Raw genomic sequence first — 61892 nt, 5'->3', positions numbered from 1 at the left:
GCCCTCCATTATATGGCTGTGTGGGTCTCTCAAACATCTTTTGTGTTGTGTTTGGATGTCCTCTGTTGGAATATGAATGTCTTTTTCATTGTATGTTGGAGGGGAGAGATTACTGGGAAAGCTCAGTCCACCATGATGCTGACTTCACTCCAGAAAAACAGTCTTTAAAAGATATATTTGGAGCAGGACCAGCATGTATAGAGTAGTTAATGTATGCCAGGCACGGAACTAAATTTGCTTGAAATATATGTGTCATCAACTCTAAAAAGCGTTTTTTTCACAGTGGGATATGTCTTTGCATCAGGGGCATGTTACAATTACAGTAGGTCAGGTGGTAGTTGTCTTACAGTTGCCATTTGCATGTATGAACTTGGTCATAGCTGTCATTCAGTTGAGCTATGTACATTTGGTACTACCGATGTTGAGTTTAATTGTCTTTTAAAATCTCTTCAGGGGCCAACCCCACGGCTGAGTGGTTAAGTTCACATGCTCCACTTCAGCGGCTCAGGGTTTCACTGGTTCGGATCCTTGGCACAGACATGGCACCGCTCATTAGGCCACGTTGAGGTGGTATCCCACATGCCATAACTAGAAGGACCTACAACTAAAATATACAACTATGTACTGGGGGGATTTGGGGAGAAAAAGGAAAAAAAAAGGAAGATTGTTAACAGTTGTTAGCTCAGGTGCCAATCTTTAAAAAAATAAAATTCAGAATCTTACCCTTTGATTTGACTTGAAACAGAAATTTATTGTGTACACATAAAGGCATAGAAACAGAGCAGGGAGCATAAATCTAATATTGGTCAAATAAATATTTATTGTGGAGATATGCCCATAATTCCATATTTTCTTTCAAAATAACCACCAAATTCTCATGGGTCATAAGAAAGGAATACACCTACAAGTAGGTGAGGTTTCCTGTTTGTTGCTGCAAAAGGTCTGTCTATCACACATGCCAAGCAATGCAACTGAAGGCGAGAGAAATGGCCAAATCTCTCAGAACAGCTGAAAAAATTCGAAGCAACAAGAAGCTGCTATGACTAATCCGTTCGTTATGCAGGATTATTGTTAAGACATTGTGCCATAGTTCAATTGATAGCGTTTTTTTCCTAGTGGAGCATAAAGTAATGGTGTTTCTTACAATTCAATGGGTTTAAGATTGTTAAAATACAGTCTTCCATAGTCCTCACAACAATTCTAATGAGGCATCCTCATTTTATCTGTAAGGAAACTGAGGCAAGGAGCACTTTAATAAGCTTAAATTAAATTTGACCTCCTTGAGAGGGCCAAGAAATCTTTTAAAAGTGGATTTCTTGGGGGCTGGCCCCATGACATAGGAGTTAAGTTCCACATGGTCTACTTTGGATGCCCAGGTTCATGAGTTCAGATCCTGGAAACAGACCTACACCACTTGTCAGCCATGTTGTGGCAGTGACCCACATACAAAATAGAGGAAGACTGGCACAGACGTTAGCTCAGGGCTAATCTTCCTCAAGCAAAAAAAGAGGAGGATTGGCAGTGGATGTTAGCTTAGGGTGAATCTTCCTCAGCAAAAAAAAAAAAGTGACTCCTTTTCTCTAGGAAGAGTTGGCTTAGGGAGTGGGGCAGAAGTCAGATTTCTCCCAACACAAACTGCCCCCTGGTTTGTTGGAATGATGGTTCCTATGGGATGTTGTGCTCCTGCACAAATTACTGTGCAGGAACATTGGGATGTCCAGAGTTTTTAAAAAGCTTTTTTATTATGGAAAATTTGACAAATGTACAAAAACAGGCAAAATAGTATAGTGAATTCTATATTCTGTTTTCCCAGATTAAAATATCAATATATGGCCAATCATGTGTTTTCCTCACCTCCTGTTTTATTAATGAAGCAAATTTCAGATGTCATAACATTTCACCCATACATACTTCAGTATGTTTCTCTAAAAGATTAACCCTCTGTTTTTTCAACATAATGATAAGACCATTATCATAATTCTTGTAGAATCCAACCAAGAGAATGAAACTACACAGTAGTTTTAACAAGGAAACTTTATATAAGAGGGAATTGGCTTCTAAGTGGTAAAGAAAACTAAGAATACAGAAATAGAGAGCAGCCACTACCCCAATGGCTGAGGCAGAGCACTTGAGGAAAGAACAAATCTGGAAAAGACCCCCCTCCACTCCACTGCCCTGGCTAAGATCCCAGCCTCAGGAGAAGGTGTGGTTGTGGCTGTCCCCTGCCTGGTGGAGAAGTTTGTGGAGGTGCTGTGCTGGCAGGCCTCTCCGGGATGCTGCTCTCTGGATGCTGGGAGAAGCTGTCCATGGAGAGTTGCTACACCACACAACTCACTGAGAAACTGCCTACAAGGGTGGTGTGGGGGGAAGTCACCCTTTGGGGTTCCAGGGATATCTTCCTGCTGGTTGCCACACACTCTAGGAGCCACCAAGAGGAGCACACCAGAGCCAGGAAGAGCCCCTTCCTCCTCCAGTGTCTTTCGTGTTGCCTGTGACAAAGCTTAAATTTGTGCCAGCTAGCAAGGCAGAGATGCTCCAGTATCAAAAACAAGCCAGTGAAGGGTGGGTTTGGAATTAAGAGGCAACAGATAATCTGCACAGTCCACCCCTTTGACTTCTCAGCTTCCATGTGCATCCTTCTACATACATTTAAACTTCGTACAACTAAACTCTGTTTCTACCTAACAAGATACAGCTACCCTTCATAGAAATGAAAAAGCTCTCACCTTTTCCCCCAAATCAAGAGATTCACAGACCCAACAGTCACTGTATCCATCGCCAGCTATATTAATTACTCCCCAAATTCAGTCACACTAAATTGTAAAGTTCATCTGCAACAACTTGTATATCAAATAATATCGGGAAGAAGGAGAGAGAAGAAGAAAATGGATAGCATATACAAATAACATACATAATAAGCAAAGAGAAAATACACAAAGCTACAACAGTCTTTGTTTCTGTAACTAATACCTATGTTTTCCACGAGGCTGTAATTGATGGCTATGGCTTTCTTTTCCCACTACCCATTCCATATTTCCCCTACCCTGAGCCACAACCTCAGCTGGTCAAGATTCTTTGCTAGCTGTAGTGATTGAAATCTTAATTCATAACCAATCCAAGTCCAAAAGCGTACACCTTTTTTTTTCTGTAATTTTATATTAATCTTAACTATTGCACTTGAAAGTGCCAAGAGAAGCCTCAGAGAATCCCCTGGATTCTAGACATGGTCCTCACTGCCCCAATTGTGTAGCAGCAACTCAATTTCTCCTTGGAAATCAGGATCAATCATTCTAATCAGTATATTGTCTTTTGGCCTGCTTGCTCAGTGGTGTAAGGAACCCAAAATGGCCAGGTGGCAGTCTCATGTTTCAATTCAATGGGACCATTGTTATGCTGCTAGTTGAAGTGTTCCCTCCTTGGGCACTAAGACCTCTGGAGCAGCAGAGCTCAAGGTTGCCAGTGTGGGGAGCAAAAATTTTGGAAGTGGGTTTTTGTATATATAGTGAGAGAAGTCACCCCTACTTTCACCCTTTTAGTCCTAAACCTGTGTATTCTCACTTTGAAGGAGATAGAATCATATAATGATCTTTGATTCAACATATAGACTGCATCCCGGAAGACAGAATCCCATCATTTCGAGATGTGTCCCAACTGGTATTGTAACCGAGTCTTCATTAAGCCATTCCAATTTCAGTTATGCCTGCCACGTCTAGATGATAGGGTATGTGACTGGACTTCCTGTGCTGTGAAATGAGTTCCTTGATCAGAAGCAACACTATAGGGAATGCAGTTCTGTGAGTCCATGAGTTCTACGGTGCTGGCAGAAGCAGACAGGGAAGGCAGATCCACATCCAGACTACGTGTCTGTTCTAGCGAGGAATGATAAGGATGAATCTCTGCTCCTTCCAATATAATCAAACTGCCATCATTTGGCTGGCTTGTTTCCTGGGAGAGTTGTGCCGTAATGCGGGTTCAGTGTTAGTCTCTGTTGGCAGGTTAACAGTAGCATTATCCAGGTCAGCCTGGATAATGGTAAGAGGAAGTTCATATTGTTGAGCCTGTGCATTCTTCCATCCCTGTCACCACGGCCACTTTGTTCATGGCCTATTGAGCAAACAGTGGGGTGACAAAGAGACTGACTGACGTCCACTCACTAAGGAATTGTGTCAGTCTTTTTATTAAGAATCTCCCGTGCAGTGGATATCCTTTGGTGGGCGTCTACAAGAGACACAAATATCTTCAGTCTGTGCCCATTCTGATGGGTTCATCCACATGCCTCTTCTTAGGATTTCCTTGCCACCAATCTTCTGGTCCCATTTTTTCCCAAGCCCCTGATCATCCAGCCAACCCCTGAGTGACAGCCCGTGAATCAGTGTAGATCCACACTTCTGGCCATCTCTCATTGCAGACAAAGTGGACAGAAATGCACTGCTCAAAGTTCTGCCCACTGAGAGGATTTTACTTCACTACTGTGCCTCAGAGCTACCCCTGAGGGGGCTGTAGTGCTGCAGCGATTTACTTTCAGGTAGTATCAGCATGTCATGCAGAGTCAGCCATAACCCAGGCTAGTTTTTTCTTTAGTCAACTGGCCATAAAGAACACCCCAAGAGGCCACAGGAATGGATTGAGGGAGAGGAAGCGAAGGAAAGGGAGTCAGTGTTGAAGGGGTCTGAGCCACCTGCTCATGCAACTTACTCATACCTTGTGGATCCTCCCTCCAGGCAATACCCACATCACCAAAGAGAACCAGCATTCTGACCTCTATCACCATAGATTAGTTTTGCCTGTTTGAACTTCATATAAATGTAGTCATATAATATGTACTCTTTTGTGTCTGGCTTCTTTCCCTCAACATTGTGACTGTGAGATTCATCCATGTTTTGGGTCTGTCCATTTCATGCAGGTCTTCTGTAAAGCTTTTAAATAACTTAAATATTTTCCCCATCTAGATCATGTGCATTAAAAAAATTCCCAGACACTTTGCAGTTTTGTTTCATTGTAACTTCGGTCATTTTTCAGTGTGTTTTATTTCTACAATTTCTTTTTTATTGGTTGTTGCTATTGGAAAAGAATTAATTAATGTTTATAAGTCAATCATATATCTGAGAACCTTACTGAACATTATTACTTCTAACAGTTTATCTTGGCTGTATTGTGTTATCTATACAAAAGTTACTTTCAGCTGCCAATAATTATAGTTTTGTCTTTTCCCTTCTGAGCCTGAGGCCTTTTATTTCTTCCTCCTGTCTAACTGCATCGGCTAGGATCTTTGGTGCTGTTTGTACAGTTGTGACGATAGTGGACATCCTTGCCGTCTTCTGAGACTAAAGTTTCCCTGTCCAAAAGGATGTTTATGTGGCCTTTTGGCAAAGAGTCTTTATCAAGTGAAGGATATTTTCTACTATTCCAGTTTTCTGAGCCCTTTAAAATCATAAATTGGTTTGAATTTTATCAAATGCTTTTTATTTATATATTGACATAATCACGTGATGTATTTTATCCTCTATTCCATTAGGAATTGCATTGTTAGATTTTTCTAATGTTAAACTGTTCTTGTATTGCTAGGATAAACTCTACTTGCTCATGATTTTTTAAAATAGACTTTAGTTTTTAAAGTAAGTTTAGGTTCACAGCAAAATTGGGCAAAAGGTACAGAGAGTTCCCATATACGCCCTGTCCCCACACATGCACAGCCTCCCTCATTGTCAACATGCCCATCAGAGTGGTACATTTGTTACAACTGATGAACCTACATTGACACATCATTATCATCCAAAGTCCTTAGTTTACATTAGGGTTCACTGTTGGTATTGTATATTCTATAGGATTGAACAAATTTATAATGACATGTATCTACCATTATAGTATCATACGGAGTAGTTCACTCCCCTATAATTTTTTGGTTTAAAATTCACTTACCTAATATTTTATTTGAGATTTTTACATTTATTTAATAGCTGAAATGTGCTTATACTTTATGTTGATGGCTCATAAATCTACAGTTTTATTTCTAAACTTCAAATTTGTATATCTACCAGTGGTGAATGTATCTAAATATTTCAAGAACACTGAATTTATTATTTCCCCCTCCCCAAAACTTGTTACTTGTGTAATTTTTATTTTAGGTATTGGCATTGCCATCCACCAAGTCCTATAAGCCAGAGATTCATGATCAGACTAGACTCTTCCATTTTCCTCACTCCCGCCTATTTCTCACCTCTTTAAAAAAAAAATTTCCTCTCTCATGCCTTGGTTTCTTAAATAGTCTCCCTGCTTTCAGATTACTTTCTAATATCTCCAACTTAACAAAAATTCATCCTCTCCGGTGTTGCTAGAGCGATTTTACTAAACGAAAATCAGACAGTGTCACTGGGCTACTTAAAACCTTCCAGTGACACTACAGCACCTAAAGATTAAAGTCTGGTCTCCACAAGCCAGCATACCTGATCCTTATCTTGGTTTCTAACTTCATACCCCACTAACTTCCGAGTACTTTACTTGCCCGATATACACTGTGCTGTTTCTTCTTTATGGAAAGTTTTTCACTTCCCTCACCTAATCCAATCCTTTTCATCCTCATTGGTGGCTCTTCCTGTTTTCTTGGCTGATTCCATGACATCTCCCTGACCTCTAAACTAGTCAGAGCCCTGCTCCCCAATTCTCTCCTCTGCTCCATCCTTAGTGTAAAAGTGATTTGATCCCACCTCACGGCTTTAAATACCATACAATGTTGATTCTTTCAAATTTATAACTCCAGCTCAGATCTCTCTCCTGAACTCCAGAATAATACACCCAACAGCCTCTTCAGCACTGCTGACTGGATGTATAATAGACCTCTCACATTCCAGAAGTCAACTGATTTGTCCCTCCCAAACATGCTCTTTATAGTCATCCCATCTCCTTAAAGGGCAGCTCCATTCTTCCAGTCATTCCACAGCAACGGAATAGAGAGTGCCTGGGTGTCACTCAGGAGTGTGACAAGGATGGGACTACTGGGCTGAGACTTGAATGATGACAAGAAGGCAGCCAGGTAAAGGCCTGAACAATGAGAGGAAAGCCCAGAAGCAGGTACATGTGTGTACTAAATAATGACACGTATGTACTGAACAAAGGGGAAAGTGGCAAGAAATGAAGAAGTAGGAAGTAGGAGAGTTGCAGTAGGAGGGTTGGCAGGAGGGAGATGAGGCCTTGTGGGCCATGGAAAGGAATCTGGATTTTATTCTAAGTGCAATGAGAGGGTATTTAAGCAAATGAATGACATATTCTGATACACGTTTTAAAAAGCTCACTCTTGCTCTATTTGAAGGATGGCCTGTGGCAACAAGAGCAGAAGCAGGAAGCTCACTGAGGAGGCCATGGCAATAATCGGGAGCCAGACCACGGTAGATTGGACGAGGATAGTGGCAGTAGAGGCAGTGAGACGTAATCCAATTCAGAACATATATTCTGGAGACAGAACAGACAAACTTGCTGATGGATTGGATATGGGGTGTGAAAAGAGCAATTAAGAATGACTCCTGGTCAGGTGGGATTCATACCAGGGACACAGGGATGGTTCAACATCCGCAAATCAATCAACGTGATACACCACATCAACAAACTGAGGAATAAAAACCACATGATCATCTCAATAGATGCAGAGAAGGCATTTGACAAGATCCAACAGCCATTTATGATAAAAACTCTGAAAAAAAGGGGCATAGAAGGAAACTACCTCAACATAATAAAGGCCATATACGACAAACCCATAGCCAACATCATACTCAATGGGCAAAAACCGAACCCCATCCCCCTGAAAACAGGAACAAGACAAGGATGCCCTCTATCACCACTCTTATTTAACATAGTACTGGAGGTCCTGGCCAGAGCAATCAGGCAAGGAAAAGGAATAAAAGGAATCCAAATAGGGAAGGAAGAAGTGAAACTCTCGCTGTTTGCAGACGACATGATCTTATATATAGAAAACCCCAAAGAATCCATTGGAAAACTGTTAGAAGTAATCAACAACTACAGCAAAGTTGCAGGGTATAAAATCAATTTGCATAAATCAGTAGCATTTCTATACTCCAGTAATGAACCAACAGAAAAAGAACTCAAGAATACAATACCATTCACAATCGCAACAAAAAGAATAAAATACCTTGGGGTAAATTTAACTAAGGAAGTGAAGGACTTATATAATGAAAATTACAAGGCCTTTCTGAGAGAATTGGATGACGACATAAGGAGATGGAAAGACATTCCATGTACATGGATTGAAAGAATAAACATAGTTAAAATGTCTATTCTACCTAAAGCAATCTACAGATTCAACGCCATCCCAATCAGAATCCCAATGACATTCTTTACAGAATTAGAACAAGGAACCCTAAAATTCATATGGGGCAACAAAAGACCCCGAATTGCTAAAGCAATTCTGAGAAAAAAGAACAAAACGGGAGGCATCACAATCCCTGACTTCAAAACATACTACAAAGCTACAGTAATCAAAACAGCATGGTACTGGTACAAAAACAGGTGCACAGATCAATGGAACAAAATTGAAAGCCCAGAAATAAAACCACACATCTATGGACAGCTTATCTTTGACAAAGGAGCTGAGGGCATACAATGGAGAAAAGAAAGTCTTTTCAACAAATGGTGCTGGGAAAACTGGAAAGCCACATGGAAAAGAATGAAAATTGACCATTCTTTTTCACCATTCACCAAAATAAACTGAAAATGGATTAAAGACCTAAAGGTGAGACCTGAAACCATAAGGCTTCTGGAAGAAAACGTAGGCAGTACACTCTTTGACATCAGTATTAAAAGGATCTTTTCGGACACCATGCCTTCTCAGAGAAGGGAAACAATAGAAAGAATAAACAAATGGGACTTCATCAGATTAAAGAGCTTCTTCAAGGCAAATGAAAACAGGATTGAAACAAAAAAACAACCCATTAACTGGGAAAAAATATTTGCAAGTCATATATCTGACAAAGGCTTAATATCCTTAATATATAAAGAACTCTCGCAACTCAATCACAAAACATCAAACAACCCAATCAAAAAATGGGCTGGAGACATGAACAGACATTTCTCCAAAGAAGATATACTGATGGCCAATAGGCACATGAAACGATGCTCATCATCGCTGATCATCAGGGAAATGCAAATCAAAACTACACTAAGATATCACCTTACACCCGTTAGAATGACAAAAATATCTAAAACCAATAGCAACAAATGTTGGAGAGGTTGCGGAGAAAAAGGAACCCTCATACACTGCTGGTGGGAATGCAAACTGGTGCAGCCACTATGGAAAACAGTATGGAGATTCCTCAAAAAACTAAAAATAGAACTACCATACGATCCAGCCATCCCACTACTGGGTATTTATCCAAAGAGCCTGAAGTCAGCAATCCCAAAAGTCCTGTGCACCCCAATGTTTATTGCAGCACTCTTTACAATAGCCAAGACATGGAAGCAACCTAAGTGCCCATCAACAGACGAATGGATAAAGAAGATGTGGTACATATATACAATGGAATACTACTCAGCTGCAAAACAGAACAAAATCATTCCATTTGCAATAACATGGATGGACCTTGAGAGAATTATGTTAACTGAAATAAGCCAGGGAGAGAAAGATAATCTGTGTATGACTCCACTCATATGAGGAATTTAAAACTATGGACCAAGAACAGTTTAGTGGATACCAGGGGAAAGGTGGGGTGGGGGGTGGGCACAAAGGGTGAAGTGGTGCACCTACAACATGACTGACAAACATTAATGTACAATTGAAATTTCACAAGATTATAACCTATCAATAACTCAATAAAAAACAACAACAACAACAACAACAACAAAAAAAGAATGACTCCTGGGGGCAGCCCCAAGGCTGAGTGGTTAAAGTTCCATGCACTCTGCTTCCATGGCAGGTTTGGATCCCAGGCGCTGACAAACTCCTCTCATCAGACATGCTGCTGCAGAGGCATCCCACATACAAAATATAGGAAGACTAGAATGGATGTTAGCTCAGGGCTAATCTTCCTCAAGGACGAAAAGAGGAGGACTGGCAATGAATGTTAGCTCAAGGCCAATCTTTCTCACCAAATAAAAGAAGGAAAGAAAGAAAAATAGTGGAAACTTTAAAAGGACAGGATTAGAAGGCTGGAAGTATATGTCCCCTCAAATTAACAGTCGTTAAGCTGGATGGTGAGATGATCATTGATTTTCATTTTCTTTTCTCCTTTAATACATTTTTCAACAGCAACTATGTATCATTTTATAATAAGCTTTGAATTTTATTTACACACAAAGCAATTGCCTGGAATTAGCGGTTCAGTACGAACCCTAGGAGTTACATTTGTAAAATAAAATATTGCTGATGTCACATTTCCATTTCTCAAGCAGAACTGTAAATTCCTCAGCTAAAGGTCATCATATTATAATGATAATTTCATTGCTCAGAATCTAGGTTGAGCCCTTCTCCCTTCCTAGTGGTTTTTTCACTTTGGCTCCTACCGCAAAAGGCAGGGGAATAAAAAATAAAGTATCTTTCGACATTGGTTGCCATATCTGCTAAAAAGTTTTATATGGGGGGCTCTGCTGTTGTCAGCTTGTTTCATCCCAGGCTCCTGCGCACCCTAGTGCAGACGTCCGCCGCAGTGTGGACCGCACCACACTCTTACTGAAAGTTTTGACAGTAACTATGACGCCGGGGTTGCCTCGTATCACGTATAAAATACGTCATGTACTCAGTAACTATTATTGTGCAGATACGATACGTGCATGAGAGCAGTCTTCAGTATCCTGTCCCCAGCCTCACCATCTTATATACTCCACCATCTGAAGTTCTGACGTCAAAATCGGACTCCTCTTTTCCCCCTTCTAGGGAGAGGAGTGCCGAGAAGCGTACCGGGTGGGAAAACAGACATAATGTCTTAGGCTAAGAATCTCGGTCTTCCCAGAGGAACCCCACGGGGTGTGGTCCTGAGGCGTCCCTCTGCCCCCTGCCAAGTCCGAGTTCCGGCCGGGTTCCTTCCTCACTCTGCCCCACCCTCCAGGTTTGCTTTTCTTGTTCGCTAGGGGAGCGCCGCCCCGGCCCCGCCCAGCCCCGCCCGGCCCCGCCCCGCGTGACGTCACCAGCGCGCCGCGCGCCGCGCCTCCTGTCAGAGGCAGCCATTGTTCCGCGCGTCGCGCCGGCTTTGCCGGGTGGGTGGGTGCTACGCCCTCTTCGGGTCCCGGCCCCACCTTAGAGCTGGGAGAGGGGGCCAGTCCCTGGCCCTGAGCCCTCTGCGGCCCTCAGGCGCAGGCCACCATGAGCAAACGGAAGGCGCCACAGGAGACTCTCAACGAGGGAATCACCGACATGCTCACAGGTCAGCCCCGGGCCGGGCGCCGCCGGCTTCCTTCTCCTTTCCTCCTACCCCATCGCCTTCCCTTCCTTCTCGCGGCCCGACCGCCCAGGGGATGGGCTCGGCCCCTCGCAGCGGGGAGTCTTCCGTGCGGATCTTCCTTCGGCGCCAGTGGCTGATTGTCAGTCCTGCTGGTCACTCGGGTCACCGCCTGGCCTGGCCCGTGTAGAAGCCGGGGGTCACTGTCCGCTGAGAGGCTGTTTCGTCCGCTTTCCGGGAAACTCAGTTCTCATTTGTTTGCTCGTGGTTCTTGTTCACCTGAGCCTCTTGTTACCTTTTCAGAACTCGCAAACTTTGAGAAGAACGTGAACCAGGCAATCCACAAGTACAATGCTTACAGGTGGGACGGTGCAGCATGCTCTGGTAGCATGCGTTCTGGGACGTGTGGCAGTTAACAGGGCTGAGGGTCCAGTGGATATTTGGACCATCTGCAAGAGGAGGAAAAACCAGGAACTGAGGGTATTGACTCTAGTGGTACCTTTCTGCGGCATTTCTGGGAGAATTTGGGCAGAGCTGTGTAGGATCAATCCTGAGCAGTTCCCAATTCTGATTGAAAATAGGCTGATATGTATTTTCCTCTCATCAGACGTGAATTACTGAAAATGCAGTACGATTTTAAGCCATAATGAAAGACAGTGGATGAAGTCCGTGCTGTCAAATAGATGTGATTCAAGAAATGAGGGCTTTCCAGCTGGTTGGTCTGTGGCTGATCCTGTCACGTTTTTGGATCGGGTTCTTGTTCATCTCACCAGGAGCCTTATCCTAGCCATTGTTGCCATATTCCCCTGCTTCTGCTCCTTAGCCTATAAACACACCCAAGTCCTGCAGTTCTTAAAAGCAAAGTAAAGCAATCTTCTTGACTTTCCTCCACCCTCCAGCTAGCACCTTATGTCTTTCCTCCACTTTACAGTTATCCTTCTTGAATAATCTGTGTTTCTTGCCTGGATTTCTTCATCCCAAGTCATTCCTTGTCTCATTGCAGTATAGTTGCCAACCTGCCATTCTTCTGAAAATGCTCTCACCTGCATCCCATCTTACTGGACTCTCAGTGGCATTCACCACCACCTCATTCCATTTGGGTCTTACTGTTGACTTCCGGGATGCACAACCTCCAATTCTTTCACCTCTTCTAAATTATCTTTTTGTGTTGGTGGTTCCCAGAGGTTTGCCCATAGCCCTCTTTTCTCACTTTCGTGCTTTCCCTGGCAATCTTACCATTCTTGGCTTTGGATACCAGTTATGTCAGTCACTCCAAATCTCTATCTCATTGGACTTTTCTCTAGATTTCTTCACATTTAGGCCTGTATTACCTTTATCTCTACTCTTTCAAAACTCCCTCCTTCCCTTCCCACTCAACATAATTCAAAACTGATTACACTCTCTCCTTTCCTTACCTCCTTTGACTTCCTGTGTAAAATAATTGTACTATCATCCACACATTTGAGGGTCTAGAAATCAGAGAGTGATTCAACCTTATATTGTATTTGAGTCACAGCAGGCTTCAGAGAGGAGATGTTTAGTTTTGAAGGAGCCCACCAGGCAATTAGTGAGAAGAAGAACAATCTAGAGAAAGGAAGCAAAATGTGCCAAGGCACTGATACATGAAGGGACATAACATTTTCTAGGAAGTCAGTAATTCAGTTTGGTTATGGGATAGGGTCTAGAAAAGCAGGTGTTGCCCTGCCGCCCCTGAATGCTCCTCCCACCCCAGTATACATCTCTCTTGATTGTGGCCAAAGGATTCTTTTGAAAATAGTTACCTGATATTGTCATTCTTCAATATCAGCTAATTAAATATTTCCTCTTTATCTTGATAAAGCCCAGCTTCATTGTGGCATACAAAAGGGCTTTCATGGTCTAATTCTTCCCTTTCAGGCTTTGTCCCATAGTACCAATTATCTGGAACTACTTGCCTTTAATGAAACAATTCCCTCTACAAACTGCCCTCAACCTACCTTTCCAGACTCATCATCAGTAATATCCTAATAGAGAAGTTGAAATCCAAATCTAAAGGTTTATTTGTGCTAGAATAGAATGAAAAACCAAGGCTCCAAAGACTATCCAGTATTTATGCTTTAGACTTAGATGTACTGTTACTTTTTATCACCATCAATGCTAAACTACATTTAACATTGAAATTATAGACAGGATACCGTCAGTGAGCTCCTAAGGTGTACCCAATCTGCCACCAGATTACTGAGCTGGATGTGTGGAGATGGACGAGAATCACAGGTCACTGCTTTATGCGGAACTGAAATGAGAGCAATGGAAAGAAAGGAGAACTGAGAGAACCACTTCTAAAAAGAAGACCGCCCCTCAACCCCAGAACATAGGGGAATGCAGGGAAACCACGGATTTAAAAATAGCCATCCCTAAGCCAGTTTGGCATCTAGTAGTTCAAATGCTACTAGGTGACACATTTTTATGAAAGAGAATTATGAACAGCTTCTAAAAACTGTTAAAAAAAAAAAAAAGGCCCAATGATGTTTTCCACTTAATCCCAAAAAGGAAAGGCTACTAGTTTCCTGAATTTCCCTAGTTTTACGTATATAGTGAAAATCACATTATCTGCAAGTGTAAGGATTTCAAGGTACTTCTAAAAGTTAGAAATGAGGGTGGTCTGTCAGCTTATTTGAATTTTTAAGTTTTACATGGGTGTGGAAAATTAGTTGTCTTGGTGAAAGTTTAAGCTGCATATTTGCTTGTATGTGTATTCCAGTTTAAGAAAAATTAAGACCTCACTGGATTTCTCATTGATTTTCCCTTTTTTTGTTCCTTTAGAAAAGCAGCATCTGTGATAGCAAAATACCCACACAAAATAAAGAGTGGAGCGGAAGCTAAGAAATTGGTAAGTTTAGTGAGCAGGTTGATTGAAGAATCCACACATTTTTATTTATCTATTTATTAAGATTTTATTTTTCCTTTTTCTCCCAAAGCCCCCCGGTACATAGTTGTGTATTTTTAGTTGTGGGTCCTTCTAGTTGTGGCATGTGGGATGCCACCTCAGCATGGCTCGACGAGCGGTGCCATGTCTGTGCCCAGGATCCGAACCGGGGAAACGCTGGGCTACCAAAGCGGAGCATGCAAACTTAACCATTGGCCGTGGGCCGGCCCCAAGAATCCACACATTTGTTGGGTTCCCATGAAACTAAATTTGCTTCTCTGAAGCTGCCTTGACCCACACAGGATTTCCCTGCTCCTGATTTCTTGAAATAATATTAAGGCTGTTTCAAGCATACTTTTTCAAGCTCAAAATGTTTTTATTGGGGGAGGGGGTAGATTAAAATTTTTTTAAATATACGCAATTACAGTTTTCTTCCTCTACGTTGCTGTATATATATGTACTCACCCTCACAGTGAATTTCAGCTTGAGTGTTAGTCCTCAAGAAGGGTATGGTGACAGAGTTGTACTAGCATGTCTGACCCCCACCTGTTTTTTTCCTGATGGCCAGGTACAGAAACTTATGTGAGTTAGTAAGAGTTAGTATTCCCAAAGAGATATCTACTAATAAGTGCATGAGTAAGCTCCTTTGTATATTATGGCATTTAGCCCTGTTCTCTGTAATTTCTCTGAAGTCCTGTGTGCTAGTAGTGTCACAGTTTGTAGAGGGTCACATCTCTTGGTAATTTGTATTAGCATTGCTAAGAATATCCTAGGAAAATCTACCTATTGATATTCAGATTGTTCTAAATCTCACTAACAATTCTAAGTTCCTCAAAATTAAGGACCATGTCTTTTTCATCTTTTGTTAAAGATCTCAAACTAACGCGGATTTTGATTAGTCCAGGTCCTGATAGTTATCACCTTCTTCTGTTCTTTACCCATTTGTGCTTCATAAAAGCCCTCTAGAATTTAGGTATTAATATTTGATTGTGCTTAATTTTCTTGTGAGAACCTTCAGAGTATGAACCATAACTGTCCTTATATTTTCACTTTCCAGAGTCATAACATTACCATAAATCTTGTACATCTTATGACTGAGTGACAAATTATCCATATTAATCATGTGCCACATCTTCACTTGAATTTATTACTCACTACAAGTTATGCTCTGCTGTGTATATAGGTTTTAAATCCTTTGTGCAATAAACAGTTCTCAACATCAGTATATCCTCCCCCAATAGACTAGCCAAGCAAGTTATAAATACACTAGACTTCAATTCTGAGTTTCTATCTTGGTGAACTGACCCAGTGTTAACCTCTGGAGCCACTTCTGCATCCATTCTGTTCCCCTTTTATGCCCGTTGAATTTCCTTTTTTATGTTCATTGTAAATAACCTGCTCATTTATTAGAGGCAAACTTCTGACAAACTCTAATGCACTTCATCCTGAATCTGAGCTTATGGTATTTCCCTAGAAAGAACACAGATGTATCCAAAATTCCTTATAAGACAGGACTTAATATGAAAATATCTTATTATTCCTTTTCACTATTATTTTAAGAATTACAGACCTACTCTCTGGTGATGAGTGCTTCTCAATAATTCTAGAAATCTGAAATTTCCAGAATGTTTAGCCTTTTATTCCTTAATGTTAGGTGTAGAAAATAGCCTGGGCCTACACTGCTTTAGGTCAGTGTGTATCTTCTGACAGAGGAAATGAGAAACCTAAGCAGGTCCCCTTTTCTAATCTATTCTGCTTTCTAAATCTTTTGTTCATTTCTATCTGGTAATTGCTACTTTCAAAACTTGAATATGCATGCAGTAGTTTTGGGAACTTATTAAACATTAAATAAATCAAGAATATAGAAGGGTGAACTTGGGGCTAAGAGACAGTAGGAAATAACTGGCACACATGTTGTTATGCATGTTGAACATTTAACTAAAAAGGGCCAATAAACATTAAAAAAAAGTTCTACTTCACTAGTAATCAGAGTTGCAGATTAAAATAAGATGCTGTATAGTGCCTATTGAATTATGAAATATAATGTGCACTGTGGATAAAGATGTGGAAAAAGACACTTCTGTACTGCTGATCAAAGTGTTGGTTGTTTACAGCCTTTCTGAAGGATAGCGTGGCAGAATGTTGACAAGATGTATATATCCTTTGTTCCAGCAATTCCACGTTGAGGCGTTTATCCTAAGGAAACCAGTAGAGATATGTGTATACAAGGATACATTCTTTTTGAGCACCTCTATGCCAGGTATTCACCAGATGCTAGGGATAAAGTAGAGAAAAGACAGGATCTCTGCTCTCTTAGAGCTTGTATTCTAGAGCAGTGCCATCCAGTACGGTAAACGTGAGCCACATTTTGCTGTTGAGCTCTTGAAATGTGGCTAGTGTGACTGAGGGATTTTTAATTTTAACTAATGTAAACTTAAATGGTAACATGTGGCTGTTGGCTACCATATTAGACTGTGCAGTTTTAGAGCAGTGTTCTCAAAGTGTGCTACCTAGACCAGCAGCAGCAGCGTCACCTGGAAACTTGTTAGACGTGCAACCTATTGAATCAGAAACTCTGGGGTGGGACTTTAACACATCCCACAGGCAATGCTGATATCTGCAAAGCTTGAGAACATCTGTTCTAGAGAAAGTTCATCATAGCATTGTTATAATGTCAAAAATTGGCAGCCATCTAAATGTTCTCCTATAGGATATTTAAGTAAATTATGATACATTCATACAACGATATACTATGCAGCCATTAAAGATATTGTAGTTGTATTTACTGTTATGGAAATTTGTTTGAGACATATTTTTAAGTTAAAAAACACTTTGCAATGCAGTACAATTCTGGTTTTGTAAGAAAAAAGTGTGTGTGTGTGTATATATACATACATATATATGTGTATATATATGTATATATATATACACATATTGTTGACCTTAAGCAAACAGACAGCCAGTTATTTTTCCAGCACAAATGAGTTTATTCAGGATCAGCAGAGAATTGCAATTCAGGGTCTGCAACCATGGTGAGCCAGGGGCAAGTCCCTGAGCATCAAGGGAAGAGAAACTCTTTTATAGAGGGGAGGAGGAAGTTGGAAGGCTATTGTAAACAGTTTGAGTTGTAGTAGCTTTTCATTGGTTGAGTTGTGACAGTCTCTCATTGGCTGAGCTTGCTGGTTAGAAGAGGAAGTCTTTTTATTTTTCCTTTTGAGCTCTGCTATCAATGTAGGGCATGAGAGCTCCCCCTTTTGGCCTTTCAACTCCAGTTTAATGAGGTTTCTATTTATTAATTTCCATATTTCCCCTTTTCATAGAGATCTTTCTCTGAAATCATCACTCATCAAGCTAGGTTTTCCCTATTTCAGCAGCCTTTTGTCCCTTAATGCCAGGAAGGACCTTTCCTGAGTATGGTGGCCCATGTCAGAGGGAAACTGCACAGATTGGAAACCTATTGAGGTCACCTTCAGGTAACAAGGAGGGGTAGAAGGGGGAGCTCTCAGGCATTTCTCTTTTCTAAAGTCCATGTGTTACCGTCGTAGGCGTGGGAGATCATTTGAAGCCTTAAGTCATCGTCAAAGGTTTGGCAGACAAACTTCCAGCAGGCCTGGTCTGGACGTCTTGGGAAAGCTGTCTGACAGACGTCATCTGCTTCAATTCCAGGAAATCTTTGCTTTTAAGTCACCAGATGATGTGCAGGTCAAGTCAGGGCTTGGTGCCTTCTTTAGGTGTGTCACATGAATCCAAGAGTCTAGGCCCTGGAGTTTGGCAGCACAAGGGTTAGTAACAGCACCTGACAGGCGCCTTTCCAGCGAGGTTGAAGAGAGTCCTTCTGGAGGTGTCTTTTCCAATAGACAGAATCTCCAGTTTGCAAGGTGTGATGCTTAAGGTCTTCGTCTCGCTGGAGTGCGCTGTGAAAGACTGCTCCACCAGAGCACGGTTACTTTTAATAGAAGCCGTTAGGCCTTTGCCGTACTGGAGTGTAGCTCCTTCATCAGCCTGTGGGTCAAAAGAGGCAGGAGCCAAGCGCATTGGGCGTCCTGTGATTATCTCTAAGGGCGAGAGTTTGTGAGTTCCAGAGGGGGTGGATCTGAGATTTAGAAGGACCAACGGCAATGCTTTTGGCCAAGGCATCTGGAGGGTCTCTACAAATTATGCCAGTTGAGTCTTAATGATGCCGTTGGTGCATTTAACTAAACCAGAGGATTGAAGGTGGTAAGTTCAGTGAAAGTGAAAGTGTTGTGAAACCGGCCAAACAGTGCAGACTTGTTGAAGTCCCTCACTGGTAAAATGGGTTCCACGATCACTGTGAAGCCTGAGAGGAGGTCCCCGGGTGGGATAATCCTTTCCAGAAAGACTTCAGCTGCCGAAGAGGCGGTGCCTGTCTGCAAGGGAAGCCTTCAGTCCAGCGAGAAAACATGCAGACCAGGACTAAAGCATATTTATCTCCATGAGAGGGGGGAAGCTGTATGAAATCCATTTGCCAAACCTTGAATGGTCCATTAGGCAGTTTAAAATATCTGGGAGCCGTTATGAACAGGCTTCTCTGGATTGTATTTTGGACAAGTCGGGTAGGCATTTTTTGCGGCCTTGTTCATATTTCCCCACCAATACTGATTCATGAGTGCTGTCATTTTTTCAGTAGACCAATGGTTTTGTCTGTACAGTGGTTAGGAGCGGGAATTGTAGAGTCTCTGCTAGGACTGGGTTGTTGGAGAGCTTTGTCTTTTAATCAAACCAATAACTTGAATTTCCAATCTTGTTTTCCCTTTCTGAACCCAATTGCTGGGCTTCTCTAGCCAGTTTTTCTAACTTATCATTTGGGGAAATATCCCTTTGGCTGCTGTTGGTTCCTTTACTGCGTTTCTTGTGGAAATGTCAGCAAGGTGATTTCCTTTAGCTTCCAGAGAGTCAAGTTTAGAATGCCCCAGAATCTTATTAATAGCTAAAGCGGGAGGTAAAAGTATAGCATCTAATAATTCCAGAACACAGGGGCCATTTTTTGTTTTATTTCCGCTGGAAACAAGGAAGCCACGTTGCTTCCAGAACGTTCCAAAATCATGAGCTAATCTGAAGTCGTGTCTAATCTCAGTATAAATGTTGGCAGTGTTGCCTTTGGCTAAAGTACAAGCCTGTGTCAGAGCGTAGAATTCAGCCTGTTGGGCTGAACTAGCCATAGGTAAAGCTGCTGCCTCAGTAATATCAAAAGGAGTGGCCGTAGCATACCCAGCACAGTGTTTGCCATGGTCACCCTTTAAAGGAGAACCGTCAGTGAACCATGAGAAGTCGGCATTGCCCAGAGGGGTCTCCTGCAGATCGTCAGGAGGGGTCAGGAGGGGATCCGTCAGCGTTAAGCAGTCGTGAGGGACTTCATTGGCAACAAAGGGGAGAAGCGTAGCAGGATTAAGGTCATTACAGCTTGAAAGAGTTACGTGAGGAGCAGTTAACAAAAGGATATCGTAGGAGGTGAGGTGGCTGACAAGTATGTTGAGTGTGATGAGAATTCAGTAGGGCTTCTACTGCATGAGAAGTACTACAATAATGGTTAAAGGGCATCCCACAACAATTTCTTGGCCTTAACCAAAAGGGCGGTGGCAGCAATGACTCTGAGGCAAAGTGGGTATCCCTGTGCCACAGGGGCCAGTTGCTGGCTAGAATGCCCTGTGAGTTGATAGTAGTCCCTGTGTTTTGGGTGCATACCCCAAAGGCATTCCCTTCCTGTTGATATACAAATAGGGAAAAGGGAATCTGATAATTGAATGTCCAAGGGCGGGTGGGTTCATCAAACTTCAAGGCCTTAAAGGCTGTGTTGTCCAGTTCCCATAAAATTGGATTGAGGTGGTGGTTCTTTGAATTGGCCATAAAAGAGAAAATTGGAATCCAAATAGCCCGAGAAAACCACACAGCAGATGCTTAGTTTTGCGTTTTGGGAAACTCAGGGCACCGTGAAGCCTATCTGGATCTAGCTGTAGCCCTCGTTCTGATATCAGATGCCCTAAGTATTGAACTTGGATTTGGGCAAACCGCAGTTTCTCCTTGGTGACCTTATGTGCCTTTAAGGCTAAAAGCTTTAGCAAGTGGATGCTGTCTTCTGTCAGGAGACTTGGGAGGGAGAGCAAAGAAGCAAATCATCCACATACTGCAACACAGTGGAGTCCTTAGGAAACTTTATATCATCCAGATCAGCCTTCAGGATTTTCTGAGAAACAAGGGCCCTCAGTAAAAATGTAAAGCATTACTGTCCAGATGAATTGTTTTCCTTCCAAAGTGAAGGCAAAAGGGTATTGGCTAGCTTCATCAACTGGCATACTAAAGGATGCACTGCATAAATCACTTACCGTAAAGAATTTGCTTCCAGTGGGAATAGATGTTAGTAGCATGTGAGGGTTGGGAACAATAGGGTGTCAAGGGATAACAGTGTTGTTTATTGCTTGGAGATCCTGGACACACCTTTACCTTTGGCCCTTGGTTTTTCCTCACAGATAAAATGGGAGTATTGTAGGAACTAGTACAAGGGATAGAGAGGCCTTGAGCCTTGTAATCCTCTATTATGGGCTTTATTCTTTGAAGGGCTTCTTTACTTATAGGGTATTGATTAATTCTGGGGAAAGGTTTTTGAGAAATCTGTTTGAATCTTGATGGCAGGTGCACTGTGAATTTTGTCAATATCACTTGGAGATTTGGCCCCTTAGGAGGATGGTAGCTGATACAATAGGGACAAGTGATCCATGTTTATAGAACTCTAGTACCATCAGAGACAGAGCAAATGAAAGATGTCAGTGTTGTTTAATTCACCTGATTGGCTGTTTTGATAATGACTATCAAATTCCAGAATTATTTTCTCCTTTCAGGAGAAATTCCAGCATGATATTTTTCCAAGAAGTCTTGGCCTAAAAGATGGATTGGGTGGAGGAACTAAGGAGAAAAGGGTGTGTTTCTCTCAAAGGGCCTAAACAAAAGGGAATAGGTTCAGAGAGGAACCGGTCTAGGTTTATTAGAAATCCCCACTTTTTGAACTGTTTTAGTCCTCCGAGGCGGGGCTGCTTTACAGTAGTGGAGTTGAGCGCCGAGAGTGTGGTTCTGTTGTCAGTTAACAGAGAGATTCATCTCCAGTCTGGAGAAACGTTTCTTAAAGCCACTTAAGAGGGAGGATTGGGAAGAGCCCCTGTAGTTCCTTGGAGCCCGTCATTGGGAATTTGGAGGACATTGGAAAGGCTGGTTAGAGGGCTGAAGGTGTGTGAAGCATTTACATTTATAACAATCTCTTTTCCAGTGTCCTGGCTCTTTGCAATAATAACAGAAACTAGGAGATTTTTGGTTTCATTAAAGGGCCTTCATTTGCTGGAGTTGAAGGTTAAGAATTTTAGCAGTCTCTCTTTTAGGTGCCTCATCTGGAGTGGGGGACAGTTGGTTTGCCAGATTAACCAAATCTGGATTGGACACAGGTTCCCATTCCATCCTGGTCCTTTTTACCAGAAGGGAAAGGTCCTGCTTCAGCCTATTAATCAACATAGAATTAGAAGCTACCTGGATGGAACCAACTTCTAAGGGAGACCGGAGTTTCCTTTAAAAACAATCTGAAGTTGATTGTAATAGTCATGAACAGGTTCATCAGGTTTTTGTGCACGAGCCTGAGTTGCGTTCCAATCAGCAGGCTTTGGGAAAGCCCTAGGAATGGCCCGAGGAAGTCGTCTAGCGATTGCCTGAGCCTGATCATACACTAAGTCAGCGAGTTGATCTCCTGGTTGTAATTCTAGAGACTTCTCAGGATTTTCCAGTTAGTGGTTTTCATCCAATGCTGGGCCTGGCCTTCGCTGACAAGCATATGAACTAGCTGATATAAGTGAGAGAAACTGGGTTGATAAGTTTGAATGACTCAGCAAATCGGTGAGGATCTTCAATTCCTTTGGAAAATCTTTAACTATGGCTTGCAGTTCAGCTGTAGTCCAGGGAGTATAAGAAATTAAGAGTTTAGCCTTTGGATGCTCAGAAAGCTTAATTTTAAAGGGACAGCTTCCGATAGGTTCCAAGGAAGAGGGAGTGAGGAGAGGTTCAGGGGAAAGGGGAAGTCTGGCCAGAGAGTTAGTGTGGGGGCCTGAGGGTATGGAGGAGGCGCAGGGGTGTGGAAGGGAGGGAGCAAGAGGATGCCAGAGGGGCGCCTGAGCGTGAGGAGTGGGCGAGAGGAATATGAGGCTTCGGAAGCCGTTTTATCTTTCTTTAATCGTTTGTTTACCTCCACTGATCTTGATTTCATTTTGCCAAGAGGCAATTTTAGGCTCCTGGTGACATTTGGAAGCCTCAAAATACCAATTGAAATAGGCATTCCATTCAGCTTTGGAAATTACAGAGCTGTGGTTATTCAGTTTGAGATTTTTGTGTGTATGTTTTTTTTCCTCCCCAAAGCCCCAGTACATAGTTGTGTGTCCTAATTGTAGGTCATTATAGTTTCTCTGTGTGGGATGCTGCCACAGCGTGGCTTGATGAGTGGTGTGTAGGTCCACACCTAGGATCCAAACCACTGAACCCTGGGCTGCCAAAGTGAGTGCACAAACTTGACCACTCTGCCACAGTGCTGGCCCCTCAGTTTGGTTTTAAGGAAAGTGAGTTTGGGGAGTTCAAAAGTTCCCGACGTTGGCCATTGGTATTCTAAATTACTTTTGGTTAAATCAGTCCATTTAGTTAGAAATGCGCATGAGGAATGACCAAAGTTTTTAAATACAAAATCATCGGGGCTTCCTGTGGGAAGTACCCTTAAAATATTTAGATAATTAGGATCTCATTTCTTAAAGGTTTTTCTCTAGAGCAGAGAAATAATTAACAAACAGCTCCGCAGCCCAAACGGCCTGCAGACTTAATACCAGCCACTTCCAACAGAACAATCTGATTTCAGTAAGGTGGACCAAAGGTTGAATCAGGCAGTTCCAAAGAACGGTCCACTTCCAAGTGAAATGAGACCAACGGTCGATCTGCACAGTTCCAAGGTGCAGTCTGCTCCCAGGAGTCAGGGCAAAAACTGGACTGATACAGTTCCGGTGAAACAGCCAAAAGTTGGATCAATGGCTAGCACAGCTTCAGAAGAAACAGTCTGGTTCCAAAAGGAATTGGGTGGAAAGCTAGCATAATTCCAAGTAACAGCCTGATTCAGAGTCAGGCTGAAGTGCGACCCTAGTACCCTAGTACCTGGCAGACAAACATGGCCTTAACCAGAAGAGGACGAAGCCTTAAAATAGATCTCGGAAAACAGAGTAAATGCCACATTGTACCTGGTAAAAGAAAGTATAAATACAATTTCACAGGGGAAAAAAAGATCTCAAATAAAGCCTAGAGAGCCTCAAACCCAAAGAGGGCAGAAGCTGGGATCCGGGAAAAAGTCTCACCGTCAAGTTCCTGGGTCTGCAAGAAAAGCAGCGTGCTCAGTGGGCCCTGTTGTGGGGCCACACCTGTTTGCTCACCAGCCTCGGAGTCCTTAGGAGCCTTCTTTGGATCCTTGCACAAGCTGCCAAAATGTTGACCTTAAACAAATAGACAGCCTGTTATTTCTCCAGCAACAAGGGGTTATTTGGGATTAGCAAAGAATTGCAATTTGGGGTCTGCAACCATGGTGAGAATGTGCAAGTCCCAGAGCAGCAAGAGAGGAGAAACTCTTTTATAGAGGGAAAGAGGAAGTTGGGGGGTGCTGTTGTAAACAAAGAGTTGGAGTTGCAGTGGCTTGACTGAGCTGTGACAGTCTCTCTTTGGCTGAGCTTCTTCGTGGTCAAGAAGAGGAAGTCTGTCTTCTTCCTGTTGGGCTCTGCTATTGATGGAGGGCATGAGAGCTTCCCCTTTGGCTTCCCAACTCCAATTTAATGAAGTTTCTGTTTATTAATTTTCACAATGTACATAATTCTGCTTTTATATAAACAGGAGTCAATATATAGCAGATGTTAAGTGATGAGGTTACAGGTTATTTTAATTGTCAGGGTGATGAAATTAACAAGTGATTTTAGTATTTTTCTTTATGCAACTGTATATTTTCTAAATTTTCTACAACAAAATTTAATTTTAAAAAAGCAAGAGTCATTTAGAATTGTTTTATTAGGGCTCCTCTTTTGTCAGTCACTTAAAATTTTGTCTTTGGAAGAATATAGTTTTACTGGAGCTCAATTTTCTGTTACCTTTATTTCAAAACTGGTCATGTGAAGATCATTTGTTTTTCATTTCCCACTTTTGACTTTATCTTTTAGTGATTTGGTAAATATTATATTTATATGACTTGTATATTTTTAATTTTCTATGTAGCCTGGAGTAGGAACAAAAATTGCTGAGAAGATTGATGAGTTTTTAGCGACTGGAAAATTGCGTAAACTGGAAAAGGTAAAATTTTAACTTATTTGTTTGCTTATTTGATTAATGTCTGCCTTGATGGCAACTATCTTGTGGCAGCATTGCAGGGTGACTGATGTCATGCACCCTAGTGAGACAGAAGGAAGAGAGAGTGGAGTTTATGGCTTTATATATTCTGGTTTTAAAAATGTGAATGTTGTTCCTATAAAATGTTTGCTTATTTTGTGTGGCTTTTAAGAGACTGTTAGCATATATGCTAGAACTTGCTCCTTATTTTCAGTACCATTCAGAAGGGAGATTATAAACTTTGACTAGAAGATTATCTTTTAGAATTTTAATGCTTAAGCTCTCCTAAGCATTTTTATGGTTTTATTTCACCCTGATGATAGTACGTGTCATTTTATGAATGAATTCTCATTTTATGAATAAGCCTTTTTAAAGTATTGGATAAATTCGGGATGAGACATCTTCACCTGCTGTTATTCACCTATAACCATGGAAGTGGTATTTGAATACTTCTGTGTGAGTTATCTAGGCAAATGTGGATGGCTCCTCGGGACTCTTAGCAGATTGGTGTTATTTCCAATAAGATCATTTGAGTCCTCAAAGCATTCCTAAATCATTGTTAGACCTTTTCTTTTCTTAAAGATTCGGCAGGATGATACGAGTTCATCCATCAATTTCCTGACTCGAGTTAGTGGCATTGGGTAAGAACTATTTTTTAAGCAGACACAGAAGTAAGGTTGGTTTTATTTTTTTATGTCAGCCAAACTAAAGTACTTTATGTTTCTCTTCAAAACTTTCCACCTTTCCACCTCTGTGCATTTGCCCATGGAGTTCACTCTTGCATATCTTATATGTCTGAGGCCAGTTCTTCAGATGCTGCCTCTACTTTAAAAGCCCCGTGCAAGGCAGACGTTATCTCCTTCATGACGCCGGTCTGATGCCCCAGCCAGAAATAATCTCTCCTTCCTCTAGCTCCACTAACACTTGTTCTGTGTGCATTTTATCAGTCTTTCCAGACTTTTTTGCCTCTCTGAGTATGATATTTATCTAAGCATTTAAGCTTCTTTCCACAGCACCTAGCATATGAATTTGGACCAGGCACTCAAATATTTTTTAATGAAGGAATCTTTATCTTAAGATTTGAGCTAGCATGAAAGGAGGCTTCTTTGACACTGGACGAAGTAAAGATTAACATTGAAATAATAAGGCTGTAATGCTTTAGTTAACTCTCATCTTTATAGAATGAGGCATTCTTTTAGAAATAGGATGATTGTTCCTTTAAATGGCAACATTTTGATGAAAGTTATTCTAAAATATATTAAATTCTTAAATCTGGTATACTGAAAATGAGCATGACTCCTTGGGTAACCAAGGCCATTATAAAATGTTAGCAGTTGTTTTAGAGAACTTGTGTTATCTTATCTTCTTTTTCCAGGCAAGGAAACTGAGTACATAAAGTGAGATCACTGTGGCAGAGCCAGAATTAGAACCCATACCACCTGACTCCCAGTTCAGCTCTATTTCTTCTATGCCACATTGCCTTCCTGATGTGAACCTCAGTTTCTGTACCATACAGTTTCTGTACAAAGGCTCTTGTCATTAAAATCTCAGTTTAGATGTCATCTCTGGGGCCTTCCCTCACCACCCAATCTAAACCAGCCACTCTGTCATATTACCCTATTTTAATTCATCTACCTGATATTTTTATTTGTTTATATATCTATTAATTGTCTCTCTCTACCCACTGGAATGTAAATAGGTAAGACCAGAGCTCTTATTTGCCTTAGTCTTGTTCTGTTTTCAGCACCTAGAAGAGTATCTGACACACAACAGGCCCTCAGTAAATCTCATTTGGTTGAATGAATAGTTTTCAGGTGCCTGTATGTCCGTTTTATGGATAAAGGACATGGGTATTATGACGCCTAGCTGCTTAGATGTCTTTTTCACGTCCAAGTTCATGGTTGTCTTCCTAGATTGAGGTGTCAAGAATTCTCCTCTTTGGATAAAATTGAACATTATCAAATGCAACATTTTTAACAAGTCCTGTTTAGCTTAATAGTAATAACTGTTTATGTTTGACAAGAGAAGATGTAACTGGTTATTTGTTACAAGGATCTTGAATTTCACTTGATATTGAGATAATGCTCTTCTTTCTTTGTAGTCCATCTGCTGCAAGGAAGTTTGTAGACGAAGGAATTAAAACATTAGAAGGTGAGTACGTACGACAAGTCACTAATTCCAGGTCAAATATGGTTCTGAAGGACCGTTAATGCTCTAACAAACTAGAACTTGAAAAACTCTTTCTCAATTAGTGGATACACACGATAAGATTTTCTTTTAACTCTAAGAGAATAGATAAAAAGTATAGTTTATGTTCTCACTTTGACATGTTTGGTTTATAATTCAGAAGAAAATCAAGAAGAGCAAGAGGTGACTTCTTGGCTTAAAGTCAGTGATTTCATTTCCAGATTTTTAGATGATTTAAATTGCCTTTGTTTCTGTAATAAAATTCTAGACAACAAAGTCTTACACATTCAGCCTAAAATGCGAGTTATATTTATTGAGAAAAATTCTGTAAGGGGCTTCCAGTGCTTATTGAAGGAATTTTTGCTTTCAGTGATAAAATAGAGCCTAAGTCAAGTAAGTATAAAACATTTTCTTTAAACCTAATATGCAAGCCTTTAAATCTAATTTATCTCTTCATGCTTTTCAAGGGTGTATACTATATGTATGGATTCTTTACAGTACATCTGTGGCATTTGGGGATTAATACTTGTGAATTCAACTAGTGGTAAGCAACCCAAATGGTCAGGAGGACAGGTTTGAGAGACTGACCTGGGTTTGAATCCCGTCTCCACCACTTTATTAGAATAAATGACTGTGGTGCTTCCGTTTCTCAGCTACAAAATGGTATCACAGTTTCTGCCTCATATGATTTAATGCAATAATGTATGTGAAGCACTTAGCAGAGTGCTTGGTACCTAATAAGTACTTAAAAATAGTAACTGACTCTTAAGAGGCATGCTGGATTAGTAATATTACTGAGTTAAGAATTTGTGTGAGTCTTATAGCTAGAGAATGAATTCTACTACATCTGCATCTCAGAGGATTTGTGCTTTACTGTTGTGGCATGTATAGTTTATCTGAGTGAAACATTGGTTAAAGATGTCAAGAATTTGTTTTTCCAAGGTCTTCAGTTCCATCCTTTGGGAGTGTCAAGGATCTACTGTAATGGTTTTTACATTATATTTGTAATATAACTATCAATATATCTATCTGTATAACAAACTCAGTATTTGTTTCATTTTCAGTCACATACTTTAGTGTTTTCTGTGTGCACACAACTATGAGAAATATTATGTGCTCCATGTATCATAAAGCAGCTTATTTTTCTCCACTTTGCATCTCCAGAGAGAATTTGTTTGTCAATATAAGGGTGACTGCAGGAATTGCATTTGAAGCATATTTATCTTCTGCTGTTTCTTTAACAAGGCTTACTCCTGTACTCGTGCCCAGTAAAGGAACACTCAAATGGAACTAAGTCACTTTTAGATTTAAGATAGGGTGTTATGATATGACAGTTTTTTAATTAAAAAATAAAGACAATACCTCTCCTTTCAACAGGATTTTTTTTAATTTCTTTTTTTTTCTAAAGGTTGTCACCTGAACTAACATCTGTTGCCAATCTCTTCTTCTTTTTTTTTCTTATTCTCCCCAAAGCCCCCCATTACATAGTTGTGTATTCTAGTTGTAGGTCCCTCTGGTTGTGCTATATGGGACACCACCTCACCGTGGCCTGATGAGTGGTGCCATGTCCACGCCTAGGATCTGAACTAGTGAAACCCTGGGCCGCCAAAGCGGAGCGCGTGAACTTAACCACTTGGCCACGGGGTGGCCCCTCAACAGGATTTTTAGTACAGGGCCTTCACAAATTGATACTCAAGAAATACTAATTGAATGAAGGAGTGAATGAACAAATGAACAGAATGAATGAACTTAGTTAATCATAATCAATTCAGAAGTTGTGGTTACTATTGCTGCTATTAACCATAAATTAAGCAATATAGGTTCTTTTTTTTTTAAGATTGGCCCTCACCTGACATTTGTTGCCAATCATTTTTTTTCTTCTTCTCTCCAAAGCGCCCCAGCAAAGAGCTGTATATTCTAGTTGTAGGTGCTTCTAGTTCTATCATGTGGAACACCACCTCATCATGGCTTGATGAGCAGTGCTAGGTCCCTGCCCAGGATCTGAACCAGCGGAACCCCAAGCTGCTGAAGCCAAACGCATGAATTTAACCACTTGGCCATGGGGCCGGCCCCCAATATAGGTTCTTATAAGGCTGCTTTTTGCAGCCTTGTGAAATTTGGTATGATCTTGGTATGTTTTATCTACTATTCCATGTAACTATAATTGAAATGTTGATTCAGTAAATAAAAATGATCATGAAATCTACTGTTAGGTTTTACTACATTGATTTGAAGAAGTCACTTTTATCTAGTGCTTAATGTCTGAAATTTTTTTCTGTTGTCTTTTCAAGGTCATTTCACTGTATTTTCCAGGTAGTTTGTTGTAAAAAGGATCTTTGAATTTAACGTTTTTTCCCCAATAATATTTAAATTATCACCTCAACTTTATTTATCTTCTATACAGATCTCAGAAAAAATGAAGACAAATTGAACCATCATCAACGAATTGGGCTGAAGTAAGCTAATTTTCCTTTGACATTTGAGATGTGAAAGTAAAATTTTTTATAGCTATTCTTCCATACACCATAATAATTCTTCCAACTTAGCTGAACACAGCCATTTTCCTATTCAGAAATGCTAATTTGTTGCGGACTCCTGTAGAGGATATGCCTATATTCATGGTTTGTTGTTGCTTTCTAGTTTGTTTGCTTGTTTTGAGTATTTTCTTCATTCTCTTGACTTTAGCAGGGAACTTCCTTTTAAAATGCATAGAGGTGAGTGCACCGGTTAGTCAGCAGCTGTTGATTGTGTGCTTACGTTGTAGAAAGCATTGCACTATGTCTGGGGTAAGGATATAAAGAGGTTCAATGTAGCTCTTAAGAAGTTTAGAGTCTACCTGAGAAGATAGGACATGAACATGAAACACTAAATTAAAAAAAAGAAAAGAAAAAACCCTAAACACCTAAATAACAATGTAGGAATAACTAGTAAGCATGTTGTATGTCAGCATCAGTAATTATTTTTTGTGCCAGATACAGTCTGGAAACCCCTTTCTAACTGATTATTTGCGGTAGGTGGTGCATAAGCTATGTGCATGCGTAAGCATGTATCCTCCAGTCTTAAACAGTCTTGTTGGTGACTCAGTCCTAATAACCTTCTGAGATTGCTTATTGGTGCCTTCCTTACCGTTAATATTTTTAAACTTATGCTGCCTTACCAAAACTTAGAGCCAGTAAGAGACAGGATAGTGTAGTTCTCACTTTTCTTGCATTTACATAGTAAATAGAGATCTTCTGAAAAACTTGGTTGTTGTGAGAATTGGTATTTTGAACAGATGCTTTATCATTCTTGGATGTTGTTTTTTCTTTTTCTTTTTTTTGCCCTGAGGTAACATCTGTTGCCAATCTTCTCTCTTTTTTTCCCCCTCCCCAAAGCCCCAAGACATAGTTGTATAGTCTGGGTCCTTCTAGTTTTTCTTCGTGAGCCACCACCCCAGCATGGTTACTGACAGGCAAGTGGTGTGGTTCTGTGCCCAGGAAGCGAACCTGGGCCACCAAAGTGGAGTGTGCCAAGCTTTAACCACTAGGCCGTCAGGGCTGGCTCCTTAGATCTTCCTTCATACTGAGACAATATTTTTATAATAGCCTTATTGACATATAATTCATTTACCATACAATTCACCCATTAAAGTGTACAATGTAATGGTTTTTAGTATATTCACAGAGTTGTACAACCATCATTACAGTCAATTTTAGAACATTTTTGTTATCCCAAAAAGAGCCCAAACCCATTAGCAATCGCTCCCCATTTCTCTCCAACCACCTCTCCCTCCCTCTAGCCCCTGGTAACCACTCATCTGCTTTCTGTCTCTATAGATTTGCCTGTTCTGGACGTTTCATATAAATGAAATCATACAATATGTGATCTTTTCTGACTGGCTTATTTTACTCAACATAATGTTGTCTGGGCTCATTCACAAAATAATAATTTTGCAGGATTCAATAGCAATAAAATGTAATCCCTTGACTTGCCAGTAGGGAGCAGTCTAGCTTGCAAACATACTAACAAATGTATTTATTTACTCTTGGAATGTGAATGTGAAGCTTATTTAAAATAAGTATAGATGGAGTATCTGGAATATCACAAAGGATGACACTAAAGAATTTTGATCTGAGTTAAGGAATAAACCTTTCCCCACTCCGTAATTTTACTGTTGTCTTCTTAATGAATTTTGGTCTTGGTTTTTGAATGATCTGCTGGTATAAGGACACTTGATATGGTAGGCAGTTTAAGTTTTAAAGAAGATTTAAATTTCACAAGAAACCTTCTGTCTACTTATTCTGTCTTTATAGATATTTTGAGGACTTTGAGAAAAGAATTCCTCGTGAAGAGATGTTACAAATGCAAGTAAGAGTGTGCTGAATTGTATCCTTTGATGAGAATTGAGAATATCACTTGGTGAAAAACCATTTTTAGAATACTGACTTAATTTTTCTTCTATTAGGATATTGTACTAAATGAAGTTAAAAAAGTGGATTCTGAATACATTGCTACAGTCTGTGGCAGTTTCAGAAGAGGTAACATACTTCCTAATCTTAGGTTATTCATGTCTTGATGTTAAAATTGCCTAACGTATATGAAAAACATGGATTAAAAAGGTGTAATTTGTGTTACTTAATAGATGTACTAAGACCCAGTAGGATTAGCTAAGTTTATTTGTTTATGGATGGGAATATGTATTAAAAATTTGATGAAATTCATCCAGATTTTATTATACGATGCTATTTTAATGACTAGTTTTAATACAATTTATAAAATAATTTTATGTATGTTAAAATCCTAGTAGTGGTTGTCTGGCTAGATGCTAGAGAAGCTGTGGTTAGTATTTTTTTTAATTTACTTTTTTCATTTCCTAAGTTTTTCATAATGGATCTAAGAATAAGGTCTCAGAAGCACCAGTTCAAAACCAATTCTCACAACAACGAGTTTCTTCAGAAGATCTTGATTTACTATGTGAATAAATATAAGCAAAGTGAGACCCACACAATCCTAGTCTCTTATCTGGCAAAATTTTAGAAGGGTAATATAAATTTAAAAATATTAACTTTAAAAATTGGAACAGAAGAACTTTCTTTAAAACTTTTGGGATAGATATCTGACAATATCTCTAGCCACCTCTGGAGTTTTGCTTAGGAAGCGGTGATGGGCTATCAGAAATTCTCTGGGTAGCTGCTCTAAGAATCTAGAGTTGGGGAGAGAAAAGGACTAAATTTGTAATTGCTGATAAGTAGAAAGAACACTGAATTGGGGCCAAAGGACTTAGGTTCTGAGGCTAAACCTGCTATCACTGTCTGATTTTAAGTAAGTCTGTCTCTCCACATCCTATTTTTCATATTTGCAAAATGAGAGGATAAAAGTTAACCAGTTGTTCAGGTCTGTCTATGCACCAGAAATACCTAGGAAATTTTTTAAAATATATGCATTGCTGCATCCTGTTACAAACCTACTAAATAAGGATATTTTTAGGTGGGGCCTTAGAATCCATATTTTCAAAACATAGACTTTGGTGCACAGCAAGCCAAATGCATGCTCAGTTGTATATCATAACCTTTTTGATTTATATATTTCTGTTTTATTTTTACTTTTGTTCAGAAGGTTATATGGTTACATGTTTTAATATAAATAAGGGATACACTAGGAAGTCTTTCTTCTACCCCGTCCCTGTTCACTCTTTTCCACTCCCTCCCACCACTGTCCCATTGATAACCACTTTCTTGTGTATTCTTTCAATGTTTCTGCATGTAAATATAAATAAATATAAATATGCATTCTTGATTTCCTCCACTCCCTCCCTTTCTTTTACAAAGGTAACATGGTATATACACAGTGCTGCACCTTACTTTTTTCACTTAAAAGTACATCCTGGAGATCTTTCCAGATCAGTATATAGAGAGCCTCTTGTTTCTTTTTTATAGCATAACATTCGGTTTGTGTGGATGTTCCATACTTTAGTTATCTGGTCTCTCTTAACGGACCCTTGAGTTGTCTCCCTTCTTTTGCTCAAGTAGTTTGTTTTTGTTTCGTAAATGGATGGGGTAATACATTTTTGGTAGTAAGTGAATGGTGAAAGATGTTCAGCTTTTAGTAGAAAGAAATGAGAAAAAAGAAGACAATAAAATTTTCTCTGTTGAAATAACTCCATGAATGTCCTGGGATCAGCAACTTCAGTCTAGTCATCTTTATGTTTAAGTGTCTCCTTAAAGATTATTGATGTGTAGGATAATGATCCAGAGACACTGCTAGATTTTCAGTGACCAAAAGTACGTTTTATATATATGTACTTATAAAACTGCAAAGAAGGGAGATAAACAGGATTATTTTCTGCCAGCTGTGTGCTAGCACTATTATAGATGTTTTGCGTATGTTCTTACTTAGTTGCACAGTGGCCTACACAGTAGTTTTTAGTAGTTTCTAGACAGGGAAACTGAGGCCTAGAGGAGTATGCAGTCCTCATCTGCAGTACTGGAAAAAGACGTTGAAAGTGGAAAAAGCCACATAAATGGAGACAAAATTTCATAGTACTACAGTGAACGAAAGGTTTAAACAGCTGTATACAACCTACCTGAAGTTAGGTTGTCGTAGAGTGGGGGTCAAAACGAAAGCCTAAGTCGTTATAAAGTGCTGTGTTCTTCTTATCCCTGGCACTGTGAGAGTCATTTTCACCAACGCTCGTGAAATGAGTTCAGGCCTAAGGAGTTGAAATGAGTTTTATGATTAACCTTTACAGAGTTAGAGCATATTGTTTAATTTGGGGGTTTTGGATATATAGTGTTCATAGATGTATTTTAAAGCTAATTTTACATGTTCTTTTTATTCATTATTGAGTAGTTACTTAGGTGCATTTTAATATGTTAAATTAACGAATTGTATGCAATGTATATCTAATGCCAGTTACTGTTGTTATCCCAGATTCTGCTGTTTACTTCAATATACCTGAATAGTTGGACAGAAAAGTGAAATGTTGTAACTAATTCTGAATCTGAAGCACAGTGAAATAGAAAGTTAGGCTCTAAGAAGTAAGGCTCTGTATGTGTGTCATCCCCTGGGCTCTCTCTTTGCCTAAGTGGTCAGTGTATGTGCGGAATTCCCTACACAGTCTTTCATCTCTCAGGTGCAGAGTCCAGTGGCGACATGGATGTTCTTCTGACCCATCCAAGCTTTACCTCTGAATCAACCAAACAGGTACCTCAGAGTTTATAATTAAATGTGATGAGTCTTACACAGCAGTGAGTATAATTTTCTAAATGATAGTTGGGTATTTTCAGAAGGAGTTTTTGTTTTAATCCTTCTGAAAAGTCAATTGAAGTGTTTTGTACTAATTGGATTCTGTGAAAGGCAAAGAAAGTTGTTAAAAGGGATACACGTTTTTCCACAAGGAATTGAGAGGACAATGTAACATTTGAAAGAGATGAGATTTAGTAAAATATTTCAGAATTACTTTATTGTCTATTGTAGATATTTTAGAACTACCCAGTGTAATGTTTAGGTTTTCATTAAAAGAATATTTTTTTTCTTTTTCTTTTTTTTGTGAGGAAGATTGGCCCTAAGCTAAGAACTGTTGCCAATCCTCCTCTTTTTGCTTGAGGAAGATGGTCCCTGAGCTAAAATCTGTGCACTCTTCCTCTACTTTGTATATGGGGCACCGCCATAGTATGGCTTGATGAGCAGTGTGTAGATCTGCGCCCGGGATCCAAACCTGCAAACCCTGGGCCGCCAAAGAGGAGCACTCGAACTTAACCACTACACCACTGGGCCAGCCCCTAAAGGAATATTTTTTTATTAAAAAATCTTGTGTTAAGAAACTTTACCTCTATTAGAAAAATCCATGCATGCAAAACATTTTTTGATTTTGGAATGTCTACTTTTTAAAGATGAAGCAGCTATCTTTTTAATTTAATGAAACAGATACATACAGATGTTTGGGAGTATCATGATATTGGTGAAAAACAGTTCCAAAAATATTTTTTATTTGATAAGATGAATTTTCTGTTAGAAGAAAAAAATACTCAGAACATAGGAAAACTAGGCATTTCTCCACAGATAATCAGAAAACTCGTGTCAAAAGTGTTTTCTTGCCGTAACCGAGTGACTGCTCTTTGCTTATTCCCCGATTGTGATTCTGCAGCCAAAGCTGTTGCATCGTGTTGTGGAGCAGCTACAGAAGGTCCATTTTATTACAGATACTCTGTCAAAAGGTGAAACAAAGTTCATGGTAAGTACTTGTTTAAATTTTCACATGTGAAAAAAGAGCCTTGGAGACGGTTCAGTAACCATCCTGATCGTGTGACCTCACTGTGGCTTAGTGTTACAGTCAATAAATAGGCTATCCAGGAGACCTTAGAAAAGGAGGGTTAGCAGGATGCTAGTCTCAGAATATTTTAGTAAGAATTTTCTTTTAAATTCCCCATTTATAAATAATATGTGCCGTTGGAATAGATAATTATGACTTTGACGCATAGTAAGTTTTTCCCGAAAATAGCAAATGTGCTCATATTCTCTGACTCAGAATTCTTTAGTAAGTGAGATTAGAATTGTCTAAAGAGGGGGCTAGCCCCGTGGCCAAGGGTTCAGTTCACACGCTCTGCTCCGGCAGCCCAGGGTTTCGCCAGAGCAGATCCTGGGCGCGGACTCCTTGGCTCATCAAGCTGCACTGAGGCGGCGTCCCACAGAGCTCAGCTAGGAGGACCTGCAACTAGAATATACAGCTGTGGACTGGGGGGCTTTGGGCGCGAGAAGAAGAAGAAGAAGAAAGATTGGCAACAGATGTTAGCTCAAGTGCCAATCTTAAAAAAAAAAACTGTCTCAAGAGTATTAATCTATTCCAAGACCAAAGAAAGAAAAGGAGTCAGGGTATGTGAGAGAACGCCCAGGGGAAGAAACACGTTGTGTGAAATGAGAAGTAGGGGAGTTAACGGGGGGACACTCGCAGAGATTTTCACGAGACCCATCCCGAGGAACTGCGAAAATCCTATAGTCTTCCTAGGGAGCAAGATTTGAAAACTCAAGACAAATGGCAGTGGATTAAAACAGATTAATAGGTGGCCCTGTAGAAAAACTGACAGGAAGGCAGTTAGAAATCTAGGACTAAGGTAATAAAGGCTTACCGGTATCCCATTGCTCACTTAAATACATCATTTGGATCCCCTTTTCTCCGTCCCTCCATTTCCCCCCAGTTATGTGACTGAAGGGAAAAAAACTGTGCTTTTGGATACTGGATGTGCTAAAATTAGCAAGAGTCTCCATGCATAGATTTGACAGTAGTTTTAGCCAGAAATAGAAGCTGGTTGAGATAGATAATTGAAATATCATGTCATTCAGAAAGTAGAATGGTGGTTCCTGGGCGGGGGGATTGAGGAGTTAGTGTTTAATGGGAATAGAATTTCGGTTTGGAAAGATGAAAAAGTTCTGGAGATGGATGGTGGTGATGGTTGCCCAACAGTGTGAATCTACTTAATGCCACAGAACTGCACACTTGAAATGGTTTAAATGGTAAATTTTATGTATATTTAATCATACATGCAAAAAAAAATCATGTCATTAAATTCACCATAGTGATTTTAATGGGCTATGAAAGTGTATTGCTTAAGTTGGTCACACTATCAATGTTTTCAAAAGAAATTTAGGAAAGGTAAAAATAAAAATTCTAGTTTAGAATTAAATCTAAAATCTGTCTTCCAGAATCTCTTAGATTTTGAGCTCTTACTCTATGCCGAAAAATATATACACACAGGAGATGTTATTAAAAATAGGGTTTGTGTATACTCCATGAACATCCTTGTAAAATTTAGATTGATGTTAATTCATTCAAAGTGAATGTGCATTAATCTTACATTTAAGAAACAGTCAGATGAAATGCTAAAGAGAATATGTGTTAGACAAGTTGGATTTTTTTTCATAGTAGCAAAGTGTTTTGGTATGTCTGGGCATATTCTGGGGACCCCTTCTGGCCTATCTCTCTTCCTCCAATAGTCATCTCTTTGAAAGGCACTGGGACTCCCTAATGGGAAATGAACCAGCTATTTTCAGAGTTAGCAACCAGGAAGGTGTTTATGCAATACAAAAGCAGAAGCATTCTTTTACAGTCTGAACAGTATTCTGCTGTGCTCAAGGAGATCCAGAGGAAAAACCAACAGATGCTGTAGTATCCCAGCTAACAAGAATACAAGGAAAAAATTACAAGCTGTGGCTGGGTGTAACCTGAAAGGAAAGGTGGGTGGCCAGGAGTATGTGAACATGAAGAGTTGCTGACAGTAGTGGAATTGCATTATCCTAGTGGCTGCTCAGTCAAAGAAGAGAAGACCTTTGTCTAGGAAGTGCAGGGACAGCCAGATCCCGGGGCCTGCTACAGAGCAGGCCAGTTTAGCCCTTCTGTGCATGTGACATACGAAAGACTAAGGGCGACCCCCCCATCCTCGCATACGGCTGGAGTTGTGGGAAACTCTGCTCTCTCTTGCCTTCCCATTCTCCCAGTCATACTCCTGGCAGCACATGTACAGGCACTGCCAGAAGGGGAATCTTCCAAATCCATTTCCAGAAGTAAACAGGTTAAAAAATAAGGCGGTGAGTTTTTTGTTTGTTTTTAAAGTGTAGAAGGCTTAGATGACAATAAGAGCAAGAAACTAAGTCTTTTATGTTGTGACACGGGAATCCATCTTAGTAGATGGTTTTTGTGTAAAGTTTGGATACTATACAGGTGGTTTATATATTCCCTGAGGCTTAAAAAATGCTATGTTTGAGCCTGCTGTTTTGACGGTTATAATTAGTATTTGTTAGGATGAGACGCACTCCAGGTCAAGTTTCAAATCAATTCATTAGAGAGGCAGTAAGAGGTGATTTGCATCCTGTTGCAAGGGGCAGGTGGGCATCGGTATGCTGCTGTAGAAGAATAGATTTGCATCCAGAAGATAGAAGGTTAGTACTTAGATCTCTAGCAAAGATTACTCTGTGCCATTAGGAGTTCGCTGTGACTAATGTCACTTTACTTCTAAAGGCTTAATTTTTTTAATCTATAAAATGATACATTTACCTCTGTCAAAGGACTATTAAGCAAATCAAATTACATAATATACCTGGAAACTTGGACGGGTTTGTACAAATGTCTTTTGAAGATAGTGAATCTTCAGAGAGTTGTAGAGAGTGCTGTATTAATATAATATATAATAATAATAGAAAAATAATATAATGTTTCTGTTTGGAAGTAGATCAGTAAAGGAAGGTGACCTGGTAAGGATCAAATTGGGGAACAAAAGAAGGGATAGACAGAGAGGAGGACGATATATATGAAAGAACAGAATGGGGAGACTGAGTGCCAATGGGATGAGGTGCTCAGTCATTTCAAGCGATATGTCTTCAGCATCTACTGCATTCCAGGCACCGTTCTAGGAGCTGGGGTGTATCACTGAATTTTAAGTAGAACTTTTATTTGGGGGGTGTGGGGAGGGACTGGGAGTTAACAATGAACATAAAAAATAGGGAAATTGTACGTTAGGTTAAGATAATAGGTACTATTCTAAAAAAAGGAAGAAAGTGGGGTCTGGGGAGATGGGAGTGCAGGAGCCGGTCAGAGGCAGCCTCCATGAGCAGATGAGACTTGGGGAAAGACTTAAGGTAAGGAGTTAGCCCAGCAGGTACCTGGGGGAAGGAGAGCCAGGCAAGAGTCGGAGCAGTGAGCCTAAGTCCAGGAGCATGGGCAGAGATATCCAAAGATGGTAAGATCTCTAGGGTTCTGAAAGAAAATTGCCTGCAAAATGAATTCAGCTTATCAAGTGGAATAAACCATTTTCTTTCTGTATCCACTTGATTTCAAAACCTCTTGTTGCTATAACCGGTGACTACATAGTTTTAAAGGTGTGGTCATCTGTGTTTTTTTCAAGTTATCTTCAGAACATAAATTCCTTTATACTAATAGTAATCAAACGTTAGGAATGCCAGGGTTGTACCAAATCTTCATGTAAAATCATGGTCTTTAGTTAATTGAGCTTTTCTTCCTGTGAATATAATAACATTTGAAAGAAATAAAATAATTTCCTCTGCATTAGATGCCTGTTTGCCGTGTATATGATAAGTACCATTCAAATTTTAGCATTTTGTGCAAGTTCGGCCTTGGATGGTTTTCTGTGAAATACCTACAATAAAGATTCAAGGGACAATAGCAGATTCCTTGACTACCCTGAGGAAATGAAGAGGCTTCATTTCAGACACTCAGCATGAAGCTCCCTAATTGAAATGCCAAACAAAACTAATCCACTCGAGCTAATAAAGGATTTACAGTAACACAGAGAAATTATTTAACATCAGCACTTCAGAAAAAGTGCTGGAGACAAAATTAGCCTTGAGGAAAGGAGCAAAGCCGTTAGATGAAATCCTGTTACTGATGTGACAGACGGCAAGATCACTGCCTGTGGCGTTCAGACACCCACATCCGGAAGGAAATACCTCACGGTAATTCCAGATGGAAACCATTTCTGATGCATTTGAAGATTGAGTTGAAACTTGTTAGTGCCTAAGAAGGTAGGTTTCATATTTTCAAGAGAAACAGGTTTCATTAATCTTTCAGCTATGGAAACAGCTAAAGAAAATGCCCATTTTAGGTTTTAGATTTTAATTTTTCTATGTTGCTTAGTGAAAAAGCATGGCTTTTAGTGACTTGTATATACCAACTTGAGTATTCTTGAGGACCAGAAGCCTGTCACTTGTATATTTTTCTTAGAATGTGGCATTTGAAACTTTTAATTTGAAATTGGGTGATGTTTGTGGCTCTTTTTACATATTTATGGGTTGCTGCCCAGTCCAGAATTTTCCCCCATTTTTCTGGAAAAGGAAAAGATAACAAAACAGACCTTGATAATTTTGTTTACAAACTGTAGGAGTTTAATGAAAACTCAACTGTAGAGAAGGAATTTCCTTATCTTTTAAATTTTTCATCTCTCTGCCTTTTCTCATTTTTGGGAGATTTCCTCAATTTCAAATTCTTCTACTTCTGCTATCACAATTTTTATTTTGATTTAAACCTTTTCCTTGAGCATTCTTTTTCTGTGGTATTCTGCCCTTATTCATGGATGGAATCTCTTCTGTTATCGGAAAATGTTACTGATAGCTCTTTTTTTTTTTTCCTTTCCCCAAATACTCATTTCTTCTAAGTTGCATTTTTTTTTTTTTTTTTTTTTTTGAGGAAGATTAGCCCCGAGCTAACTACTGCCAGTCCTCCTCTTTTTTTGCTGAGGAAGACTGGCCCTGAGCTAACATCCATGCCCTTCTTCCTCTACTTTATACATGGGAGGCCTACCACAGCATGGCTTGCCAAGCGGTGCCATGTCCGCATCCAGAATCTGAACCGGCGAACCCTGGGCCGCCGAGAATCGCAACTTGCGAACTTAACCGCTGCACTACCGGGCCCGTCCCTAAGTTGCTTTTCTGTTTGTTTTGGTGTCTATCATGTTTGGTGCTTTACTTGATTCACTTCTTGTTTAGAATCACCCAAAGGCCACACCCTCACAAGTAGAGTGCTCGCCTGCTGTTTCACATAGTTCTTTAGTTATCATGAAGTGTAATAGAAGGTGGTGATAATATGTAGTGCCTGGAAAAGCTACTACGTTAAAAGTGCTCTGATTCCTAAAACTGCCTCCAGTGAAAGCAAAAATAACCTCACATTTAGCAACATTTGATTAAAATTAAGCTTTAAGTTTAAAACATCTTTAAACATTATTCTAAATATCCATTTTAGGGTGTTTGCCAGCTTCCCAGTAAAAATGATGGAAAGGAGCGCCCACACAGGAGAATTGATATCAGGTATTACTCAAAATTTGTTGCTGGCCTATTAAGTTTTTCCTTCTTTTCTCCCTTCCCCCTCCCTCTGTAGGACTTGGCATTCACATAAATGTCTAGGACTCCTGTTCGCTCTGAAGGGCTGTATGTGCCTGCTATAAACAATGTTTAGCCTGAAAATGTGTAAAGAATAACGACTGTCTACAGAATCTGATGTATTTTCTCTAGATTTTCTCTAGATTTGCCTCACCATGTTGCCTTACATAGCTCAAAAGCAGTTTCCTGCGTGGGGCAAGTGCGTTGTAATAAGTGATACTGTTTTTTACTTCTCCATCCCTCTCCCAGAGCGTAGCTGACCGAAACCTAAACCAACCGCGAGGTTGAAGGAATTGGTCAGTAGTCCACCCAATGATAGTCTCCTCTTCAGGTTGTCAGACCACAGAGACTTATTTTAGGTGTTTTGTGCCTTATTGATTTCAGAGTCTTATTTTTGCTAAAATTTGAAATGTATAGTGAAAGATTTATCAGTTTTTTTGTTTTTGTCTTTCTTAGATTAATACCCAAGGACCAGTATTACTGTGGTGTTCTCTATTTCACCGGGAGTGATATTTTCAATAAGAATATGAGAGCTCATGCGCTAGAAAAGGGCTTCACGATCAACGAGTACACAATCCGTCCTCTGGGAGTCACGGGTGCGTATCTGTGTCCGCGTGAGAGGCAGTGCCGTCATCTGGAGAGAAAGTTATTTTCAAAGATATTGCAGTTTGGCACCTCTGCTTTGTCATAAAGCCTCTAAGTCACTGTGCCTGGTAATTGTTGTTTCTTTGTATCGTTAGTCCCTCAGGCAGCACAAGAGCTATAATCCATAGGCGCTCTCAGATCCTCATTTGAAGGCCCGTGATGCAAGAGCTATTTCCAGCTCTGCTAGAATGGGATGAAATCCTTGTACCCTTGATGGGCAGGAAAACATCGTCTTGGTCTAGAGGGGTTTTATTTTTCTGCGTGTATCTCCAAGACCTCCGAAGAACCCAGGTGTCATTGCTTTTAGTGCCAGGCCAAACTTGGTGGCTTTGGCCTCATGCTTTTAAAGATTAGAGAGTAAGAATTTCTTAGTCTCTGCTTTTTGGATGTTGTTAACATTTCACTGTATACCATGTGGTTTGCTGTTTTCTACTAGGAAATTGAAGATTGTGTCCTAGAAGCATAAAATAAGACTTTGATCCCTGGAAGGCTAGGGCAGTGCTTCTCACATGTCAGTGTGTGTACCGCCACGTGGGGGCCTCCTTAATGCAGATTTTCGTTCAGTGGGTCTGAGCGGGCTTCTGCATTTCTAGTCAGCTTTTAAGTGATGCCCATACTGCTGGTCCAGGGACCACATTTTGAGTTGCAAAGGAACTGATTAGGGTATTTTATGTAATGCGTGTGGCTACAATGGACATTCAGCCTAGAGGAAGATTGTGAATTGGCTCACTCCAAACGGCCGCAGTTGGGATCCCCAGGTTCCTTTTGCAGCACTGGTAGTGGACGTGAACAGAGCTCAAACACAAGCTCGTGCGGGAGGCCAGGCGCACTCGCTGTCTTATTTTTAGTGGCTTGGTAACTATTTTCTTTTCTTCTGAAAGGGAGTCCCATACAGCTCTCAGTCCTGAACCCTCTGTAACTAAATTCCAAAACACAGTCGCAAGTAAGTTCCTTTTCTCTCCTTACTTGCAGGGGTTGCTGGAGAGCCCCTGCCAGTGGATAGTGAGAAAGACATCTTTGACTACATCCAGTGGAAATACCGAGAACCCAAGGATCGAAGTGAATGAGGCCTGCCCTTCCTCCCAGGCGTAGCCCCACAGGAGTCTTAATTTATTTCTTAACCTTTGCTATGTAAGGGTCTTTGGTGTTTTCAAGTGGTTGTTTCTTCTTCATGCTTAGTTTGCACTGTAGTCAATAAAGCCTCTTATACTATTATCAGATGATCTTGTTCTTATTTTGTTAGCAAATATGTTTAAATTTACATATTATGGATCACTCTTTACTTAGGGTTTAGTAGAGAGAATTAAGAGATGAGATGATAGCTAATCTTTAATGGGAATTTTTATTTTCTCGTTTTCAGCCTTTATGCTATCAACCACATTACCCCACTACCTTTCCTCCTGTTTACTAATTACAAATTAGTCAATTAAGGTGCACCCAGAAGCTAGCCTCTGGAAGGTGGCTCAATACTTTTTAGAAACTAGGGACCTTCTTGAATTTAATTGTTTTGCTTTGGTTGTCCATATTCAATTCTGTAGTATATACTTGTAACTTAAAGAGAAGAACAGGTGTGTGCTTTATCTCTTAAATGAAATCTATAGCAGTTGGTTGTAATCCATCAGAAAGAGCTTCCCTAAGCAAAAACCACTTCTAACATCTACCCCTCTTATACTTCACACAAACAACAATTTCACCTTTTTGGCTCTAGTTTTCCTCCAACATAATGTCTAAGTTCAAATGGTCAAAATATATAAGTAAAAACACTTCTTGAAAACCCTACCTATGAAATATAAAAATTATGTAAATACAAAATGTAAAAAACTATCAAGTGTAAGTAAAGCTATTGAAAACAGAATACGTGAAAATGCTTTGTAACTTGCAAAGGACTATACAAACATAAGATTACTACCTTTTGCATCTTATTTCTTTATTAACCAAATTATTTTGTAGTGAAATGGCATTTCCCTTCCAAAAACTGAAAGAAAATAAACAATAGGGCTTTAAAGAAAAATATAGTATTTGCTGTGATAATTTTCACTAGTAAGATACAAGAATTAATTTAACTGCAGATACTGTCACTTTTTTTCCCCCAAAGCTAATGTAAGGTACCAGAACTTCACCAGAAATTACTTAAAGATTTAGTTGAACTAATTGAGTCACTAGATAAAAATTAAATTGTTTTTGTTACAGAATCACATCTCTTTTCTGCAGAAATATACAAAAAGCCTGAGCTAGTTCCCATTCGTCACAAGGTCGCATGTCACGGTTCTCTAGCTCAGTCTATTTCATTTACTACAAGATTTGAAAAGATAACTGTATGGAAAGATTTTAAAATTAATGTCTGGGATTTCTGATTGAATACAATAAAGAGTAGTCTTTATTTTGACATATTTGCAGCTTTTTAGATTTTTTGGCATACGCTTAACCGTGCATGTTGTTGATTGCCAGTCACTTGATTTCGACATGATAGCCTGGGACCACAGTCACAGCGCTGGAAGATTTCGGGAGCTTGCGCAGCATCCTTATGCCCTCTCTTAGAGCAGACCTCTCCCTCCAAAAGGACTGGCTTACAAATTTTAGTCCAAAAGTGACGAGCACAGCAAAGTCCAGTTCCGCAGTCAAAAGTTCTGAGACAGCTTTCTCCCTCTTGTCCTGTAACAACATTAACACGGGCTTTACCAAGAAAGGGGGAAAGTGGCACCTGGGGGATTGCTCTTGGGCTGACGGCATGAGATGTAAGACCGAAGGCCACAAAGTAAAAATAAAGACAGCATGCACGTCTCCTAGAGTTAGATCTTATGCTGAAAGCGATAATGAAATGGGAATTTCAGTCCTGGCTAACAGAATCCGTAGTTTTGTAAAGTTAAAGCATTTAAGGGATTTCCTGTCTTGAGAAATGAAATAAGTATCACTCATCAGTGTTTTATTAAATGGGATTTATACTGATACAAAAACTACTTATAAAGGGGCCACTTAACCTGAAGACACAAACAAGAATGGCCAGTTCACCACCTTCAAACATTCTAGCTATTTTATGTCAAAGAACGGAATTGGAGACTACAATTTTGTAAAAAGCATCTTAGTGAAGTTTGTATTTTGTCCGAGAATGAAAAGTTAATGCGTCTATGTTTCTCTCTCTTTTATTTTGTATCCTGAGCATCTAGAAAGGGAAACTGCCATTTGCTGAATTGTAGAGTGTAAAAAGATGTGTGTGTAAAATTCAATTAAACAAAAGTGTTTTTGCTAGCCAGTCTGTTATTACGGCTATTCCCATGTGCTCTTGGCCTGATGACTACCTTACATACTCTCCCAAGCTGCTCACAGAAAGATTAGGAACAGGACATGCCCCCTGTGTGTTCCTGGGGCGGAGAGGAAAAAAGCCAGTTTCAGCCTATCCTTAACAGCCTAGAAGGAGAAAATATTTTTCTTAAAAAAGATTTACTCAGAATATTGCTCTTACCCTTACTACCCTGTGATTTCTTAATATTGGGCTTCCTTTTGGGTTTGTTTTCCTGAATTGGATGCTCAGTTGTTCCTTTGGTATCTGTGTCATCAATCTGCCTTTCCAATATTGGGGTTGCATCTTCCGTTGCAGTACAAACATCTGAGAGACAAGCAGGGGTAGAGTTACTAACTTCAAGGATTAGAACCACAGACATGCTGATTATCATACTGTGACAGCCTGGCAGTACCTCTGCCTTCTGTTTATATGTAAATTTCTAGATTTCTGGCACATATGCACTGAATACGTGATCACATATGGCAAAGAAGGTAGTTAAGTAACTAGTGGAATTCAAGTGAAGATGGGAGACTTTGAAAGATTACAACTTGAACCCTTCCTTTAAAATTATTAATCTCCAAATTGCTGGCAAGAGTTTTTGCCAGGAAATAAACTATTTCGTTGCTTCTACAAAGGGCAGCTGCATAAATTTACTTCAAGAATGAATCCAGGAAATCTTAGAGAGCGCCTGTCTGGAAATAGTCTATGAGATGCAGATGCTTTCTTCACTGTGTAAAAGCCACTGTCGGCTGGAGGCAAGCAGCCCTGCCAGGGGGTATAAGAGCTCACCGTTCAAGCAGAGCGCTCCTGGGCAGCACATGGCATCGCGCTGGCACCTCCTGCGTAGCCTGCGGCATGTCGCACAGAATGCCTTCTCATGTCGGGGCTTGAGGCAGAATTTCCTGGTACTGCAGTCCTTGTCAGACAAGCACTGTGAACCCTGTGAAGAGAACCTGTTGTCACAGGGCTGGGGAACCCAACAAGATGTGAGCTGACTCTCCACTTCAGGGTGGGAGGCCAAATCACAGTGGCACTTTGATGGCCGTGACAAACTTTAGGCGGCATCTTAATTTTTTAATACAATTGGTTTTCTCCCAGTGAGGGGAGATCAACCCACCAGCCAAGAGACCTACGTGCTGTGAAGGTTATCGTGTTTGAAAAATCGTCCTACTTTTAAAACTCAGAATTTAATATTCCTCTGCTCTTTGTGAAAATGGAAGAAAACATTTTCCGTGTGTGTCTTACGGACGGTTGTGAGATGTTTCCGTGTGTCTATTAACTCCAGAAGCTGTGCTACAGGGTGATCCAGTGCGCTGCTGCTGCTGCTGCGTGTGGCATTCCTGCATGATGCTTCACTCCAGCGCAGCCCATCCCTCAGCGCCCCGGTGAGCCTTTCTCAGGAGCTGCCCTTTGACTGGGGGCGATGCCTCGTTGCAGAGAAACAGATACCAAGGCCAATTTTTCTCATCTACAGTTGATGCTTTTTTGTACATATACATATGAAAGAATCCGTAAAACAATTCTGTGAAGTGAGCAGGTGACAATACAATGCACCTTTGCCCTCGGTGTTTAAAATCCAACTCCCACATTTCCTGGCTGTGTGGCCCTGGTTAAATTCCTCAGTGTCTCTGAGCCTCATTTTTGTCATCTGTAACGAGAAGGTGTCATGCCTATCTCCAGTTGTGAGGAAGATTAAATAAGATATTATGTATAAAAGGCCTGGCACAGGGTAGAGCTTTCTAAATGTTAGCTTACTCCCTGATTTATAGGCAAATTTATAGTTGATGCCTTGAAAAGTCAGTTTGCTAAGGCCACTGGATTCTACCAGGTGCCTTCCCAGTTCCTAAATCAAGCCAGTTTACCTTCTGGTTAAGATATTTCAGACCTTAATCTGAATAACTCCCTTAAACCCCAGTCCAGCACCCCCTGAGAATGAGCGCACAGAGTCCCCCCCCCAGCTGTGCGGTACCTTCTGAGCCCCTGGTACTTTGGCAGGGCTCTTGATGCCATTGAAGTCCAGAACCAGAGCTCCCAGGGGAGCGCAGAACCAGCTGAGCCCCAGCAAGACCACTGCCTCCATCCTTCCGCACGGTCTCCTCGGCCCCCTCAGCACTCCACGTCCTCCGAAGCGAGGTGGCTCTGAACCCTCACAGAGCTCTGGCCAAAATGGAAGCTTTAGCTAGTGTCTGTAACTGCTGTTTCTGAAAGAGAAGCAAATCTTCGTCGAAACAAGGTGTGTAAAATAGGATAAGGGAGGTCTGACCAGCAGGTTCCTCCTGAAACTATTTATAGCCAGATGTGCCCCCTCATCTCTCTCCTCCACCCTCCTCCATTTCCTTCCTTCTTACCCTACACAGGCTTCAACAAATCCCTTCAAATCTGTTTGATCAATAGTTCAAAACAAGGACTCCACAGAGGGAGGGAAAAGGCAGGGCCACAGCGGCTTCTCCTCCAGGGGTTGGATCCCTCTTAATTATTGCATATCAAAGTTAGTTCAAAGGGCTAGCCGGAGCGCAGGATGTCTGTATCAAAGGCAGACTCTGATAATCACCTGCATTTCCTACCTCCAATAATCCTTTGTGGGTGGAGGGGGTCTGCTCTAAGATCTCCTTTCACAGCTAATTGTGCTCAAAGAAAGAACGAATCACACTGGCCAATATGCCGTAGAGGATGCCAAAAGCTAATGAGTTACAAACTATACTGAGACACTTTAAACTGTGCTTCAGATAGCGAAGACAGATAGAAAAGGGGGAAAACGCCTTCTGATCAGCTCTGGCATCCAGATGTAAAAATCCAATAGCTCAAAAAGTGTGAGCATAATAGCGTCTGTTCCGACTAAATGTCAATTGGAAAAAAATTCTCCTTAAAATGAAAGTTGAACTGTTTGAAGTTAGGGTTATTTAATTAGGAAAAATAATGAGATTTATAAAAATCCCTTTTTTTTTTTTGATGATGGCGACAACCACGGAAAGCCCATTTTATACAGATTTAGACAATTCAACAGGAAGCTTTGGATCCCTTTTACGGGCGATGTACTCATCCGCATTGCTCTGTGCTAAGCTCCTTAGTGGACCAAGCCCCCAAGCTGCTAGCTGATTTCAGATGGGTTTTCAATTTCCCTAATTTGAACTTTCAAAAACTTCTGCCTCCTCCTTTTTTGTCTGATTATTTTTTCAGCCAGACTGTAAGAGAAGTCAAGTAATTTAGACATATGCTTACCATGCCTACATACTTTAGGGTAGAACAATCTAGACCTGGGTCAAAAAAATTCCTTTTTTTCTCTCTTCATTGTTTTCATTGTTCTCAGTGCAGATTCATCCTAGTACCTCAGGTGTGAGGTGCCCTTTAAAATCTAAAACTGCGTCTTCTCCGCTGTCAGCTGCAATGTGAGTATTCCTGGCTCTCCATCCAGAACAACCTAACTTCGGTGCATTGACAGTCCATACCATGGGCACCTTCTCAACCTCAGAGCCCAGGGCCATTCACCTGCGGATACAGCCGCCCTGAGGCGCCCCTGTGCAGCACTCTTCCTCGCTCTGTGCTGCTTGTCTGCCACTCACACGATGGGACGGGAGTGACTTCTGCTGCAAGTACTACTTTTTCTCACTTAAACTGACAACGTCAAACACCGTAGGATGATATGATACGCCTGGTGACTGGTGTGTCACAGAATTTATTTTGAAGTTGGACAATGAGGACCAAGGACAAAGGAGAGCAGGACCTGTGGTTAGATTTGAGAACAAAAGATAAAACACAGTCCTTGCCCCTGCGGAGCTGGTATCAGGCAGAAGACAGAGAGAGAGAGATGATTGCAATGTATTATGGCAAGCACTAAGATAAAGGTATAAATTCAGAGCTGGAGGATCACAGAGGAGGGCACGAGTAGACCTTCCGGAGAAATAAAGGAATGCATCTGCAGAGGAGGGAATAGTCGAGCTGGGTGTCACAGGATGAGTAGGAGTTTCCTAGGTGGAGAAGCAGAGGGTGGTCTCACCCCAGGCTCAGAGGGGAAGCTGTGCACATGCAGGGAGGAGCATTTCGGTTCCAGGGACAGATGCTGTGTGACTCTAGCAGATGGTGGAGGGATGACATGAGGCTAGACTGTGAAGAACCCAATGTACCAAACAAAGACAATCGGGTTTTATTTTAGATGCAGTGGAAATGTGAGATCTGATTTATACGCAGAGATATTTGAGATAGAAAATGGCACAATCTCATTTGCTTTTTAGGAAAGCGGTGCTGGCGGCAGTATGGAGCTAGGGTTGTGGCAGGTGAAAGGGGATGCTGGGCAATCGCCCCCATTATAAGGAGGAGGCCAGCGTAAGGCAGTGACACAGTGACAATGAGAACCAAGCAAAGGATGGGATTCTGAAGTTGAAGCCTGTCATTTGATGTGGGGGGTGGGGAGTGAGTGAGAGGGAGGAGCTAACTCTCCACATCTCATTTTGTACACTGGGTGGATGGTGATGGCACTGCAGACAGGGGATTCAGGCCAGAAAGCAGGTGAGAAGAGGCAAGGCGACAGTTGGCCTTGAGAAAATTGTCCAAATCATCAAGGCTTTGCTGGACATCTAATATCAAGATGGAATATGAACCATCACGTCTTCCAGGACTGATGCTGTCCATTTGGCCTCCTACAGACAGAGGAGAGGAGCCGGGCAGGGCCAGACACTGGAGACTTACACGCAGGGCATGGGGGCATGGCACAAGACAGAAAGCAGACTTCCCGGTCCCAGTCCCGGTCCCTGTCTGTGTTGTATAGGATTTGGAGTCAGGCCAATCTGATCTGATCACAAGGCGGGCCCCTCCTCTACCCCCAACGCACCCACTCCCCGTGCATCCACCTGCCTCTCTTGGCACTTAGAAAACTCTCTTCTAATTGTCTACGCATTTGTCTCTACAGCTAGAAGACAAGATTTGGGAGGGCAGGGCCACGGCGAATTCATCTTTGTATCCTGCGGGACACATAATGGAAGCTCCATGAATTTGTTTATGTGATGGAGGTGTGAATGCACAAATAAATGGATTTATAGTAACTTTGTGACCTTGGGCAAGTTACGTCGCCTTTCTAGGCTTCAGTATCCTCAACTGTAAAGCTGGCACCACTCCCCCACGTGTATTTTGGGGGTTCATTGTGTGAATGCACGTGTAGGGCCCGGTATAGTAACTGACACTCATAAAACTCTAAACAAATGTGTCTCACCCATTTTCCATGCCAGAGCTTTCCATCATCACGTGAACTTCAGTGCCCAGCGTAACACATGGCCCTTCCATCTCAACGGCTGTTTGCTCAAACCAATTCATCAAAGAAAAATCGCCCCTAACCTGAGGCCTCATTTTGCAATAAGGCTACTATTTCTATGTGTCCTCAAAAGCCAGGGCAATTCTGAGGAAAGTAAGTATGTGAAATCTCCCCGAAAAACGACTTCTGGACTATTTTCCAATCCGCCGGGGCTGCTTGCCCGTCCACCCGCGCAGCTCTCCTTGGCCGCGGTGCCAGCACCCTGGACGAGACACCCCCGTGGCGGCCTCCCCTCGGCGCGGCCGCGTCTCCTGTGTGGGGACTGGAGGCGACGGGGCGGTGGGAGCAGGAGGACAGGCAGCCGAAAGCGGGGAGAGCAAGGCTTTGAAAACGGGTCGGCTCGACAGGCCCTTTTTGTGCGCGCAGGTCGGGCCGCCAAGTTCCCCAGCGGACGCGGCAGAGAGCGCCGCAGCGCCCCCCGCAGCCCGGGCCCCTGCGCAGCGGCTGGCTCGAACAGAGACGCCGGGAGCCGCGTCAGGCGCACAGCCAAGGAAGCCCTAAGATGCTGCCGTTTGGATGCCCCCTGGCCAGGAATACGAGTTAACTGCAAATCTCCAGCTGATCTTCTTAGTTCCGCAGTGAGCACCTGGACCAAAGGGGCGCTCAAATCGAGCAATTCTGCCTGAGCTTGGAGGCAATGAAAGGTCCCAGAAAGCAGCTGCCTGGGGCCCGGTTCGCGCTGGAGGTCTCTGGGGCGCCCCGGGGATGCGGGCCCCGGACCACTGCGGGCGGGGCCGGCACCTGCGGCCTCGGGACGGCAGCTGCCGCGGTTCAGTCAAAGGCCGCCGTCAGGACCCTGATTTATAGTCGCTTCGGCAGGGAGATTTTTATGTGTTATGGCTCCTGTGTCAAACCCAGTTTGATTCCCATAAATTTTGCTTTTCTTAAAAAAAAGATCAAAGGAACTGAAACAAGCAGGTCCCTGGCAGAATCTCACAGGAAACGTTCAACAAGATAAAAGATGAGAAGAGACGTGTGGATGGAGCAGACAGGGACGGCAGGGTAGGATCAGGTCGATGTGAGCGCTGCCGTTTAGTCACCTGGGGTCAGAAGGTAAAGCAAACTGCGATCGCTGAGGAGTCATTTGTCAGGTGTCTTGCAACTCAGCTTGGAGGCGCATCTGGAGACAGGATGGGGGGGCCAGGGAACTGAGCTAGCCTCCTGCCTGACTGTGTGGCCTTGGCTAGGTCGCGCCACCTCTCACCTTCATGATCCTGAGGGCCTCTTACAGACCAGTTTTCTGGGAGTTTACTGTGGGGTCCCCCTGGCCACCATGTTGCACAGCTCCGGGAGGCGCCATTCATAGCATTCACCGTTCTATGTGAATGGCCCCCTTTGGAGGCGTGGGCTGTGCTGGCGCTGGGGACCTCCCTTTTCCAGAAGCAATAGCGTCCGAGTTCTCCTGACTCCACACCAGGCTTCTGGCTAGGAACAGCGCCAGGAATCCCTGAGCCTTCCTACTTCAAGGACGTGCTCTGCCTTCTTTGTGCTTAAAAAAATTACGTGATGTGTGTGATGTCATAGATCCTAAATGCCTTGTCCACCTACCCTATTCCTGGCCACTCTCCACACTTGTCTTAGTCCATTCGAGCTGCTATAACAAAAATACCTGAGTGACCGGCTTGTCAACAACAGAAATTTATTTCTCACAGTCTTGGAGGCTGGAAATCCGAGATGAGGGTGCCCGCATGGCCAGGGTCTGTGTCTGTAAGGGCCTGCATCCTGGTTCAGAAACAGCTTTCTGTCTCCTGGCATGGAGGCAGGGGCAAGGGCACTCTGTGGAGTCTCCCCCATGAGGGCGCTGGTCTCATTCGTAAGGGCTCCCCCGAAAGGCTCCACCTCCTCCTCCCGTCATGCTGGACACTAGGATTTCAACGTGTGAATTTGGGGGGACGCAAACATTCAGACCACAGCAACACCCTTCTTCCTCTGTGCCACGCAATCGCTGACATGCTTACGTTACAAAAAACATGGGCCAAGGGTGAGGGGGAGTGTGGCAATACAGGCTGCCATGAGAGGCAAGGAAAGATGAAAAAGAAGGCGGCCATGTCTCAGTATGTACTGGTTGGAAAACATGACAATGCTGCTCACTGGTCAGTGCAGGAGGCAGTGAATTGAGAAGAGGACCTGCACGTATCTGAGTGGACTATCAGCATTGCTCTGGCCTGTGACTGTGATGTCCTTCGTCGATGCCATGACTGTGACGTCCTTTGTCGATGCCACTGTGTGCCCCGGCAGCATTCTACTGATCACATACGTCAAATTGTGGTGTTTTTTAAGAAACTGAATTCTATGTATGTTTCTAGAGTAGTTTATGACTGACTTCTTGAGCTCCTTCAGCCTTTTGGTTCTGTGAATCTCTCTCATGTGAAGCAACACTTTGGAAAGCAAGGTTTTTCCAGAGAGTTCACTTTGTTCTGTTCTCTTTACCGACCGTGATGTCACAGTACGCACACTGTGGGGAGGTAAAGGGCGTGAGGAGGACGGAAATCTAGAAGACTGAGCAGAGCACAATTTTCATTCTTCTTTTCCGTTAAATTCATTGTCTTCTGTTCTTCTTTTCCATCGTTTGTGTCTTTCTCTTTTGCCTCATTTCTCTTCATTATTTTCTCTTCCCTTTGCCTCCTCATAACTAACCCCACTTATTCTCTTTTCTATTAATCCAAATGTCCTGTCACATTGCACGGCTCTCTGGTGGCACTCGGAGCCTCTGGGCACAGTGAGCTGCTGCTCGGGCCTGCCTCTGTTGCCCTGTGGCAGTTGTCTAGGTGGGGCCAGTGGCCTCTACATGTAGGTGTGTGATCCCAAAAGTACCCTGGATCCAGTCCAGGGCCTTTTTTGGCGTCTGTTAAGTGGGAGGCTGGAAGGGTTGCAGAGGGAGGGTAAGGAACGGAGACTCTGCTATGACACCGTGTACGACTTTGGGGGCAGAGAGGGGACGTGAGTGGTGATCCGCATGCCCCCCGGAAGCTTGTTTCAGGGCAGGAGCGAGTGGAGGGGAGGCCTCCTGGCCTGCAGCCTCTCCCCCAGGACAGCACAGGTTCTGCCATCCTTTGGTCTGGACCCTAACTGGGGTCTGTTTCTTTTTCCTCAAAAGTAGGGGGGGAATCCTATTGCATCAGGAGACCCCAAGCCTGGCTGGAGCCTCAAGTCTGCAGAAACGAGTGTTTGAAAATGAATGGCGCGGTGGCTCTCGTCAACAGGGCTGTGTCGTGGGCTTGGGAGCCACTGTGAGAGCAGAGCTTCCGTAATCAACGGCAGCAGCAGAATGCAATATTGTGAGGTAAAGTGTGTGTTAGACAGCCTTATTGTGGTAAACATCGTGCGATGTATACGTGTACCAAATCATCACATTGTACACCTCAAACTGACACGATGTTATATGTGAATCTTACATCAACAAAGCTAGGAAAAGAAGAACGGCTCCCCCTGGACTCTGCACCCATGAGCTCTGGAATCCCCACTTCAGGGAGAGGCTGTGCTCCTTGAATTTCCCTGGGGCGCTGTCCAGGGGCCCTGCCTACTTCTATGTCCCTCCGCAGTAGTTACGGCCCCTCCTATCCCTGTTCAGGCTGAGTCTCCATCTGGTTAGTCCACCTTCCTGGGTGTCGGGATGCACCTGATTCCCCGGCTGTGACCTGGCCCTCCCTGTCCCAGGCTGCTACCCTGGCTGTGGTCCAAGCCTCCTCAGAACTTTGGCCAAAGGAAGCTACCTGTGGCTGGAGCCCTCTGGGTGGGCCCCATTTGACCAGGAGTTTTCTTCTGAGGACCCTCCCTTTGAAAAATGAAGACACTGAGGCTCAGAGAGGTCAAGTAATTTGCCCAAGGTTACATGGCTAGTGAGTGCAGACCTAGGATTTCAACATAAGTTTTCTGGTTCCAAAGTTTGTTCTTTCCTCTATACCACATTATACAGCTTGCTAACTGCAGTCCATTCCCAAACGTATCAACTCGCTTGAAACATAGCTATATATTCACTAAGAATTAAAATCACAGGGAACACTGCCTGTTGCTGTTTTCGGATTGCATACAACTGCAGGAGTATGGCACCTTTTTTCTTAAATTATCCTTTATGTAAATATGTTTATAGTGGTTATAAACCATAGCCACCAGAAAGTGGTTAAGATGAAACCATTTCCAGGCTGTGTCAGCCGGGCTGTACCCCAGTCCACCTGTGGTTCATTGACAGAATTCGTTTCCTCATGAAAACAACTTGTAAATATTTGCTGCTCCTTTGACAGTCAACTTAGGCTCTGACTTTGGTGGGGAGCCCCCGGACACACCGTGCAATCCTACAGGATTCAAAACTGTTCATAACCTCGTGGAGAACTGGGATGAGGCTCTGGGGAGCGAGGGGAGGGGAGGCCCGCCCCAGCTCCACCCCAGCCCAGCACCCAGCCGCCGGGTTAGCTTTTCTGTCACCTTGTCTCCTTCGCCCCCTTGTGGTCATGAGTGAAGTGAGCCCTCGGAAGGCCCAATGTAAATTCCAGGTACTCCATTCCAGAAGAATTTCCCAATCTTCGGTGGAAGTTCTCCCGAGGCACAGCAGTCCCCTTCTCACAACCCAGGTGCCTTCCCGCCTTGGGAAAGCAGGCTCACCTCTTCTAATTACAACAGACATGCATGTTTCCAAATTTTAGAAACTTTGGAAAATACAGAAAAGTGTGAAGAAGAAAATAAAAATCACATATACTCTGACCCAGCAGAGATGGTCATTGTCAAATTTTGGTAAAATCTTCCCAGGTTTTTTCTGTACAGGTGCATATACACTCATATACATAGCATTTGTTTATTTAATATACAATATAACTAATCTATCACCGGCTCCAGAACTAGCCGTTACCAACGTCCACGTCTACCCCTGTGTGCCTCCTCTACCCGGTCCCTCTGTCTGTCTCCCTGTCAGAGGTATACCCTGCTGTTGATGGTTATTCTTTTTTTCTTTTTGGTGAGGAAGATTGTCGCTGAGCTAACATCTGTGCCAATCTTCCTCCATTTTGTATTAGAGATGCCACCACAGCATGGCTTGATGAGTGGTGTGTAGGTCCGAGTTCTGGATCCGAACCTGTGAACCCCAGGCTGCCAAAGCAGAGCACACGAACTTCACCGCTATGCCACCAGGCCGGCCCCCCTTGCTTATTCTTAAAGTAAAACTGCAACACACACACACACGCACATACGCGGGATTACACTGTACTTATATTTTTGTTTCCTCCTTTTTTTTCCACCAAGCCTTTCCCCCGGATCATAAGATATTATCAGAACACATGGCTGTACCATAACCCAGGATGTGGGTGTATTACAGTTTATTTAATGAATCCTTTAACCGTTGGCCATTTAGGTGGTTTTAATTTTTTGCTTCTCTAGATCATTCAAAGTATTCAAGATGAATCTTTGCACAAATCTGTGATTATTAAAGCCCATGTGAAATCTATGGGCTTTCAGCGTGCCTTATATTCAAGTCTTTGATAGTTTTGTCCCTCTGTGCTGGAAGCCATTCCCCTCCTGTCCACCTGAGCCATTCTGACACGTGGCTTCCTCAGAGAAGCCTTCAGTCTTGTCCCTGGGCTCGGCTGGGAGCTTCCCCCGGGGCCCTGTGCTCTGCCGCCCCTGTGGACAAGGCCCAGGGACATGGCCTGTACCTCCTCCTCTGCACAGATGCCTTTGGCTTTCAGTAACTAGGGAATCCTCACCCTACATGAGAATTTTGGAGTACTTGAAAACAAACAAGTGGGCCCTTTTTCTAAAAAAAAAGAGGGAATTAAGTAACACCACTGGCTTCGGAATTTTGATTTTTCTTACACTTAATGTAATTGAGCTACCAAATCACATCACAGCGTGGCTTCTGTTCTCAGTTGTTTTCTCGTTTCTGAGGGTAAAACTATATGACCTTCTGAGATCTTCTCTCAGAAAGGCAACATAGGCAGATCAGCAGGTGATCCTGACTAGAGCAGGTGACCTGTACTGGGAACCTGCTCACCAGGTGACACCATCTCCTGGGGCTCTGGACCCCAGATCCCCGACACGCTGGGGGGCTTCCTCACGCATCAGCTCCGAGCTCGGTGCCTGGTCCACGGTAAGCACTTAGCAACGTCTCCCAAATGCAGGAGTCCAAAGTCCTCTCCCTGCTCTAGAATTCTGTTCTAGAGACTTCACAGGGGAAGAATGCCGTATTATTAGGACTCGGACTGAGAAAGTCCTTTCTACACGTCACAAGAGTTGAGATCCCAGCGGGGTGAGGGAACGAGAACCGACTGCAGTTTCGAGGTGGCCACGGCCTGAGCGAGCGTTAACCTGAATCCAGCGAAGCTGGCGGGGCCAGGCGGGCAGCAAGGAAGGACTCCCTCCAGCAGCTGTTGCCTTAACAGTTTCTTTCATCACCTTCCTGCATCAGGTGTCGGAGAGAGAGGAAGTGTCTCTGCAGGACCTGGGACCGGTGTCATCAGTCCTTTCTGAACAAAGGTCTTTGGGTAACAGAAGCCGTCTTCAATTAATAGAAGCCAAAGGAAGGAATGTTGCCACATTCCCATTCAAGGTGCTTTTTGCAGCCTAAGTGGCCTGCTGTCCCCGACAAAGGCCAGGTTTGTGCCAAAGCACAGACTGAGGTAGTGGCTCTAATATTTATATATATATGAATAAATATAGATTTTGCCTGTATAGCTTTTAAACTCTTATGGCATATTGATTTCCATCTGTTATTAACTAATGAACATTTTCCATATGCCAGGTAAACTGTTATGTGCTACGGATGCATTATTTCATTTAATGTCCACTACAGTCCTCTGAAGTAGGTCTTATTTAGTTCTGTTCCACAGATGTAGAAACTGAGGCACAGAGAAGTTAAGTTGCTTGTGACAAATAAATGGCGAGCAATAGGATATATTGGAGTATATGAGGAAGCCATATGGCATAAACTTAATTCGGCCTGACTTTGTTTTTCCCAAAAGGCCTAACATGGCCGTTGAGCATGCATTGCATATCTGCTTAAGCATTTGCTGTGTCCCAAAGGCAAGAACAAATGCCCTTAAGACAAACATGCAACTTCCCCAACACTGGCATCTCCTTAAGGATAAGCATCTCTCCCGAGGCTAAGAACTGATGGCTGTGCTCACCTGTGACCACCCGGCTTGAGACAACAGACCTGCTGCCCTGCTGTGTCCACTGAGACAGCAGACCTACTGCCTGCTGTGTCCATCAATTGCTGTGCTGACAGAGCAGTCTCGTGACTATTGTAAAAGGGACATTCCAATTGTATGTGAAACCTGCTGTTTGAGGGTATATAACCACTGTGTACACTCCACTTCTTTGGTGCCCTTTGTTCCTTGGGGAAAGAAGACCCCGGGCTATAATGGTCCTCACATTTGGCTCCAAATAAACTCACCCCAAATTTTCATTATAGATTGGTTATGGATTATTTTTGTTGACATTTCTTGGCATAGTTGGCAGGATTTCAGAGAAACTCACCAGAGACCACCTGGAATCTACACTGAACTGGCATTTGGTACCAGTAAGGGCCCATTGAGCCCCCCCAGATCACTGCATTCTTCAGGTGACCCTGGTGAGTTCTCCTGAGACTCGGACCTCCTTATTTTAAGTTGATGGTCCAAGAGTTTATATGAGCTATTTACGGTCTTAAGAGTAGGTGTCTTAAGAGGGTACTGGTACCTAACCTAGATAAGAAGAACCTAGGGGGAATTCCTAGGACTGAGGAACCCAGGGGGAATTCCTAGGCCAGGGGAGCCTAGGGGGAACCTCAGAGTGAATGGGGCAGGCTGACCTTTTAATTTGGCTTTAAATTGGAAAGAATTGTGTTTATAAAGTCTGAACAAACTCATTGATAGAGAAATGAGAAACTGAATGTGTTCAGCTCTGAAGAAAAGGGACAATGCTTCTCCCAGCTGAAAGGCGTAATCAGGTGACTGACGACCTCAGTGGGAGTGTTGAGGATCGAATGCCTTGTGATGTGTAGTGGTCCCATAGGGAACTCCACTCTCATGCACGTTAATTAATTACAGCTTGTCCAGGGAAGCACAATGGGCTGGTCACCCATGCTCCGAGCCCCCACGGCAGTTTTAGACTGCTGGAGGAAGAAACCGAGGCATGTAAGAGAGTGTTTACAACCTTTCTCTAGGAAGTGACACTCACAAGCAGCACATGTCTGACCCACTACACTGTTCTTAGAAGTTGTTTTGACTTTATAACAAAACAAAATTCAAAGAAAAGTGGGAAATTGAGCTTCTAAGAACGCCTGATCAGTTCCCAAATGGGCAGCCTCCTCCAAACTCTAGTTGGCTTCATGCTGTGATTGCAATGGCTTAACAAAGAGAAAGAAAGAAAGAGGAAAAAACTGGGGAAACAAGTTTTTGCTGCCGCTGTCTGTTAAGAGAACACTGTACCCCAGAAACCTAAGGAAAATTCTTGATGTATCTGTCTGCTGTTTATCTGTGTGTCTATACGTATTTATAAATGTGTGGTATTTTGCTTCCAGATGATATGATTTCTTTTTTTTTTTTTTAAGATTTTATTTTCCTTTTTTCTTCCCAAAGACCCCTGGTACATAGTTGTGTATTTTCAGTTGTGTGTCCTTCTAGTTGTGTCATGTGGGATGCTGCCTCAGCATGGCTCGATGAGCGACGCCATGTCTGTGCCCAGGATTGGAGCTGGTGAAACCCTGGGTTGCCAAAGTGGAGCACATGAACTTAACCACTCTGCCATGGGACGGGCCCCAGATGGTATGATTTCTAAAGAGCTCTATTCAATTGACTTAAGGTAAATGCTTACAAAAATTTTTTTTAAATGTAACTAACCCAAATGTCTTTCAAGTTAATGTGAGATGAAATAATCTTTGGTAAATGAAAGCTTGTTTAAGTTTTTTGGTTTGATTAAAACAGGCATGTCCTCAAAGCTGTCAGCATTGGCTATGATGCAGGCATGTGAGCTTGCTCTATGATCATTGGTCAGACAAGCTGATGTTATCTCTTACAAAACTGGTTAACACAAATAATAACTTACAAGGATGGCTAATTTTGTCCAATGTCTCATGAAGCCTTGAAGGCAACCTATATGATTATTGGGAACAAGTAACTAAGCAGATGTGAAAGAGATGAATGTTGGGCAAACTTTTAACAATAATTAAATGTTATGGTGTATGCACTTAAAAACTTCCAAAGTCTCTTTGGTAACTTGAAACTGACGTTTTGCTAGGTTAATTTAAATGATAAAGATTCATTAAATATCTAGATCATCTCCAAATAAGACAGAGTATTGGACTCTATCTTAGAAATAGAAATATAGGTTTCCCTACTTTTGGCTTTTTATTACAGAAAAAACTAAAAGGTGTTTAAGTGTATTAGTAAATGTGTCTTGTGTTTTATTAAGATTGTACTATGAAGTAACATGTTTTTAGAAATTATAAAAGGTATTTATAAATTTGCCAAGGCACAGAATGCTAATGTAAAAGATAGTTTATAATTGCTTACTTCTTAATTTTCACTAAAAATTATGGTTTATAAGGGTTAAAAATTCTAATATACCATTAAAGCTACTAGAAATTAATAAGGAAAACATATTTGTATTCAAAGAAAGCAAGATGTAATTTTTCAGTAAGGAAGGTATAAAGAATGGAAATATTTTTGTTTGGTTGGTTAGGAAAGACAACTTTGTCCTAAAGTACTAAGAGGGAAAAAAGGGAAAGGCATGAGACAAATTCTGATGTAAAAGAAAATGACAGAAGGTTGGCGGAGGTAAAACCCTGACGAGTTTTATGCATGGTCAAGTTGGTTAAGATTAAAATAAATTCCAGTAAATAAGGTTTAATATAAAAAGTAAGCTTGTATAAAAATTAGAATTTGGCTTTCTCTCTTAAAAGGATAATTTTCTTAAACTCTTAGTCTGCTCTTGGAAAAGAGGTTATAAAACGTTTTTGTTTTGAGTAAGTTTACCTCAGGGACAGAAGATCTGTGTTTTGTTAAGATAATTTCCTGTGTTCAAAAAGACGGAGGTCTCTCTATTAAGGTTTTTGACTGTTTCTGTTGTCACTTTGGTTAAATATTTTTACAAAGCATTGTTTCAGTGACCTTTGTTTCATGATGACAAGATCAGCAACCCCTTAGTCTTGTTTAAATAAGTGTTTTTAAATCTTTTGATATTTTTGACAAGCTCCCCATAATTCATATCCTAAATGAAGTCTTTATTTGACATTCTTTAAGAATTTTCAGAGCGCCCTTGGTACTTCTCAGAGAAATTTGTTCTCTCTTCCTATAAAAGGAGGAATACTAATTACTAATTAGGGTTGTTTGGAATGCCAAACTGCACAGGAAGCATCATCAAGTAAATGATGACAAACCTTCTTAGGTTATATTGTGTGGGTAAATATTATCCACTATTTTAACACTGCTACATTGCTTCCAACATCACAAGGGGAGAAGACCATGACTACATCCTATTATTTAATTTGTTTACAGATGGGTCTTACTTAAATGATAAGCAAGGATATTATCAATCTGGATACACTGTCCAGCCTCAGGAATGCCTGCTACTATTAACTCTACTAACCCAGTAAAAGATTTCCTTTTATAGGCTCAAAAAATTGCCACAGAAGAAAAATATCAACATATATATAATATATAATATGCATATATATATGTATATATATATATATACACATATATATATATATATATATATATATATATAAAGGTGACAACAAAAGGGGGAAAATGATAGTTTTGGAAACTTTCTCGCACAGGGACTGATATCCTCTACTTGTTGTGCTATATGCCCAAAGTATAATCCAAAGAAACCACATCATGGGTCACAAGGCCGCTTTCCCTTCCTAAGGGACCCTTAAAGCTATGACAATGGACTTCGTCCAAATGCCACCATCTCAAGGATATAAATATATCTTGTAATGATCTATATGTTCTCACACTGGGTCACTGGGTTGAGGCCTTTCCTTGAAGAAGAGTGAGGGCTTTTAGGCAAATTATTATTGAAAATGATAATTCCTCTTAGAGAAATTCCTACCAAGTCACACAGTGACTGGGGGACTCTTTTACTGGACGAATCATTAAATCTATTTGTAATATTTGGCCAATGATGCAGCATTTCCACTGTGTTTACCATCCCCGATCCTCAGGATTGGTGGAAAGAGCTAATGGCACAATCAAAACTGAATTGGCAAAGCTTTCAGAAGTATTTACTCTCTCGTGGCCAAAAGCTCTTCTGCTAGTGCTCCTTAATCTTAGGTCTACACCTTTTGGTAAACATCAGCTGTCTCCCTTTGAAATAATAATAGGACAGCCCATGCAATTAGATGAAGAAATGTATGAACCAACTTTGCCTAAGGGATATATTATATTATTGTCAGGGTCTCATTGAGATACTTAAAAGAATGAAAGGTTGGTAGCTGATTGTTTTACAGAGAGCTCCCAGACCTTAAGGATCATGGACTGTAACCTGGGGAATTTATTTACCAGAAGAGACATCAAATAAAAGACTCTTTGCAGCCCATTGGAAAGGACCACACCAGGATGAGAAGACGGCATCTGCTGTAGACAGCTGTCCCAAGACTCCGGACCAGGCCTGTATTCCTGACCTTATATCTCCTCATTTAAACCTTTGTTATGCTTAAACTGTATGCCTATTTTATAATTGCTCCATTTAAGCTTTCAAAATGCTATCTTACTTAAAAAAAATTGACTTGGAACAGACTGGTCTTGAAGGCCAGGAATTTATCGAGTGACTCCTAATGGAACTCAATCGTTATGTGGAACAAATTTCTGGCCTTGGCTACTGCCTGGATGGCTAAAACACTGCACCCTGAGTTTCCTTTAAAAGCAGGGAAGGAGTCACACTGAGCCAACACCTGTTGCCAGTCTCCCTCTCTTTCAGGCCAGATGGGTTCATTCACTCTTCCACTGGTATGGCCACCAAGCAGCTATA

The 61892-nt window shown here is 41.7% G+C and overlaps 2 protein-coding genes across 2 annotated transcripts; one reads left to right on the top strand and one right to left on the bottom strand.

The window, feature by feature from the left end:
• The first annotated feature begins 11070 nt into the window (after positions 1-11070).
• On the top strand, positions 11071-42582 carry POLB (DNA polymerase beta). The gene is made up of 14 exons (XM_008506953.2): positions 11071-11363; positions 11682-11739; positions 14181-14247; positions 24565-24639; positions 25258-25316; positions 26777-26826; positions 29267-29318; positions 31155-31209; positions 31307-31379; positions 33974-34044; positions 34988-35074; positions 40586-40650; positions 41179-41318; positions 42340-42582. Exons 1-14 carry the CDS (start codon positions 11303-11305, stop codon positions 42432-42434), a joined length of 1008 nt encoding a protein of 335 aa, XP_008505175.1. The 5' UTR covers positions 11071-11302; the 3' UTR covers positions 42435-42582.
• Positions 42583-43273: 691 nt separating this feature from the next.
• Positions 43274-46859, bottom strand: DKK4 (dickkopf WNT signaling pathway inhibitor 4). The gene is made up of 4 exons (XM_008506951.2): positions 46617-46859; positions 45437-45587; positions 44828-44971; positions 43274-44019 (listed from the first exon to the last, which is right to left on the bottom strand). Exons 1-4 carry the CDS (start codon positions 46725-46727, stop codon positions 43769-43771), a joined length of 657 nt encoding a protein of 218 aa, XP_008505173.1. The 5' UTR covers positions 46728-46859; the 3' UTR covers positions 43274-43768.
• Between the last annotated feature and the right edge of the window lie 15033 nt (positions 46860-61892).

The sequence above is a fragment of the Equus przewalskii genome, chromosome 28, assembly GCF_037783145.1.
Source record: "Equus przewalskii isolate Varuska chromosome 28, EquPr2, whole genome shotgun sequence".
Classification (NCBI taxonomy): Eukaryota; Metazoa; Chordata; class Mammalia; order Perissodactyla; family Equidae; genus Equus; species Equus przewalskii.
Note: the sequence above shows the minus strand (reverse complement) of the source record. Positions and strands in the feature narration are given on the sequence as shown.

Bases quoted from the DNA above. Each gene is read 5' to 3' on its own strand.
- POLB (XM_008506953.2), top strand. From the start codon at position 11,303: ATGAGCAAACGGAAGGCGCCACAGGAGACTCTCAACGAGGGAATCACC. The intron at 11,740-14,180 runs GTGGGACGGTGC...TTGTTCCTTTAG, and splicing joins CACAAGTACAATGCTTACAG to AAAAGCAGCATCTGTGATAG. The intron at 41,319-42,339 runs GTGCGTATCTGT...CCTTACTTGCAG, and splicing joins CCGTCCTCTGGGAGTCACGG to GGGTTGCTGGAGAGCCCCTG.
- DKK4 (XM_008506951.2), bottom strand. From the start codon at position 46,727: ATGGAGGCAGTGGTCTTGCTGGGGCTCAGCTGGTTCTGCGCTCCCCTG. The intron at 45,588-46,616 runs GTACCGCACAGC...TTCTCTTCACAG, and splicing joins AAGTACCAGGGGCTCAGAAG to GGTTCACAGTGCTTGTCTGA. The intron at 44,020-44,827 runs GTAAGAGCAATA...ATGTTGTTACAG, and splicing joins GAAATCACAGGGTAGTAAGG to GACAAGAGGGAGAAAGCTGT.